The 72089-nt window shown below is 36.5% G+C and overlaps 4 protein-coding genes and 2 long non-coding RNA genes across 17 annotated transcripts; 3 read left to right on the top strand and 3 right to left on the bottom strand.

The window, feature by feature from the left end:
• Positions 1-21138: 21138 nt before the first annotated feature.
• Positions 21139-26242, top strand: LOC110941617. 5 transcript variants are annotated; one of them, XR_002594200.2, is made up of 15 exons: positions 21139-21416; positions 21533-21630; positions 21785-21871; positions 22361-22514; positions 22624-22677; positions 23112-23165; positions 23891-24058; positions 24330-24469; positions 24561-24737; positions 24814-24895; positions 24977-25130; positions 25468-25581; positions 25662-25758; positions 25868-25944; positions 26042-26242. XR_002594200.2 is itself a non-coding variant. In XM_035990749.1 (15 exons), exons 1-14 carry the CDS (start codon positions 21246-21248, stop codon positions 25881-25883), a joined length of 1566 nt encoding a protein of 521 aa, XP_035846642.1. In that variant the 5' UTR covers positions 21139-21245; the 3' UTR covers positions 25884-25923; positions 26021-26242. The 5 variants fall into 5 exon arrangements, 4 of the variants coding, with proteins under 4 accessions (XP_035846642.1, XP_022038971.1, XP_022038970.1 ...); XM_035990749.1 differs by having other exon boundaries at positions 25868-25923; positions 26021-26242; XM_022183279.2 differs by having other exon boundaries at positions 25877-26242.
• A 7268-nt stretch (positions 26243-33510) lies between these two features.
• Positions 33511-40545, bottom strand: LOC110941616. 2 transcript variants are annotated; one of them, XM_022183276.2, is made up of 14 exons: positions 40119-40458; positions 38915-39005; positions 38746-38830; positions 38585-38669; positions 38382-38451; positions 38154-38223; positions 37409-37457; positions 37070-37316; positions 36774-36979; positions 36201-36275; positions 35938-36007; positions 35734-35814; positions 35504-35583; positions 33511-33928 (listed from the first exon to the last, which is right to left on the bottom strand). In XM_022183276.2, the coding sequence occupies exons 1-14, from the start codon at positions 40250-40252 to the stop codon at positions 33850-33852; spliced, it is 1422 nt and encodes a 473-aa protein (XP_022038968.1). In that variant the 5' UTR covers positions 40253-40458; the 3' UTR covers positions 33511-33849. The 2 variants fall into 2 exon arrangements, with proteins under 2 accessions (XP_022038968.1, XP_022038969.1); XM_022183277.2 differs by having other exon boundaries at positions 33522-33928; positions 37409-37454; positions 40119-40545.
• A 9412-nt stretch (positions 40546-49957) lies between these two features.
• LOC110939306 lies at positions 49958-52778 on the top strand. The gene is made up of 3 exons (XR_002592151.2): positions 49958-50083; positions 51228-51317; positions 52582-52778. It is a non-coding gene; the product is annotated as an uncharacterized LOC110939306 (long non-coding RNA).
• A 280-nt stretch (positions 52779-53058) lies between these two features.
• LOC110939304 lies at positions 53059-55463 on the bottom strand. Of its 2 annotated transcripts, none has more exons than XR_004894501.1 (7): positions 55348-55463; positions 55026-55203; positions 54897-54949; positions 54706-54806; positions 54368-54477; positions 53777-53986; positions 53059-53591 (listed from the first exon to the last, which is right to left on the bottom strand). It is a non-coding gene; the product is annotated as an uncharacterized LOC110939304 (long non-coding RNA). The 2 variants fall into 2 exon arrangements; XR_002592147.2 differs by having other exon boundaries at positions 53060-53591; positions 54892-54949.
• Positions 55464-55717: 254 nt separating this feature from the next.
• Positions 55718-58661, bottom strand: LOC118492558. 5 transcript variants are annotated; one of them, XM_035990747.1, is made up of 7 exons: positions 58539-58661; positions 58102-58187; positions 57560-57624; positions 57364-57459; positions 57158-57185; positions 56611-56678; positions 55718-56528 (listed from the first exon to the last, which is right to left on the bottom strand). In XM_035990747.1, the coding sequence occupies exons 3-7, from the start codon at positions 57599-57601 to the stop codon at positions 56361-56363; spliced, it is 402 nt and encodes a 133-aa protein (XP_035846640.1). In that variant the 5' UTR covers positions 57602-57624; positions 58102-58187; positions 58539-58661; the 3' UTR covers positions 55718-56360. The 5 variants fall into 5 exon arrangements, 2 of the variants coding, with proteins under 2 accessions (XP_035846640.1, XP_035846641.1); XR_004894498.1 differs by lacking the exon at positions 57560-57624 and having other exon boundaries at positions 57158-57261; XM_035990748.1 differs by lacking the exon at positions 57560-57624.
• Positions 58662-59425: 764 nt separating this feature from the next.
• On the top strand, positions 59426-61196 carry LOC110939303. 2 transcript variants are annotated; one of them, XM_035990746.1, is made up of 7 exons: positions 59426-59566; positions 60054-60097; positions 60230-60381; positions 60477-60572; positions 60674-60735; positions 60820-60888; positions 61009-61196. In XM_035990746.1, the coding sequence occupies exons 3-6, from the start codon at positions 60244-60246 to the stop codon at positions 60827-60829; spliced, it is 306 nt and encodes a 101-aa protein (XP_035846639.1). In that variant the 5' UTR covers positions 59426-59566; positions 60054-60097; positions 60230-60243; the 3' UTR covers positions 60830-60888; positions 61009-61196. The 2 variants fall into 2 exon arrangements, with proteins under 2 accessions (XP_035846639.1, XP_035846638.1); XM_035990745.1 differs by having other exon boundaries at positions 59946-60097.
• Positions 61197-72089: the final 10893 nt, after the last annotated feature.

Genomic DNA, 72089 nt, shown 5'->3' with positions numbered 1-72089 from the left:
CTTGGTGTTCATCAAGAACTTCATGTCCTTGACTTCATTCAACCATGAATAAGCTAGATCTAACCGATTTCCACATCAATAACCTAAAATCTTCCAAAGATCTTAACATTTCACGGTGGAAAAGGATTGGAAGATGGGTTTTCATCTATCTTTCAACTCTTTTACACTCAAAAAGGTGAAAACGAAGCTCGAACCGATTTACAATCAACCTAAACAAACACATGGTTCAAGATTCGGGTTTTACCGAGAGATATACCGATTTCGGGTTAAACGTTAAACTTGGGTTCCAAACCGTCTCTGACCGAGTTTGGGTGATTCCTGCTCGAGTCAGTAGACTAAGTAGGGATTTCAGTTTTGTGGTTCAACTCGTAGTCAAAATATCTCTAAAACATCAGCAGATAACGGGAATAACCAAGTGTTAGGTGATAGGTTAACTGAATCGAGAAGCTGGCCGAACGGCTAGGCTGTCCGATCGAACAGCCCAACCGAACGACTATGCCAGCCGATCGGCTAGGCTAACCGATCGACTAGCACTTAGACCCACCAACTCACAAAAGTGTAGTATTGACGAGGTACTGTTCGATCGACTACGTCACTCGGTTGTAATCATTACTGCTCGAATCATGAGATACTATACTTTAAAACACTTAGACTTTTCGAAACATTGGAATGTCACCCGATCGAGCATGCCAGCCGATCGAGTGACATATTTGAAAGCAATGAAGTGCTAACCGATCGGTTGGGCTAACCGATCGAACAGCTGTTCGATCGGCCAACTTGAAAGGTAGTACAAACCATCATACACAAACACATCCTTCACATCAAAGGAAGAAACAATCCACTTGAAGGAACCAGCCGATCGAGCCAGCCAGCCGATCGAATGGATGTTCGAACGGACTTTCAAACCAATCGAACAGCCCACTCGATCGAACTGCTGTCCGATCGAATGGCCTACTCGATCCAAGTACATTGTTTACTTTTTCCGCGTTACTCATCGTTGTGTTATCGAACTATTCAGGCTAACCTATTCTCAGTGCTCCCTTCAATCCACGATCAACCACTGTGAGTATACTCGATCCCTTTTTGGCTTTCAGCACTTTTGGGTGTTACATACGTAATCTATCAAATTCACAAACAACACAAACTATTTGAACGCTAACCTATTTGCATGTATTACTTGTCTAAATGATTGCTGTTTATTATGTTTACACGTGGAGTGCTATCTACCTGCTTTAGCAACGTAGTACTATAGTTTGGACTCAGCACCCGTTCACACGGGGGTTGCTAAGGACAATTTCTTGCATGGATTACGGTGGTAATCATGTATTGCGAACTGTCTCGGACAGTCAACCCGCAGTCGTTGGTATCGATGGTCCCATGTCGATAATTTACATGCATCGTTTGCCCTTGTGTACGTGCTTGGTTATGCGTAAACTATTCGAACTCTATATGCTAAATCAAACTTGTGTACTCACCTTTACATTATATGTATTGACTTTTATTTTAACGTATGTGACAGGTGTTTAAGCTACTAGCGTGCTAGGGAAGCGAGGCAATAATAAGTTTCTAGGAGCCTGTGACCTTAGGACAGTGTCCACGTACCTGCTCCAGGGCCATAATTATCTGTAGATCTTGTACTGGCACTTGTAGTCAGTAAGATTCACGGATAGCTGTCTAGAAGTCTTAAAACAATATTTACATTTGGTCTGTAATAATTAAGATTTGAGTTGTCGGAACAGTTCCCATATTGTTTAGTTGATTTCTATGATAACTTGATATTATTTGGGACACGGTATGGGACGTGTTATGTAACTGAATTGTATGATAGTTGTTGTGGAAACTTCTGAACAATCTGTTTCGCTCAGTGCCGCGCCCCGATGATTCCGCCATCGGTTGGGGTGTGACAGATTGGTATCAGAGCCATAACTATAGGGAATTAGGTTAGACACGATCTAGTCCGGATCGCTGTCTTAGAGACCTAGACTATAGTTAGGAACCAAGAGACCAAGTTTATGTGCTTATTTTATGTTGTTTCCTTCTATTCTATCATTACATCCGAACTCCGAGCCAAATTTTGTAATTTGGACGGGATTAGGAGTGAAACCCGCAAATTCCTGCCTAAATTACAAATTTTTGCCAATTATTTTGTGAAATTTCTATCAACAAACGGGGGAGAGTTATACCAAATTCGGGGCTGAAACCCATAATTTGATGAAAACTTCCTCTAAATTTTCTTAAAACAAGGAAGAAATTGCTGAGCTAGGGGTGAAACCCTAACCTTGGCAGTTATTCCAACTTTATTTTAATCTCGCCAAGGCAATTGACGGACTCCAACGACCTGAACTCACGAGTATGACCTAGAATGCGCATGCATAATGCCCAAGAATCGAGGCAGAAACATGTCCCCTAGAGTCGAAAGTGACGACAAGTCAACTGTGAATAGTTAAATTGCCATGGTTAGTCGAAGTCTAGTAGCCGCAGACAATCCATTTTCCGATTTTAAGTGTTGCTTCGTTGATTTTATATGATTTACCTGTTTACGTGTTTTAAGATTCGTTGGTTACTCCATTTGTTATCAATATGCGTGACCTTTGTTGCTATCCTATCTCGATTCAAATCCCTGTTGATGTGATCTAAACGAAACCAGTGTGCTATGCTACGCTATACGACTAAGTTAGACGATACAATGTGATGCTATCCGATACACAAAACGAACGACACTCGACTTGTGGTTATAGGTTTCTGTTTTCTGACAACCTCTGTGATAAAATTTCGTACGTGTTTAGGAAATTAAGTGCTCTATTTGCTTAATTGCTTATGTGCTCTAATTGCTTCTGTGCTTATGTGCCCTAATTGCTTCTGTGCTTATGTGCCTCTATGATTATGTGTTTATGTGATTATATGTGTTACGTGACGAGAGATGCGACGTGATTCTAAGCTTTAGAGATCTAAGAACGTGTGAGACTCGAATTCGTTGTGTTGAGCCTGTGACGATGTCTATTGCAGACCATGTCGTCATCTGGACAACCTAGATCACGCTCACGTCTTACCCGCCAGGAGAAAAGAGATCGACGTCTGGCTGCTATCATCTCTAAGACTGTGGCAAAAGCCGTCAGTGATGTGTTCGAGAACGCAAGCAAGTCATCTGAGGAATCTCGAACCCTCACACCCAAAGACTCCAACAAAGCTACTTTTAGCTTCAAACAATTCAAGGCATGTGGGCCAAAAGAGTTTACCGGTGAAGATGGCCCTACGGCTCTGTTTCATTGGTTTGACTCGGTAGAAGTCACCCTTCGTCAAAGCGGATGCCCAGATCACCTCCGTACTCTCAATGCTACCGGTGTCTTCCAGTCGCGAGCTTTGGACTGGTGGACCGCAGAAAGGAACAAGCGCGGGAACGACGCTGCATACGAGCTGACGTGGAAGGAATTGAAAGCGATCATGATGGACGAGTTCTGTCCTCCCCACGAACGCCAAAAGTTGGAGGATGAGTTCTGGAGTATCAAGCAAAAGGAGGGAGACAATGCTGGTCTCACCGCCCGTTTCAAGCAATTGAGTATCATATGTCCCGACCAGGTCAAGACTTCTGACATGACCATCCAGAAATACATCCGTGCTCTTCCGGATTGTGTCGCAGATTTTGTTCACGCCTCCAAGCCCGCAACGATCGAGGAAACCTACCTACTCGCCGCTGAGATTAACGACAAGCGGGTGAAGGCTGGTTTCTGGGATAAACAAACCAAGTCTCTGCATCAAGTCACCGCAGCATCAACCGATAACACCACTGCTCAAGCCTCCAAGTCCTCGAGAAGAAGAAAGAAGAACAAGAATTGCGCCGCCGCAACCAATGCTGCTCCTCTTCAGTCAGTACCGCCACAACAGCAGCAACCACAGCGCACTGCGCCAGTGATCAATGCGCCGCCAGCGAAGCGTGCGTACACCGGCCCCCACCCACTCTGTGCTACATGTTCTTATCATCACCCGGTGGGTGTGGCCTGCCGTTTCTGTGCCCACTGCAACGTTTACGGGCATTTCACTGCGAGTTGTCGCTATGGTCCCCGTCAAGCTCAAGCTCAAGCCGCTGTCAACCAGGCTCTACTCCCTGCTCCTCAAGCTCCTCAAGCTGCACAGGCCCCAACAAACAATGTTCGGACCTGCTTTGCATGTGGTGACCCTAACCACTTCGCAAACCGGTGCCCGAACAGGGTGGTGAAACAAGAAGCTCAACAACCCCAGCAACAACAACAACAGCCTCAACAACAAGCCGCTCACGCCAGAACTTTCAACATCAATGCACGCCAGGCTCAAGCTGACAACAACGTGGTCAATGGTATGTTCCTTGTGAATGGTATATATGCATCATGTTTGTTTGATACTGGAGCCGATAACTGCTTTGTGTCATTTGAGTTTGAGAAACTTCTTAGACGTAAGCGCTCTTATCTTTCGACGCCTTTCGAAGTAGAAGTCGCTACCGGAAGAACCATTGCTGTCAATTCTGTGCTCCGTGATTGTACTCTCAAGCTCAACAATCATATATTCCCGATTAACCTCATTCCAATGCAACTCGGAAGTTTCGATGTCATAGTAGGCATGGACTTTCTTCGTGAAAACCGTGCTGAAGTTGTGTGTTCCGATAAGATGATTCGTTTTGTGTTAGCTAGTGGTGATATTCTATGTGTTTATGGTGAAACTACTGCAAAAGATCTCAAGCTCATGTCCTGTCTTCAAGCTCGCAAATATCTCCGCAAGGAATATCGAGCCTTCTTGGCCAACATTGTTGTAGCAGAGACGGACAAGAAAAAGAAAGTTGAAGTCAAGGATGTTCCTGTTGTCCGAGAATTTCCTCAGGTGTTCCCTGATGATCTTCCTGGATTACCTCCAAGTCGTGATATCGACTTTCGAATCGACCTCATCCCAGGAGCCAACCCAGTAGCCAAAGCTCCGTATCGACTCGCTCCATCTGAGATGCGAGAACTCTCAAATCAACTCCAAGAGTTACTTGAAAAAGGCTTCATTCGCCCAAGCACTTCTCCATGGGGCGCACCAGTCCTTTTCGTCAAAAAGAAGGACGGGTCGTTCCGAATGTGCATCGATTACCGGGAATTGAACAAGCTGACCATCAAGAACCGATACCCCTTACCAAGAATCGATGATCTGTTTGACCAACTACAAGGTGCTCAGTGTTTCTCCAAGATTGATCTACGTTCAGGCTACCATCAGTTGCGGATTCAAGAGGAAGATATACCCAAAACCGCTTTTCGAACCCGATACGGCCACTACGAATTTGTTGTCATGCCTTTTGGTTTGACCAACGCACCCGCGGTCTTCATGGATCTGATGAATCGCGTGTGTAAGCCGTTCTTAGACCGTTTTGTCATTGTATTTATCGACGATGTCCTGATCTATTCTAGATCGAGGGCCGAACATGCGCAGCATTTGCGATTGGTCCTCGAGTTGCTTCAGGGAAACCAACTCTACGCCAAGTTCTCCAAGTGTGAATTCTGGTTGGAGGAGGTTCAATTTCTGGGTCACATTGTGAATAGTCGGGGTATACACGTTGATCCTGCAAAGATTGAGGCAGTCAAGGGATGGGTTACGCCAAGGAATCCGTCAGAAGTTCGCTCTTTTCTCGGATTAGCTGGTTACTATCGGCGATTCATCGAAGGATTCTCAAAGATTGTTGTACCGCTTACCTCCCTTACTCATAAAGACAAGCCTTTTGTGTGGGGAACCGCGCAGGAGACTGCTTTCCAAACCCTCAAACACATGCTGTGCCATGCACCAGTTCTTACACTGCCGGACGGAAGCGATGACTTCGTTGTCTATTGTGATGCTTCAAACCTTGGACTTGGCTGTGTTCTCATGCAACGAGACAAGGTTATAGCTTACGCATCTCGACAGCTCAAAATCCACGAGAAGAACTATACAACCCATGACCTCGAGCTAGGCGCAGTTGTCTTTGCCTTAAAGATTTGGCGACACTACCTGTATGGTACAAAATGTACGATCTTCACCGATCACAAGAGCCTACAACATATCTTTAACCAGAGAGAACTCAATATGCGTCAACGCCGATGGGTAGAACTTCTCAACGATTACGACTGTGAGATCCGTTATCACCCAGGCAAGGCGAATGTAGTTGCAGACGCCCTCAGCAGAAAGAATTACGTGATAGGTGTTCGAAACATCCAGGCTCAGTATAACCTCGAAGCTCTCATCCGTGAAGCACAACACGCTTGCTTTAACGAGCGTACGTTAAAGAAAGAACGAATCTATCACGATGGAACTCAGCTCGTGAGCAAAGCCAACGGGATATTCTACTATCTGGACCGAATCTGGGTTCCGAGGAGGACAGATTTGCGAAAGATTATCATGAACGAAGCCCACAAATCCCGATATTCCATTCATCCCGGTGCGGACAAAATGTACCAAGACCTTCGCTACAAATACTGGTGGCCTGGGATGAAAAGGGATATTGCTCTATATGTTGGTAGCTGTTTAACTTGTGCAAGAGTCAAGGCTGAACACCAAAGACCTTCAGGCTTACTCGAACAACCGCCGATACCCGTATGGAAGTGGGAAAGTATAGCTATGGATTTCATAACTAAGCTTCCGACCACGCCATCAGGTCACGACAGTATTTGGGTTATAGTCGACCGTCTAACCAAATCAGCCCACTTTTTGCCAATACGAGAAGACTACAAGGTGGCCAAGCTAGCCCAAATCTACACCGACGAGATCATTAAGAATCATGGTACGCCTCGAGACATCATTTCAGATCGCGATGCTCGGTTTACATCGAGATTGTGGGAAACTTTTCAAGCAGCTCTAGGTACGACGCTGAATTTGAGTACCGCATTCCACCCGCAAACCGACGGGCAGACTGAAAGAACGATTCGTACCATTGAAGACATGCTCCGTGCGTGTGTCATTGATTTTGGTGGTAGTTGGAGCAAACACCTACCATTGGTCGAATTTTCGTACAATAATAGCTATCACTCCAGCATCGAAATGGCACCTTTCGAAGCCTTGTATGGTAGGAGATGTCGCTCGCCTATTGTATGGCACGAGGTCGGTCACTCACAATTGACTGGGCCCGAGATTCTGCAAGAAACGACTGACAAGATCCACCAGATAAGGGAAAATTTGGTGAAGGCCCGGGACAGACAAAAGATGTACGCCGATAAACGACGCAGGCCCCGCGAATTTGCAGTTGGCGACTACGTGCTCCTAAAGGTATCACCTTGGAAGGGAGTAGTTCGATTCGGCAAAAGAGGGAAACTTGCGCCTCGATTTGTTGGACCTTTTAAGATTCTGGAAAGGATCGGTAAAGTTGCCTACAAACTCGAATTACCGGAGGAACTCAGCAATGTCCACCCGACTTTCCATATTTCAAACCTTCGAAAATGCGTAGCCGACCACGACGCAATAATACCACTCGACGATCTTCAGGTCAATGAGACGCTGCACTTCGTGGAAAAGCCTGTCGAAATCATGGACCGACAGACCAAGCAACTCAGGCGCTCTCGCATTCCTATTATAAAAGTGCGATGGGAAGGCAAACGAGGCGCGGAGTTCACTTGGGAACTCGAAAGTGACATGAAGGCCAAGTACCCGCAGTTATTCGGATAGATCTGAAGCATCAAATTGGTAAAATCACACGGCGATGTACGGTTCTCGGCCTAATTTCGGGACGAAATTCCCTAAAGGAGGGGAGACTGTAACACCCCGTGTTTTCCAAAAGTCAAAGTCAAAGTCAAGTGTTGACTGTTATTGGAATTAAAGATTAAATTCATTTTAGTTTCATTTTGATTTTCGTATTATTTGGAGTAAGTGTTGTATAATCAAACTAATCGACCGATAATCGGACTGTGAATCAACGACCGACTGTGAATGATAGGAAGTAACAACGCAATAAAGCTAGTCAATCACTAATCAAGCTAATCGAATCAATCATTAAACTCTAGTGTGGGGATTTTAGTACTTTTATACGTGTGTGTGTGCCTTATGTGTTACTTGTGCATGTTTACTTTTATGTTAAAGTGTGTGGTGAATCAATCAAATCAATCAAGACTCAAAGGTGAATCAAACTCAATGGAAATCGAACCCGAAATGGTTGTAAGGATGCTTGTAGGTAGATATAGTAGTTGGAACTAAAAGTAATTTGATTAGGAATTCTATCATCCTCAAATCATCGCTCATCGAACTCGAAATATCAAAAAAAAATCGTCGTGAAACACTCAAAACTAGGCAAGCCGTTCGAACAGGGCAACCTGATCGAACAGGCTAGCCGATCGAACAGGGCAACCTGATCGAACAGGCTAGCCGATCGAACAGGCTGTTCGATCGAGCAGCTGCTCGATCAGGGATGCCGTTCGATCAGCAGACCCTTTCCTCTTTTGGAAGCCTATAAATAGGGCTGTCTTTGTCAACCTTTCCACTTTTGGAAAAGCTCTGACCGACCAGCCTCTTCTTCTCACTAAATCCCAGATTTCTCTCCAACCGGTAAGTATTTCGCTCTAATCCTTGTACGTTTTTGTTCATTAATCGATTCTCCATCTTTCTATCTTTCAAAATCTAAATTTCATCCATGAAATCACCAAGATCTAGGTGTTCTTGAGTGATGTCATCATGGTGTTCTTGGTGTTCATCAAGAACTTCATGTCCTTGACTTCATTCAACCATGAATAAGCTAGATCTAACCGATTTCCACATCAATAACCTAAAATCTTCCAAAGATCTTAACATTTCACGGTGGAAAAGGATTGGAAGATGGGTTTTCATCTATCTTTCAACTCTTTTACACTCAAAAAGGTGAAAACGAAGCTCGAACCGATTTACAATCAACCTAAACAAACACATGGTTCAAGATTCGGGTTTTACCGAGAGATATACCGATTTCGGGTTAAACGTTAAACTTGGGTTCCAAACCGTCTCTGACCGAGTTTGGGTGATTCCTGCTCGAGTCAGTAGACTAAGTAGGGATTTCAGTTTTGTGGTTCAACTCGTAGTCAAAATATCTCTAAAACATCAGCAGATAACGGGAATAACCAAGTGTTAGGTGATAGGTTAACTGAATCGAGAAGCTGGCCGAACGGCTAGGCTGTCCGATCGAACAGCCCAACCGAACGACTATGCCAGCCGATCGGCTAGGCTAACCGATCGACTAGCACTTAGACCCACCAACTCACAAAAGTGTAGTATTGACGAGGTACTGTTCGATCGACTACGTCACTCGGTTGTAATCATTACTGCTCGAATCATGAGATACTATACTTTAAAACACTTAGACTTTTCGAAACATTGGAATGTCACCCGATCGAGCATGCCAGCCGATCGAGTGACATATTTGAAAGCAATGAAGTGCTAACCGATCGGTTGGGCTAACCGATCGAACAGCTGTTCGATCGGCCAACTTGAAAGGTAGTACAAACCATCATACACAAACACATCCTTCACATCAAAGGAAGAAACAATCCACTTGAAGGAACCAGCCGATCGAGCCAGCCAGCCGATCGAATGGATGTTCGAACGGACTTTCAAACCAATCGAACAGCCCACTCGATCGAACTGCTGTCCGATCGAATGGCCTACTCGATCCAAGTACATTGTTTACTTTTTCCGCGTTACTCATCGTTGTGTTATCGAACTATTCAGGCTAACCTATTCTCAGTGCTCCCTTCAATCCACGATCAACCACTGTGAGTATACTCGATCCCTTTTTGGCTTTCAGCACTTTTGGGTGTTACATACGTAATCTATCAAATTCACAAACAACACAAACTATTTGAACGCTAACCTATTTGCATGTATTACTTGTCTAAATGATTGCTGTTTATTATGTTTACACGTGGAGTGCTATCTACCTGCTTTAGCAACGTAGTACTATAGTTTGGACTCAGCACCCGTTCACACGGGGGTTGCTAAGGACAATTTCTTGCATGGATTACGGTGGTAATCATGTATTGCGAACTGTCTCGGACAGTCAACCCGCAGTCGTTGGTATCGATGGTCCCATGTCGATAATTTACATGCATCGTTTGCCCTTGTGTACGTGCTTGGTTATGCGTAAACTATTCGAACTCTATATGCTAAATCAAACTTGTGTACTCACCTTTACATTATATGTATTGACTTTTATTTTAACGTATGTGACAGGTGTTTAAGCTACTAGCGTGCTAGGGAAGCGAGGCAATAATAAGTTTCTAGGAGCCTGTGACCTTAGGACAGTGTCCACGTACCTGCTCCAGGGCCATAATTATCTGTAGATCTTGTACTGGCACTTGTAGTCAGTAAGATTCACGGATAGCTGTCTAGAAGTCTTAAAACAATATTTACATTTGGTCTGTAATAATTAAGATTTGAGTTGTCGGAACAGTTCCCATATTGTTTAGTTGATTTCTATGATAACTTGATATTATTTGGGACACGGTATGGGACGTGTTATGTAACTGAATTGTATGATAGTTGTTGTGGAAACTTCTGAACAATCTGTTTCGCTCAGTGCCGCGCCCCGATGATTCCGCCATCGGTTGGGGTGTGACAAAAAGGGAAAAATCTTTTTGGAGAAAACCAGACTATAACCCGTGACTCGCGACGACACTACACTCCAAGTGCAAGGCTCGACACATTTGACCTCATAGCTCGGACCAGTGTTTACTTGTTTGCTTTATGTTTCCTGTTATGATATACGTACTAGTGTGCCTAAACTAGATAGATACACCTCTCTCTTCTATCTCATTCTCGCTACACTACGACATCACACTCATACTGTATTTTCTGGATTGAAGACAATGAGTGGACGCGGAAGAGGAAACATTAACATGACGCAGGCTCAGTTCACTAACCTGCTCAACACAGTGGCTGCGGCTTTTGCAGCTCACCCCATAGGTAAGCTCGTTGTTTTAGGATGTATAGATCCTACCGCCACATCGACTTTTCGCCTCTAAACCTATACGCTTCGCTTCTCACGAACAGGTCAGCATGCACCTGCGCAACCACCAGTGTGTACTTTCAAAACTTTCATGGATTGCAAGCCTCTCCCTTTCAACGGCACTGAGGGTGCCATAGGTCTTCTCCATTGGATTGAGAAAATTGAAGCTGTCTTTGCTGTTTGCGAGTGTCCCCCTGCAAATTGGGTGAAATTTGCTACTGCTACGCTTGAAGGAAGCGCGCTTTCTTGGTGGAAGGCGCAGATTCAGATGTTTGGTTTGGAAACTGCAAATGCTACGGCATGGGAGGATTTCAAGGATATGATTAAGGATGAATACTGTCACCGGGATGACATCCACAAGCTTGAGAACGAGTACTATGAGCTCAAGATGGTTGGGTCAGAGATTGAAACCTACACCAAGCTGTCAAATGACTATGCCGCTCTTTGCCCAAACATGTCTCGACCTATGTACCGAAGGATCGAACTGTACATCAAGGGTTTGGCTCCAGAAATTCGAAGCCATGTCACTTCAGCCAACCACACTACCATTCAGCCGATTGTTCGACTTGCTCACAAACTTACTGATCAGGCCGTGGAAGAGGGCAGGTTGCCCAAAAGGATCAGTGCTACCGTCGGAACTTCCAGTGACAGCAAACGTAAGTGGGAAGGAAGTCAAAGCAAGGATGCTAACCCCACTCAGGCCCCAGCACAACAAAGGAAAACTGAAAACAACAAAGGCACTCAGCAACAGGGTGGCTACCGGGGAAGCTACCCTAAGTGCAACAAGTGTAACAAGCACCACAATGGGGCATGCAACAAGGGCCAGTGTCAGCGATGCCACAAGATGGGGCACGACGCCAAGGATTGTCGAAGCCAGTTCCCAGCAAGACAGAATCAGCAACAACCCCAACAGCAACAGCAGCAGGGAAACAACCGGGCATGTTTTAAGTGTGGAGCTGAGGGGCACTTTAAGAAGGATTGCCCTGAACTGAATCAGAACCGCAACAATAATCAGGGAGCTGGGAACAACAATCAGAACAACAACGCTGGGAATGGTGCTAGAGGAAGGGCATTCGTGATTGGAGCTGGTGAAGCAAGGAATGACCCCAATGTCGTGACGGGTAAGTTCCTACTCGATGATCGTTATGTTTCTGTGTTATTTGATTCCGGTGCCGATGCTAGTTATGTGTCCCTACGTATTAGTAAGAAGCTTAAGCGTCCGCTTTCGTTACTAAGTTCTCCTCATATCGTCGAGTTAGCTAATGGTAGAAACATCGAGGCCTCACATGTTGTCAAAGGTTGCAAACTAGAGTTATCTGGTCAGACCTTTACTATCGATCTTTTCCCCGTTACTCTTGGAAGCTTCGACGTCGTCATTGGTATGGATTGGTTATCCAAGCATCGAGCAGAGATCCTCTGTCAAGAGAAAGCAGTTCGTATTCCTCGCCGTTCTGGCAAACCCCTCATTGTACAAGGTGGCAAAGGTGGAGAAATCTCCGGCGTTATCTCGTTCTTGAAAGCCCAGAAGTGTTTACGAAAAGGGCACACCGCTATCTTAGCACTTGTCACCAACACGCAGGAAAAGGAAAAGAGGATTGAAGACTTTCCAGTAGTGCGTGACTACCCCGAGGTATTTCCTGAGGAACTACCTGGACTCCCTCCCCATCGTCAGGTCGAATTCCAAATCGAGCTAGCTCCCGGAGCAGCGCCTATAGCTCGTGCGCCCTATCGACTAGCCCCCGCAGAATTGAAGGAACTCTCTACTCAACTACAGGAACTATTGGATAAAGGGTTTATCCGCCCTAGTTCATCACCCTGGGGAGCACCGGTACTCTTTGTTAAGAAGAAGGATGGCACGTTCCGAATGTGCATTGACTATCGTGAGTTGAACAAGGTTACCATCAAGAATCGTTACCCTCTCCCGCGAATCGACGATTTGTTTGATCAACTGCAAGGATCAAGCTACTACTCTAAGATTGACCTGCGATCAGGCTACCATCAGTTAAGGGTCCGTAATGAAGATATTTCCAAGACCGCATTCAGAACTCGTTATGGTCATTATGAATTCCTCGTTATGCCCTTTGGAATGACCAACGCGCCTGCGGTATTCATGGATCTTATGAACCGGGTATGCAAACCCTACCTCGACAAATTTGTGATCGTGTTTATAGACGACATCTTGATCTACTCGAAAAGTCAGGAAGAGCACGAACAGCACCTACGACTTATCCTCGAACTCCTTCGCAATGAGCAACTGTATGCCAAGTTCTCGAAATGCGACTTCTGGCTTCGAGAAGTCCATTTCCTTGGGCACGTGGTTAACAAGGATGGAATCCACGTCGACCCAGCTAAGATCGACTCTATAAAGAATTGGCCTACCCCTAAGACTCCGACTGAAGTTCGCCAATTCTTGGGATTGGCAGGTTACTACCGCAGATTTATTCAGGGATTCTCAAAGATCGCTCAACCCCTCACTACACTCACTCAGAAAGGCGTCACCTACAAGTGGAATGAAGCACAGGAATCTGCTTTTCAGAGGCTTAAGGATAACCTCTGCAGTGCTCCTATTCTCTCGTTACCTGAAGGAACGGACGACTTTGTGGTTTACTGTGATGCGTCTATTCATGGACTCGGTTGCGTGTTGATGCAACGCGAGAAAGTTATTGCTTACGCCTCTCGACAACTTAAGACACACGAAAGGAACTACACAACACACGACTTAGAACTGGGAGCAGTGATATTTGCGCTTAAGATATGGAGACATTACTTATACGGTACCAAGTGCACCATTTACACCGATCACAGGAGTCTCGAGCATATCTTTAAACAGAAGGAGTTAAACATGCGACAGCGCCGATGGGTCGAACTTCTGAATGATTATGAATGCGCCATCAAGTATCATCCGGGTAAGGCCAATGTCGTGGCAGACGCCCTCAGCCGGAAAGACACTATACCAAAGCGCGTGCGAGCATTACAACTTACCATCCAGTCTAGTCTCCCTACCCAGATCCGAAATGCTCAGATTGAAGCTCTGAAACCGGAAAACATCAGGGCTGAGTCCCTGCGAGGATCGAGACAGCAACTAGAACAGAAAGAGGACGGCGCCTACTATGTGGCAGGGCGCATTTGGGTCCCACTTTACGGAGATCTACGAGAGCTTGTGATGGACGAAGCCCATAAGTCCCGTTATTCAGTACATCCTGGTGCAGATAAGATGTACCACGACTTGAAAACCACGTACTGGTGGCCTGGCATGAAAGCCCACATAGCAGCCTATGTTGGCAAATGTTTGACCTGCGCAAGAGTCAAGATCGAGTATCAGAAACCAGCAGGCTTACTCCAGCAACCAGAAATCCCGAAGTGGAAATGGGAGCAGATTTCCATGGATTTTGTTACAGGGCTACCTAGATCTCAACGCGGGAATGATACTATCTGGGTGATAGTAGATCGTTTGACTAAGTCTGCACACTTTTTGGCCATTAAAGAAACGGACAAGTTTTCTACCTTGGCAGAAATCTATTTAAAGGAAGTAGTCTCCAGGCACGGGGTGCCAACTTCTATTATTTCCGACCGAGACGCTCGTTTTACCTCCGAGTTGTGGCAAGCTATGCACAAATCTTTTGGCTCACGTTTGGACATGAGCACCGCTTATCACCCGCAAACGGATGGGCAGTCTGAACGCACCATCCAAACCCTGGAAGACATGCTTAGAGCATGTGTGATCGATTTTGGCAAGAACTGGGAAAAGCATCTGCCGCTGGTGGAGTTCTCCTACAATAACAACTATCACACTAGCATTCAGGCGGCACCTTTTGAGGCATTGTACGGTCGTAAATGCCGATCACCTCTCTGCTGGGCGGAAGTCGGTGATAGTCAGCTCACAGGCCCAGAACTAGTGGTAGACACAACAGAAAAGATTTCCCAGATCAGGCAACGCATGGCGGCAGCTCGTGACCGTCAGAAAAGCTATGCTGACAAGCGTAGGAAACCGTTAGAATTCCAGGTCGGGGACCGGGTTCTACTTAAAGTCTCACCCTGGAAGGGCGTAGTTCGTTTTGGTAAACGAGGCAAGCTGAATCCACGGTATGTTGGACCATTCGAAATTACCGAGAAAATCGGTAAGGTAGCTTATAGATTGAACCTGCCTGCAGAACTGAGTGCAGTGCACAACGTTTTTCATGTATCTAACCTGAAGAAGTGTTTGTCGGATGAAACACTTGTAATTCCTTTTAAGGAACTGACGATTGACGAACAGCTACACTTTACTGAGGAACCGATTGAGATCACGGATCGAGAAATCAAAACCCTCAAACGTAGCCAGATACCCCTTGTGCGAGTTCGTTGGAACTCACGGCGCGGCCCAGAGTTTACCTGGGAGCGGGAGGACCAGATGAAGTCCAAGTATCCCCAGTTATTCCCAAACGAAAACCCCAGCACTGAAGCTACAACTGAATTTCGGGACGAAATTCCAAACTAACGGGGGGATGATGTGACACCCCGTTGAAACACGCTAGCTTGGCAGTGGCTGCTTCAACTTTCGGGACGAAAGTTCTTAAAACTTGGGGATAATGTGACACTCGAGGTTTTTCCGAACGAACACCTTGTAATATTTTGTGTATATATGATTATTATTAATTGGAAACGTGACTTTTACATGATATGTGTGATATGTATGTATTATGTATATATTTATATGAGAGCCGAAACCACGACCCGAGACCATGACTCGCAACCGGGCGGTTGCGAGTGGGCCACTCGGTCTCGAGTGGGCCTTTGAGCCGAAACCGGTTTGGGCCGAAACCCCCAAGCCCAACCCGAAACCCCCTTAGTCTTGTTGACACTTGGTATATAATCCCCCACTTTCCTTCATTTCCTTCATTTGGCACAACACACCAACACATACACTCCTCATTTTCTCTCAACTAAGAAAACCCCAAAACAACATCCAAACTCTTCCAAATTCTCGGTTCAAGCAAGGATCTCGGACAAGGACTCGGTCAAGCTCGGATCACTCGGACACTTCATCTTCTCTCATTCTCTTCTCTTTGTTTTCGGCTCCTCCTTTTCATAACCGGTTAGTGTTTTCTTTTGTGTTTAAGATGTATGTATGTTGTATGAACTAAGAAATGCTTGATTAGTAGTTTTGTATGACTTTTAGGTTGATTTGTAAAAGTTTGGCAAATATGTGGTAACATGTTAGAAATGGTAGTGTAGGAATGTTTATGCCAACCAAAACTATGTTCAAGATTATAAAATGAATGCTTCATTGTTCTTGCAAAATGATGTTGTTAAATATGAGATTTCGACTATATAATGTATGTTTTCTTGTTTAGCATCATGATCTTGTCAAAAATATGTGATTTTCGGCTCATAAATATGTGTTTATGTTGGCATGAAAACCCTAGAAAACTATGAACATAAGAAGAACTTGTTTGAATATGGTTTGAAGGTTTTAAAAATGGCAAAGTTTGATCTATATTTACCAATGGGCAGATTAGGAAAAGTGTTAGTGAAACCTTATTGGTAGTTTCCTAATCTGGGTCTGATTTTATGTGTACAATTTGGACTGTCATATCTGCATCATCACGTGTACATGAAAGTGACAGATTACGACTCGCAACGACGGCATTACGACTCGAAACCACACGGTTGCGACTCGCAACCATAGCAGGACAAGTCGAAACCACGAGATTGCGACTCGAGACCACGCCGTTGCGACTCGCAACCAAAACGTGACAACTCGAGACCACGGTTACGACTCGCAACCATAACGTGACAAGTCGAAACCACCTGGTTGCGACTCGAGACCAGCTGGTTGCGAGTGGGCTGTCCATTTTAGTTATTGGGCCATTCTGTGTTAACTTGGACTATCTGTTAAATGGACTATGTGTTGCTGTTGACTGCTTAATTATTTAGGCCGGCCCAGTAACCCACTGTTTACTTATATGCTTGATACGTGTTAGTTATGTGTAAGTTTTTACGTGAATGCTTGTACACCGAACCTGACCTATACCGGTAACCATGTTAGGACGTGGTGACCAACGTGATTGACAAGTAACCTAAACCTACCGAGCAACCCAAGGTGAGTTCACAACTTAAAAGCATGCGTCCCGGTGGTTTGGGACACGAGACTAACAACCCTATCCCCTGGTAAAAAGGGATACCATTTACATACCTTCCCTAGTTATTGGGAACAAAACTTACTTTTCCTTCCCTGGTGTTGGGAAACCTTTTGGTTAATTACTGTTTATACGGATTGCAACTAACGGCACTAAACGAAACTCTATCACTCAAGTCCCTACTACAAATACCGATTAGTCGCCGGGTTAGGCGAGCGGGTTATTAGTTGATAGCGCTATTTAGGTGTTTACCAGCCTCACACCGTGCCCTGGTTTGGGACGGGCGTGAACTAATGAACTCAGAAATCCGTCAATGATGATAGAACATTGACATCGGGGCATCCTGCGGATACGCAACGGTTACCTAGTGTTCGGTATTGGAAAAACAGTTTAGTCGCTAACTTTTGGGGTAGCTCCCCAGGGCATGTATAAACGAATAAATTAACCGGTGAAACAAAGTTTTTGGTAATTAAAACGGGACAACTAGTGAACTCACTCAGCATTATTGTTGACCCCTTACTGCATGCTTTGCAGGTAACCAGTGACGAAGGAGCTTGCAGCTTGGGAACGTGTAGTGTCTGTTCACCCTTGTGTTGGGGGTTACCATATTTTGAATCATGAACTTTGTTTTAAACTACCTTACTTATGCTTCCGCTACTTATTACTGTTTTGGAACTTAAAACTTTAAACTCTGACTTAATATTTGCTAGGCTTATGAATTGTAAGTATTACTTTTGTTAACAACTTAAGTATTCGGTATAATTGGTGGCTGGATCCTGGTCAGTCACGCCCCCGAAGCGGGTGTTATCCGCAGGTGGATTTTGGGGGTGTGACACTTGTTGTTTCAAGTGATCCAAGTTTGATTCATGCCTTCATCATTTAGTTTCGGCGGCACTTGGTGATGATTGTAGACTAGGCGAGTAGGCGGCGATCGCTAGTTCGATCCTTGAACCGAGCGGGTTTTACCTCACCATATTGGCGTGCCTTCGGGCGAGTGTTCACGGGCTTCAGCCCTAAGTGAGGGTTTTCCATGGTTCGAAGGCGAGTGTATCCCGTTATGGTGAATTTCGCTAGTAGGTGAGGGTTTTCCCCGTTAACTTCGCCTAACCCTATTTTTAGTGGTTTTTGGTTTAAAAAGAAAAAAAGTCATTCTCTTAACATCCTTTTAACATGTTAACAAATAACCACTTTAACGCCCCTTAACACAAGGGGGGACTGGTGTGCAACACCGGTTAGCATGTCATGTCACCCTTAACGTCCCAGATGCTAGGGTACACTTAGAGGTGTAAAAAAACAGTTTTAGGACCGAAAACTGGTTTTTTTAACCCTTTTTATTAAAAAAACCGGTTTCAACAAGAATCGAACCGCTAGTTTGTAGACTGGTTAGTGTTCTTGATCTTTGAAACTGGTTTAAAAAACCAGTTTTTAACTGAATCATTACCAGTGCGGGTTCCCACCATTTAAAACCGGTTTCCGTTTCGATAACCCAATTTGTACACCTCTACCTCAAGGCCTTAGAGGAGAACAGTGCTATGTAACTACAATAGCTTTTTGTCAAATTTTAGAAATAGGTTTGGGTGTTATAGGAATCGTAGGAAGGTTTTAGGAATATTAGGACACTCCCAAAAGTATAGTAACAAGATTAAAAGTTAGTGATCAGTTAACGGCGTGGTGACAAAACACAAGTTAGGGGTGGCATGTGTGAAAGTGATAGTTGGGAATGACAACGACCAATAGCTAATAGTTAGGGGTGATAAAATCTAATAACCCTACAATTTATAGCAAGTTTAACTGTTGGTTCAAATTGGGGTAGAAGTGAGAATAGTGCTTTGTAAATATAAAAGGACTACAGTACAAATAGCTTTTTATCAATAGAAATGGGGTTTAGGTATAATGATTCTCTTGTAGAGTGAAAAAAAAATGTGTATATATATTTTTTTAAATTTTCTTTATATATTAGAAATGGAGATGGATATAACCTGCTTTGAAAGCTCTAAAAGGCACTTAGAGGACATGATTTATCAAATCCAAAATCGTTAATTAAGGGCTAGATGTGTTTGTTTTGGATGTTTACTTTAACTACAACTCTCCTGGCCTGTGACTCACAACTCTTTAGTAATTAACTCGATAAAGTATCTTAAGATTTAATTGATTTGTCTTGACTAATTTTAACTACAACTCTCCTAGCTTGTGACTCACAACTCTTTAGTAATTAACTCGATAAAGTATGTTAAGCTTTAATTGATTTGTCTTGAGTAATTAGCTCGTATAAACAAGTATCAGATATATCCATTTATTATAATTTTATACGGTTAAAAATACTCGTTTTTAGATTCCTATTACCCAAAACCTAATCCCAACTTATTCTAGAAACCCTAAAATATCATAAATCCAACTACTTTTAATATTTAGAGTAAATTACTTTTTGAATCCCTGTGTTTTAGTGGTTTTAACCACTTGAGTCCAAAATCAAAAAGTTTAACGCCCTGAGTCCCTAGCCATTTATTTTATAACGTTTTGAGTCCAATTTTGTTCATTTTATAACGATTTGAGTCAAAAAAATTGGACTCAAAAGATTAAAATTTGGACTCAAAAGGACTCAAATGGTTAAAGAAAATGCTTATAAGGACTCAGGTCGTTAAACTTTTTGCTTTTGGACTCAAATAGTTAAAACTATAATTTATATAAAATTTATAATTTCAAGTTCTTAACAAGTTTAACATGCTATTTATTATACTCTTTTTTCACATTATATCACGTTCAACATGCTATTTATTATACCTTTTCACATTATTTCACATTAAATTATCACATAATATTATACCTATCCCAAACCTATGAATCTTTAAAAAAACACTCATACTGGACATCTTCACCTAACCTAAATGTTTAAAGTTCTGTGTTTACCTTCAAGTTTGAGTTGTTTACCAGCCCTATATCAAATACCATATAACCATATCTTGAAAGGATATTGAGAGGATTTACATTCTATCCATCATCTTCATCACTACACTTAGAGCATTCACATTCATTACACCAAAATACGTGAGTGAAGTTTTTATAATATAAAAAGTATAAAAAGTGGTTGTGAGTGAAGGAGACAAAAAAATGTTACTGTTCATCTGTATATTTAAGGGAACACTGTTCATCCCCTATAATTTTTTAATATATTTTGAAAGTGTTTGTGAGTAGAGCAGAGAGAAAATGTAATGATAAATGTATAAATAAATATTATTTAATTGAAAAGGAGAGAGAAAATGTAGTGTTTTTAGTGTAATATAGGGTAAAAATATGGTGGAATGGATGTGAATGCTCTAAAAATCATTATTTTGATCTCTCTATTTCAATTAAATAATTTTTTATACCTTTATCAATATTTTTTTCTCTCTTCTCTACTCACAACCATTTTCTAAAAATATTAAAAAAATATAGAGGTGAACAATATTTTTTTCTAGGGGTGAGTAAAAGGAAAAACCCGACCCTACCCGATCATTACCCGACACGAGAACCGATCAAACATAAAATACAGAACCGATTCACTACCCTAAATATAGGGTCGGTTCCGGTCCATAGGTCAAATTTGGGTTTCACCATGAAAAGAACCGAGAACCGACCTGACCCGGCCCTATTTTATATGAAAAATGGAACTGATCTAAATACCTAGGTGTTTGGGTTCGGGTCGGGTTGGGTATATTTTTGGTTCGGTTCTCGGTTATTTTTGGTCCGAACCTAAACTTGCTCACCCCTATTTTTTCATATCTACATATGAAAAGTAATATTTTCTCTATCCTCTACTAACAACTACTCTCTATAATATGAAGGAGCATCTGACACAATTTGATGGACAACTCTTATACTGTAAAATTTAATTATTTTTACAAAACAAAATAATAATCAATGAGTAAGTTTTGTATGTGGGGTCACCACACTCACCACCCCACCCATACACCATAAAAAGAATCACATTTAATAACATTATTAAACATGATACAATCACATTTCAAAAGGATAATATCCAATAACATAAAACATTTTACAAAAAAACAAAATAAATAACAATTAATAAGTATATGTTGTGTACTTGTGTATGTGACCCCACCCATACTCCACACAAAATTTTACCGTTCACACCACCCTTCACAACCTCACATCCGGCCACCGGAGACACCAAAACCTCCGATCACCGATCACCCATGACGACTCAACCCGTTCAAACCGAGTCAACTCACCCACACCCAACTCAACCAATTCAACCCGAGTCAACTCACCCTTCTTCTTCACCTCCAAAACGCACAAAATCCCCCGTTGTTCGCATCGTTGGCAGCCGAATCTACGATCCGAAAAATGGCAAGACTTGTCATCAGGTATGAATGACTTTATTCAAACACATTGTGTTATGTGTATGTGTGTGTGTTTTTTTGATAATGGTCGGTGTGTTGGTTGAATGGAGAGGTTGAATTATGTGTGTTTTGTGTGTCAGTGTCGACAGAAGACGATGGATGTTTCGGTGAAATGTACTAATGAAAGTGGGAACAAGACATGTCCGCTTAATGTGTGTCGAGCTTGTTTATTAAACAGGTGATTTTTGTTTGTTGATTAATTGATTATTATGTTGTTGGTAGTGTTTGTATGATGGGATCTGAAAATTGAGGGAATTAGGGTTTGGGTTTTATTATTTAAAAAATTAAAAATTAAAAAAAAATTAAAAAAAATAATTTTTTTTTTGGGTTAGATATGGAGAGAATGTTGAAGAGGCTGCAGCATCTGGTGAGTGGAAGTGCCCAAGGTGCAGAGGCATTTGTAATTGTAGTTCTTGCATGTAAGTGTCTTTCTTGAATCTTGATCATATATTTATGTTTTTTTTTAATTTTGATTTTGACAAATAGGGTGTGGTTAAAGACTCAATTTTTGGTGTAAATTTTGAATTTTTCAAGTTTTTTTTTTTTTTTAAAAAAGGTGTAATTTTGATTTTGATAAATAGGGTATGGTTAAAGACTCAATTTTTGGTGTAAATTTTGAATTTTTCAAGTTTTTTTTTTTTCAAATAATGTGAATTTATAATGTTGGTACTATGTAACCTATTGTTATGCAACAAGATTCATACCAATTTTGTGTTCAGGAAGTACTATGTTGACATAATAAGTCAAACCATAGCGCTTCTTTGAGATTGTTGCATTATATGATGCTATTTCGGGTTTGTTGTTTTATATAGATATTCAAGATTTTTGAAAAGTTTAGTTAAACGATATAGTGAAAAGACGGTTTTACTACTTTAAGTTAAAGATTTTTGAAAATGAGGGTGTTGTAGGAAGAAGAGAGGATTTGTTCCGACGGGACCTCTTATTCATACGGCAAAGAAAGTGGGGTTTGCTTCGGTTTCCAATCTTTTAAACATGACGGGATCGGTCGAGACTGAAGCAGTTAAGCGTGGTGCTCGAAAAAAGAGACGTGCTGATGATAAGGTACAAATCTTTACATTGACACCCCCCAAACACATGCGCTTCAATGCATGCACACACACAAAGAGAGAAGAATTGTGAGGTCTCAGATTATTTGAAAATGTACTTGTAGGAGACTGGAGATGAGCCCGAAAGAAAACTGACGAAAGAAGATGGTGAAAGTGAGGTAAATGTCATTTTTTGGTTATTTTATCGACGCCGAACACTAAAAACATTTATTGTCTGATATTCTGTTATTAGAATTTCAAATTAAAGAAGCTCATCTAAACACTATTTATTACTTCAACCATTGGGTGTCAGCCCAACGGCCACCAGCCCGCATTCTAACCCGGAGGTGGCGGGTTTGAGTCTTGCTCGTTCCGAATGCCCTCCCCAGACTCAGGCTTGCTGGGTGGCGGTCTGCGAGGTGGGATCACCTCGGCGGTTGGGAGGACCGTGGAATATCCCCCCCCCCCCCCCACACTATTTATTACTTCCCGTTTTACTTAAGCTGATTATGTTACACTTATTACTCAATATCACATAAACGCTTTCAACATGTGTAACCTAACACCCTCTTTAATAGCGAATCACATGGGTTATCTGAAAATGTACTTGTAGGAGACTGGAGATGAGCCCGAAAGAAAACGGATGAAAGAAGATGGTGAAAGTGAGGTAAGCAAAAGCTTAACATTTCATAACTCATTAGAATGTCGTTTTTGGTTATTTCATCGATGCCAAACACTAAAATTTCGAACTAAAGAAGCTCATCCAAACACTATTTATTACTTCCGGTTTTACCTATGTTGGTGCATGATTTGTGACTGTTGCTATGCAAATGAGGTTAAACGAGAGGTTTCATGCGAAACCTTACTAGAGGTGGCTAGTTAGATTTCATGACTTATCCAGACTACAATAGGTTGTAATTGGTGTTTAGGTTATATAGGTTTCTAAGGGCCCAAATTAGAAAGCCCATAAGAAACCTCCCAAACACTATAAATAGGGATGACCTCCTCATTTGTAAGGGGTGGTTCTTGGTGTGAGTCACCTATCCTAGGGGTGCTCACCTAGGGTTGGATACATGGCGTTAATGTAAAGATGTAACTCTTTCGGTATGTAATCTGTGTTGATTATCAATGAAACCAGTTTCTACGTCTTCTATCTTGTTCATTTTTGTCGTTTGCGTGGCTCATACCACACCCGACTCATTTTTGATGAATCTAGAGTGATGTGAGTTAGTTTATCAATCCTCGCGCACCTTCAACATGTGTAACCTAACACCCTCTATAATAGTTGTTCAAACGCCCAAATGAACTTCGTCATATATGAACTTCGTCATTTTATGGGAATATATATCAAAATTCAAAGATCATTTATGAACTTCTCAAATCGTTTCTCAGAGTTGCCAGGAGGAGAAAAGCTCAATTGAGGACACAAGCGAAGATAATGACGTGAAGCTTCAACTACCACAGGGTACAGAGTTGACGAATCTCGCAGGCATTGATCTACCTTCCGGAGACGTTGGACACGCTTTGCAGTTATTAGAATTCTGTGAAACATTCGGCGAGGTAACTTTCGATGTTTGATGAAACCATAAAACGAAAAGAGACAATGACGGCTACGTTATATTTCTACGGCGTGAATTTCTTCATTAAAGTTATAGATTAGAATAACTAGTTGATTCAATATAATAACTTTTGCATGCAAAGTATAACGATTGCATGACCTTACACGCATCAAGTTTTTGTCGTATCTTAATCGACCATTCGACCTCAAGATTTAATACGTTCCCTTATTTGTTTTATTTATTTCTTTCTCAATCTTTTTGCTCCATATTAGGTCCTCCAGCTAAAAAACGGGGAGCCTGAAATTTTACTTCGCGAGTTGACATGCGCAAATGCGCATAAAACACCTGAATCGTTAACCGTTCAGATCCATACCAGATTACTCTCCATAATAGAAGAAGGTTTTGGGAAAAAGTACGTGTTTTATTTCATTATTTAATAAGTTATTAGTAAATTTCTCGTCACTTAATGGCATACGCTTAACGCGTGCTTAAATTTTATGCAGATATTCTGGAACGTCATGGGTGGAAGATTTTAAAGAATGTATTTCTGAATCTCAGTATCTATCAAAAGATCCTCTCTTGGAGTGTTTTAATTCGCAGCCGAATGGTTACGATGAATTAAATTTTTCAAAAAAGCTTCGGCTTTTGAATTTTTTATGTGATGAAGCTCTTGGCACAGCGTAAGTCAAATTTTTGTTTTTATTTTTTTTTTATAATTAATTTCTGATTTTCTTGGTTTATAATTCATTTTTGTAGAAAGTTGAGACTGTGGATTGAGGAGAGAAATGTGGAAGAAAAGAAGATGGCGAAAGAGCGGTTGATTGCTAATAGAGAGAAGGTATTTTTAAAGGCTGAAAAATTACTTAAAATTTTTGTTTTTTTCTTTCGATAACTGGTTATTTATTGTAAATTCAAATAGGAAAAAAACTTGAAAAAGAAAGTACACGATGAGGTGGTGAAAGCTATCTTATCACCAAACAGAACGCCGCTTACCATTTCTGAACAGAAAGATCTTGTTTCGAAAGTTAAAGCCGAAACTGCGCAAATCCTAGCAAATTCTATGGAAATGAGAGGTTGGTGGGATCTTTAACTATTCATATATAGTAATGAGTAAACTTCCGTTTTGCTCCCTGTGGTTTGGTCACTTTAACGGTTTTGCCCCAAACCTTTAAAAATAGCCATTTTACTCCCTGATGTTTTGGTTTTGTTGCCAGTTTGCTCCCTGCGGGGAGCAAAATGGAAAAACAAACAATTTGGATGGAGTTAGAGGCGGGGAGCAAAAACATCAGGGAGTAAAATGGCTATTTTTAAAGGTTTGGAGCAAAACCGTTAAAGTGATCAAACCACAAGGAGTAATTGATATGTTAAGGGTTTGTATCTATAGCTCATTGATTTGTTTTGCAATGTTAGATATACCGCGCGAATCCTATGTAGTTAGATCAGAGCCCATTCTTTTGGACATAAATGGCTGCAAACTCTGGAAATTGAGAAGCCATTATGATAAAGTTGGCATATTACGTCAAGGTTCGTGTTGGTTTCCGTTGATATAACTCAAATCATGCAATTACATACATGATCGTAACTTTGAATCGTGAAATTTGCAGATTCTTGCTATGAGGATGTGATGACTCCTGATGAAAAATGGTTTGCTTACAATGATCAAGAAAAGGCATTAGTTGATGAATATATATCTAATTCAAGGTACTATTTTACTTCTTTTTAGTTGGGATCATCCAAGACTAACTAGATTATACTTATTGCTTTTTAAAACTCACCGAAACGATAATTTGTTTTGTGTTTTATGTTTAAGGAACATCAGAGAATGATTGGATCGACTTGTCGTTCTACAACAAACAATTTAACAATGTTCTGTTCTTTGTTGTTGTGGTAATGAAGTTGACGCAAAGTGGATGTTTAGAATGATTGGATCGACTTGTCGTTCTACAACAAACAATTTAACAATGTTCTGTTCTTTGTTGTTGTGGTAATGAAGTTGATGCAAAGTGGATGTTTAGATGTAAACAGGGCATGTTGTTAGATAACTTGAGTAGTTTATGCAACATATCAACTTGTGAGAATATGTAAGTCTTGGTGTGTTGTGTATTTCTTACCCTTTGGTGAGCTCTATATATCAAAGTAAAATGCTTTTAGCATTGGATTATATGAAAGTTAATACTATTTGACATGATATCGAGTCGGGGGGGGGGGGTCTCACTGGAAATAGTCTCCCCATTCCTACGGGGTAGATGTAAGGTTTTCTATATCTGACCCTCCCCGGGCCCTATCTTAGCTTTGCTATTGGTGGGATGAATATGATGATGATAATAATAACTAGTTTTTTTATCCGCCGCGCGTTGCAGCGGCGTCATGCCCAACGTAATAAATTATAGACTACAATCAACCCAACCCAACTCAATTCCGAACTAAATTTAAGCTGAAACGTAGAGTAATTTGAATTCATACCGTTGAATGAAAATTTATTATATTTGATCTTACGTATTTCTAAACAAAATTTACGTTGAAATGTAGACCAACTCAAAACGTACATAAAATAAACACGTGTAGTGGCATCATACACAACGTGATAAAGTATAGACTATAATCGCTTAGACTCGTTTAGGTACTAAATTTACGTCGAAATGTATAGTAACTCAAATTTAAACTGTCGAATGAAAACGTATTATACTTGACCTGATTTATTTCCAAACAATTTTTACGTCAAAACATACATAAAAATAAAACATTTTATAATTGACCCGGCTCGTTTTCAAACAAAAATTATGTTAAAACGCAGATGTTGTGCGAATTAAAATACATAATTTGTGTGTAAAAAAATAAAATAACCATTCAAATACTTAGTTTTGGTGTAAAAAAATTAATGAAACATTAGTTAAATAATATGAATATTAGTATGTTAAATTATAATAAATAGTGAGAGTATAAGAGAATATGAAAAGAGTGAATTGCAAAGATTGAGTGACAAAAGAGGAAAACCAAGCACGTGTGTGAGCAGAGTGTAAAGACAATTGAGAAAACTTGAAGGGTGTATGCTGGAAAATCAAAACACCACCGACCTTTCTTTGTAAGAATATAAAAATACTATTTGACATGACATTTATCTATCCATTGCATGTGTAAGTTTTTGAAAGGGAAAAATTACATAAATACACAAAGTTGACCGCTACTTTTTCAAAAGAGGCATTGGCGTTTCTTGCCGGATTAGCCGGCGTTTTTTCTCACGATTTTGCCGACTTAGCCGTCAAGTTAGCCGGCTTAGCTCACGTTTATCTATTTTGATCATTTTAATTGGTTAAACGTCTATTTTAGTAATTTTTCCTTTCGAAAATTTCATAACGCCTTGGCACCTGTGGCGGATGAATGTGGGTCTCATCTTCAATTATTTTTTTTTAATAAAACATAGTTTGTGATTTTTCTAATATAATTTTTAATATTTCTTTACATTATATCAAGTAATAGATAGTTTATTGTAATACTTAGTTTAATAGTGAGGTTTTATAAATGAGTGGTATTCAAAAACCAACTACCATGGCATGGCAATTGTAAGAAAAAAAAAACATAAAAAAATTGCATCGTAAATGGCCCAAGTCAAGACAAATATATGTGTTGATCAGTTCTGTTTAAATGTAATGGAAAACATGAATTACATACCTGTTACAGCAGACAGACCAACAGAGAATCCAGTCAGAGATGCAGCCATTGAGTTCGACATACTTGTCAGGATGATCTGGTTCCTCCTTAGGGTGTAAAGTTATAATGGTGATGAACCGAAACAAGGGAAGTTTCGGTTGGGAGAGAGAGCCGATTGTGATGTTATGAGGGTTGTGTGAATTGTGCGATTGTCTAACCCTTAAACTCTCTAATGATCTCCTTATATATACAACTAAAAGGAAACCTAATTAGTTAATAAGGGTAATATGGTCCATCAACAATTACCAACTAATTATTAATAGGTTATTAATATATTTTGATCTATATAATATAAATGATTATAATGGTTAAAAGATTAAATATTATATCTATACTATATAATAAAAGAAACCAATAAAGGGACACTTGTCATTATTCTAGATCATCCTTAATTATAGATAATTATTATTTAATTTAAATTATTAAATATTAATTGAATTAAATATTAAATAATGGTTTGGATGCTTTTTGTACGCACATAATTTTAGTTATGTTTGTTTTACCCTAGATTTAAACATATTATTTAAAAAAAAATGTATTGGTCCCAACATCTTGCTGGGATATGTTGGTTTTGAATGCATTATTCTAGATCATCCTTAATTATAGATAATTATTATTTAATTTAAATCATTAAATATTAATTGAATTAAATATTAAATAATGGTTTGGATGCTTTTTGTACGCACATAATTTTAGTTATGTTTGTTTTACCCTAGATTTAAATATATTATTTAAAAAAAATGTATTGGTCCCAACATCTTGCTGGGATATGTTGGTTTTGAATGCATTTGCCTTGCTTTTCCAAAAAAAGAAATTAAAAATTTGTAAACTTTTAAATATAAAAAATTAATTAAAGTTTTACCCAAATAAAACAATAGTTTGCCGTAAAAATTATTTAAAACAACCTTATAAAATCATATATATTTAGATACAAGGTTATAACCCTGTGTATTACAAGGGTTAAATAAATGAATTTTATATACTAAATAATAAAACAATATATCTTTAAAAACCTCTTTTATTGTACGGGTTAAATAAATTTAATTTTATATATTAAATAATAAAAAGTTATATCTATAGGAACCATATTGTACGGGTTGAATAAATACAATTTTATATACCAAATAATAAAAAAAAGTTATATCTTTGAAATCACATGTATTACACAGGTTGAATAAAGTAATATTGTTTACCAAATAATAAAAAAATTATATCTTTAAAAACTCTCGTGTATTACACGGCTTGAATAAATATGATTTTATATACCAAATAATAAGAAAATTATATTTAAAAAAAACTAATAGATATACTCGGTACGCGATAGATATGGTGATTGTGGAGATGAATTATTGAAAAGAAGATACAGTGGTCAAACATGTTATTCAAGAAGCAAATAAGCAACCATTTGAGTGATAAAATATACACTATATTTAAAAAAAATCCTTAATAAATCTAATTTAAAAAAAATTAAGACTTTGCTATTATTAGTAAAATCAGTAATAAACCAATGAAGGGACTCTTGTCATTATTCTAGAACATCCTTAATTGTAGATAATTATTATTTAATTTTAATTATTAAATATAATTGAATTAATGTAAATCTTATCAACTCTAAATAATTGGCATAAATTTAACTTCAAATAGTAAAGTCTTATCTAAACTAAAATTGCAAATCGTAAAGTCTTATCTAAGCTAAAAGAGCATTGTTTCACTTAACAGCTGATAAACCTGGATATTATTTATTGTTAATGTTATTATTGTTAACTATGAGAAATTATATTAAATAACTTATTAATCAAACCGAAAATTTTAAATAGTATTAACCTAATTTAAAAAGTAATAAAAAAATCCATTTTGATTTAGAAAGATTTTTCTTAACAAAAGATAAACCCGTGTAATACACAGGGTTTTTTAAGATATAACATTTTTTATTTATTATTTGCTATATAAAATTATATTTATTCAACCTGTACAATACACAGAGTTTTTTTTTTGTTTAAATATAATTTTTTTATTGTTTGGTATATAAAATTACATTTATTCAACCCGCACAATATACGAGATTCTTAAAGATATAATTTTTTATTATTTAATATATAAAATTATATTTACTCAACACACATGTAATAAATGAGGTTTATAAAAATATATTGTTTTTATTTAGTATATAAAATTACATTTATTAAACCCGTGTAATACACGGGGTTCTAACCTAGTTAATAATATATTTAATCTCACAATATGTATTTTTAGAAGGCTAATTCTATACACACGCCCCCTCTTCCTGATTATACCCCCCCTTGTGAGAGGAAAACTGTCGGTCCCACGCAGGCCCCACCTATAAGTATGTGAGAGGAAGGAAGTGAAAAAAGTAGATAGGGGGTGTAGAAAGTAGCACCCTTTTAGAATAGTTAAAGGCGTGGTAAGATGGAATAGAATCTCCATAGATATTTAGATGAGTTTGACCGTGAATTTTGAAGCTAACATCTGACATGGGTTGAGGCTATAATTATAGACTAAACTTGATGTCTATTTTATTTAGTATAATCTTAACTATTTCAGAATACGCTTCTTACAATATACGTATATAATGTGTGTATGTATGTGAGTACTCGAGGGACAAAAGTGAAAGTGCACTAATTTTAACGTAATTTTACTAATTTCGTGAAAATAACGTTAAAAGAGATAGGTTAATCGTGCATCATGTGGTGCCGTTGATAACCCAAAGACAAGGGAGTACATGCAGTAACCGGTCTTGTCTTAATTGCTGAGTGTTATGTGTCTTATGTACAGATGCAAAACTACTATCGAGTCGGGGTCTCACTGGAAGCAGTCTCTCTATTCCTACGGGGTAGAGGCTCTATTCCTATGGGGTAGAGGTAAGGTTGTCTACATCTTACCCTTTTCAGACTTTACCTTAGCTTTGCCATTGATAAGATTTACTGAGTATGATGATGATGATTACTAATTATTCAAAAAAAGTCTAAGCGCATCATGTTTTGATTAAGGATTTTCAGTGTGATTCAACTCGTACAAGAATCCGGAGTCAAACTACTAACTATGACTTTAATAAATTAGGGTGGAAGGTATCATTCAATCACTTTAGGGTGTTTGAGTTACCGTCTAACCAATAATATCATGCCATGTCAAGTCCCCATTCCACTCCCCATTTTGCACTCAATCACTGGCAATGATTCAAACACCTTGAGAGTGGTAAAAAATTAAAAAAAAATTATGATTGGTTGAAAAGGGTTGGGACCCACCATTAAACCCCCATCTCTCTTCCTTCCCTCCGTTTCCCGCATCGGTGACTATACACCGAATTACCCACTCCCCGCTCACCGAAATCTTGCCGGCAGCCAATCACCGCTCGGTGAAAACCTCTTCCCGCATGTATTTGGTGAATGATACCGAGTAACCTTACAAATCAAACTAGCTGGTTTTAGTGTTTTGAAGGTTTGATCATTTGATTTTGACAGTGTGAATTAACTTCTTTTTTAATTAATTCGTTAAATCCTTAGCTTGTATTAAAAGCTCTAAAATGACAAAGATGGATATGAATATTATTTATGTACATAATTGTATACTACAAAAATGGAAAAAAAAAACGGTTAACTACATGATCGTATTACATGACTAGTTCTAAGTTTTAAAATGTCAACCGGACCATAACACGCCTAAACCAAACCATGAACTGAACAACATAATTCTCAAACCAGTCGACGCCATATGCAACCCTATTTGTATATGAAAAAATAAAAAGATGAACAAAGTTCATGTATTGTACATAAGTATAAATGCATATTCCAAATAAAAAAAGGTAAACAACTGATTCAAGTTACACAACCATTCTGAGTTCCAAAGTTCGCTAAAGGCGTGGCGTTGTGAATAGAATAAAATAAGATTTCATAGATTTTTAAGTGCTTGACCGTCTTAATTTTAAAGCAACATTTAAAGAGTAATCGCGATGTCTTTTTTATTTAGTAAAATCTTATTTATTTTAAGAAAAGTCTAACCGAATCATGTTCTAATTTGGGATTTTCACAATATGATTCAGTCAGTCTTAGTGAAAATCGTTAGTCAAACTCTTAACTTCGGCTTTAAGAAATGACAAATCAAATTGGTTGTTTTTAGTGGTTTGAGGGTTTGATCATTCGATTTTTACAGTCTATACCGACTTTTTTTTTTCAATATCCTTAGTTTGTACCAAAATTTGAAAATGATAAAGATGTTTAATTGTTTATAATTATAAAATATATGCAAGACAAAGAAGTTTGAATATGGTAAAGATGTTTATTAAAAGTTGCATATTCCAAAAATGAAAAAAAAAAAGGTTAACCTCATGCTTGATTGCTTGGTTCACACAACTAATTCCGAGTTTAAATTGTAGACCATATCATTAACCGTCGAAATTAAACCATGAAGCGAACAACATACTCCTCAAAGCGGTACGCCATGTGGTCCCAAGTTCTAAATTATAGACTATACCATTAACCGTCGAAACCAAACTATGACCGAACAACATACTCCTCAAAGCGGTACGCCATTTGCAACCCTGTTTGTACATAAAAAATGATCAAGAAAGTTGATAAATATAACATAATCGCATATTCCAAAGAAAGAAAGGTAGACAACCGATTCAGGTTACACAAGTTCTGAACCGTCAACCGGACTACTAGAATATCAAAACCAAATGAAAGGTAGACAACCGATTCAGGTTACTCGGCCAATCCAAGTTATAAACCGTCGACCACACTATTAAAACGCCAAAACCAAATGATAAACCGAACAACATAAATCTCAAATCGACTGACTTTATTCGTTTCTATCTAAGCTAACAAACATGGCCCATATGCAACCATTCTTATATTTATAGGAACTTGGATAACTTGCCTTAAAAATATATGAACTTGATTAAAAATTATAAGTATCTATATTGGATCCTGCTTTAGGGTCATAGGCTCATAACAATACAAATTTGAAAAAATAATTTATGAAAAAGGGGACAAATCAAGTCGACTCAAACCATTTAAACTAGTTTTGAAAAAACCCATTTAGACCCGTTACCCAACCCATTCACCGATTCATTTCCCACCTTTACCACCTCTTTTTACCATATCTAAATCACAAACACATAGTGGCATGGATGATGACAATGTCACATGTATCAAACACGCCTCAATACCAGTCAATATCGTGTATACACATTGGTTTGTTAGAAATTAGTCGATATCATGTATGCACGTTAGTTTGTTAGAAATTAGGATTCACAAAGACTTCTAACAAACTAATGTGTATACACGATATCGACCAATGTTGAGGCGTGTTTGATACATGTGACATTGTCATCATCCATGCCACTATGTGTTTGTGATTTAGATATGGTAAAAATAGGTGGTAAAGGTGGGGAATGAGTCGGTGAATGGGTTGGGTAACGGGTCTAAATGGGTTTTTTCAAAACTAGTTTAAATTCTTATTACTCTAATTTTCATATAACTTTTTTAACCAAGGAAAAGGAAAATAATATAAAAAGAACATGTTATGGGTCTGATTCAGGTAAACATGCGTATTTTCAGGTAATCAGGTTGAATATCACCTAATGTCATACCCGTCCTGTATCCGCGAATTTTTTTAAAACTAATCCAATACCAGTTCCATTACCCGAATACCCGTTCTGAATATTTCGGGTTTGTCAGGTTCGGGTTCGTTTGCCATTCCTACATGGTCATGTGGAAGAAAAGAATCTGAGAAAGAAATTTACAGCAAATTTGATTAAATTGTTGTACCAAGTCAACATTGATTGTACTCGATATTCACTCCAGTCAAACCAAGATCAGCAGACTTTGACATATACAACCATGACCAACTTCTTAAAATGAGCAGTCAGATGTAGTATTCCATATATTTACATCCTACCAACCAAAAAGCAAACCAAAAATCAACTGAACAGTGTTTCATAAGTTAACAAGAAACTGCAACCTTTTTTTGTATCTTTAATGTTTTTCGCTCGAGCCAGACTATTGTTTCCGTCATGTGTTGTCATGTACCGCACAGATTGTCACGGGCTTCAAGCTAGACTTCAGGCTATACATCATATACAGGTAATCGTTCCTCGATGCTAACACGACATATAGGGCATTTCTTACACTTTTCACAGCAGTTACTGCACAACCACAGATTATAAAGTTCAAAATGAGAACTTAGAGGATATAGAGTATAGACCATTCACCATTCAGGTTAATATTTTATCTCTAATTCTCTATCAGGTCAAACTTGAAAAAGAAAAAGGAAACACATGGGTCAAACAGGTTGAAACTCATACAAAAGTACTTGAGCCATACAGGTCGAAACCATAGTTGTTAATGGCGAATGGCGACATATAGCGATAAGGTACCTACATGCTACATAGCGAATAGCGATAAATAGCGGGCGGCTATTTTATAAATAGCTTATAGCGATACACTAGAAAAAAATCTTATATGTATATTATATCAAAATACCCTGGTATACATGCTATTTTACATGTATATTTAACAAAAACCGAAAATCCAGCTATTTTATAGCCAGGGGCGGAGGCAATGTATATGGAGGGGTAGCCCAGGCTACCCCTCAACTCCGTCTTCGTAGTGTAAAAATACCCTTCAACTCCGTCTATGTAGGGTAAAATTTTCATCTTTTTATACAAAGGATACCCCTAATCCCCCAAAAAAAATTGGGATACCTCTGAATTTTTTAGCTAGCTCCGCCACTGCTTATAGCTATATTTAATTGTTATTTATATTAAAAAAATAAACTGTCACTATTATCGCTATCTATTGCTAGAGCCCTAATAGCGAACCTAGACCTATGCGCTACATAGCGCGCTATAGCGATCGCTACGCTTGCTATTGACAACTATGGTCGAAACACATACAAAAGTAACTGGGTCAAATGGGTCGAAACTTGCAAATGTATTTTTAACTAGTAAGATTATCCGCGCTACGCTGCGGAGTTTCGGTCAATATCTATGTTGGTTCAGTATAGCAGCCGAAAGAAACATGCTCAAAAGAATATCGACACATGTTTTACGTTGAAATGTAAATCAACTTGAATTATAACGACCCATGCATAAAAATAAGCATGTAAGAAAATACTGTTTTTTTAAGTTTAAAAATGGTACGGCGCGTTGCGACAGTGTTGAAACGTAAAGTGACTCAAATTGATATCGTCTAATGAAAACATATTATAGCTTACCCGACTCGTTTCCAACATAGACCAATTGAAAACGTACAAAAAAGCACGATAACGTATTATATTTGGCCCGACTCATTTCCAGAAAAAAAAAATACATCAAAACATAGATCAACTGAAAACATACACAATAATAAACATAAGAACATATTATATTTGACCCAACTCATTTCCGGGGGAAATTTACCTCAAGACGTAAATCAACTTTAATTTACACCGACACATACATAAAAATAAACACGTAAAACTCGGTTACAAAGTCTTTAGAAAGTTAAGGGGTTCTAAGTGTCATTGCTGAAAGTTAAGGGGTAAAAGTATACAAAAATACAAAAAAGACAAAAAGAGGAAAGTAAAAAGGTCAAATTACTATTCATCAAAGTTGCTAATGCATAAACCGTCTAAAACAATTTATTTAAAAAGTATGGATAAATAGTGTTTCGGGTCGACCCAATCTGTACCAAAAAGTACCCAATTTGACACATCTCGTATAAAGGAAGGATACAAGTACCTGCAGAGAACGCGATGCCTACAGGGGAGGAGTACGGTGCTTATCTCTCCTTCAAAGCAAACTCTACACAAGATTTTTTCCTGACAACGATTTGTTTAAAAAAAAAATTGTGACTCCAGCATCCCAAAAAGTATTAATAATTCAATTCGAATAAAACTATGAAAGTGATTTTTACGCATACTACACTAGTTTAAAAACAAAACAAAAGAAAATTTAGATCAGAATTATACATTTTGAAGTCTTTCATACTCCTGTTGGCTAAACTTTGTGATTTCTGTCTGCTCACCAAGGGCTGCTTGAAGTCTCCAAACCTGAAAAGATAATATATAAAATATAACTAATTAGCAAATACAAACCATTGTGATAATTATTAAAAAAAAAAAAAAAAAATTATGGGTATACTAAGATAGAAAAGATGGCTGTGTTTACTTTACCTCCTCAGCAAGATCCTTCTTAGGCATTTTCTTTACTATTTCAGGTGGATAACCACAAAAAGTATTATAACTGTGCAAAAACATACATAAAATTAATTAAGTATTGATATATAATCTTTATCAGCTAAGCGGGAAAGACAATTAAGATTTAGTTGATGGTCTTTCTAACTTCTACCTAACCACAGAGAGTATGTGCTTCTTTATTTTTAGATTTAAGAAGCGTATACATAGAAATGCATTAAAAAAAGTTTAACATCACTTACCCTGAACCGACATCATGGTAAAGTCTTGCCTGTTCTTCTCGACTTCCTTCATCAATTGACCACCAACCAAGCAGCCTGTGCATGCCATTAGAGTAAAAAGTAAAAACACATGGTAACTGCGACCCGTTTACTTATGAATGGGTAGATAATCTCAAACGGGTCAAATGAAAATAATATTAAAAAATAGTATGGAAGGAGACGTGTCAAACGGGTAGAAAGTTGCCCAAAGTTTACTTTCCTCATTTTTACTTGAATCTTTAATTTAGGTTACTGTTGATACAATATTGTTTTTGCATTTATATTTAACAAACACAATTTGCAAAAATGTAAAGATTTTCGACAACACATAATTTAGGCTCAACCCTAACTTAACATGCCCATAAGTGTGAATAGGTCGATTTAGGTTATGTTTTATCTCTTAACAGGCAAAAGACCTAAAGAAAAAAAAAAAGAAATCAGAAAATGCTTAATGTAACAATATTTTTTTCATACATTAAAAGTAAAGTTTGAGCAGAATACGATTTAACCTGTCACCCAACCCGCATGACCCGCCCATATTGCCACTCAGTATACCTGGAGCCACGGTGCAAAAACCCAAAAAAGTCGCGGGCCCAAGCCGAATACGTGAAATATCTTCCGGTGCCAGTTCCAGCACGTAGTATAACAATAATTTTTTCCACCAATCTTGATCCCGAAAGTAGAACTCCCACTCCTTGCAATATAAATAACGGAGAAAATATAACCGGAAGAGGGATAGATTGAGCAGCTGAAGGTTTTCCCTGAAACTCAAAACAAAATATTAGAACCGAAATAATTTATAATACAACCATTCAAAGATCACACAACTTAAAAATATCATACATTCATACCTCTAACCGCATGCACAGAAGGATTTGGAATACAATAATGGGAATTTTCATTATGTGACCACCGATGTCTTGCAAACTACACATGGTATCCTCGGATGCATCGTCTGACGAAACCAATAATCCGCTATTCCAGTCAAGATATCTAATAGCTGTAGATGATGAACTGGCTTCAGATGTTTGTAAATTTCGGTGAATCACGGGATTAGACCACTTTGTACAAACTAGAAAGGAAAAGCATTCTGCGATGCTGAAAACACAAAGTTGCACAAAAAATTAGACGGGTGGAGATTGTGTTGTAAAACGATTTGCTGAAAGCTGCAAACGGTATGTGAAGCATACCCGAAATTTATGAGCAAATCCCACCAACCTAAAGCATCTACAAAACCTGCTAAGGGAATAAAAGTAATTAGCAATCAACCCTATGAGAATGTATGAAATATATCATTTTTCAATGGAGGATATAACTATCTTAAAATCAAAAGTCGGTGGGGTTTCCTGCTGACAAACTACCCCCCCCCCCAACTTTCACGATTTAAAAGTTTTGGTTTTTTCACTCCATACCAACTTTTGACATTGAAACATTATTAACCCTCATCTTTAAGTAAGTTACACATTCACTTCTAACTTTTGGTAATTTATAACTTTGACCTGCCAACCTTTTCTACTTAATAAGTTGACACCTCATTTTACTTAAATTACTTTTACGATTTTATACCATAACGTGTGATACGTTTTATACTTTTTTTTATCTATGCCTAACCACGTTAATGTCTAGACTCTAGATTACTTTTACGACTTTACACTGTTGTCTAAGCTACTTTTACAACTTTACGCCGCAACGTCTGAGACATTATACTAATTTTTACCTATAATCTGTCTAACGACGTTAATGTCACAAACGTAACGTGTGTAACAAAGCAAAAAACGTGTAACGTCATGTGCGGCCACCACACGTTAATGTCATCATATGTGTGTAATGACGTCACAAACGCGTTGTTGCCGCCGCAGCGCGCGGCACGGGTCAAAATTCTAGTTAATATCTTAAATTAGCAGTGGAGGATAGTCCATTTTGGGAGAGCATTACCAGTTAATTTTAGAAGAGTGAATACGGTAGCAGCAATGAAGAAAACCATGGAGATAGCAACCCAGAAATGCTGAAATATAACAGAAATACCAGTTTATACTTCATAGTAGTTGTTTTAGTATCGAGAAATACGCTCATGTGACTAGAAAGCTTCAATTATCAGAACAATATATGGTTGATATAATGAATTAATGATATTATGATGCTTTCTATATCAAAAGAACTTACAGGAAGTGTCTCCCATATTGCATCATCACTCACGCTTTCATCATCTCCTGGTAATAAAGCCTTGCACATTCTGTATATGACATATTATTAATCTTTATGCATTAAAAATAAGCACAAATGGCCAAGTAAATATTTATTGACAGAATATATTAATCCAATTACAAAGAAATTAGTGATGACAAGCAAAACTCAAAAATAATCACCTGAAATTGTCAACAAGAATGGCTACTTCAAATGCCAACAGAGGAAGGAAGACAATTTGCAAGCTTACAGGTGGAGGCTTAGAAACTGCACAAATTAAATAAATGAAAATATAAAGCAAACTGAATACGTGAATACAAATGTATAATATGTTATTACATACCATAGCTATTCTCTAGAAAGATACAAAGAAGTAGTTCAAATGCAATAAGCAAAGGTGTGGCAACAACTGAATGGCATGGTGCCCACTGCACAAAGATGAAGAACAAACATTCCGTGATGGATACCGTAAATGGTAACAAAAAAAAATATGTAAAACGAAGATAGTATACCTCACGGCCATGGGGAACTGATGGAGCGGGTAACGAGAATCTTCCTCGCGCAACAACAGCATGAAACAGGAAAAGAGGGAAGAAAATGACCCTGCATCAGTGCATCGTATATCAACAACAGCTGTAAGTTGAGAAATTACATCTACAAGAAACTAATATTAAATACAGCAGCTTTGTTTACAAAAATATCCACTTTGTTAAGTGTGTGTAGTGTGTACAAGTCTCTATCTACAGAAAACTTACCATTTTGAAAAGGCCTTTTCTAATAAACACTCACAACTTATATATCTCACTAATCATACTAAGATTCACCAAGAAAATGATTCATGAGATTCATAATGCATATTTGAAACCACAACTACCTCGAAAAGATAAACATGTTCCTCCAACCTAGGACAAAACTTAGCACATACTACTAGTAAATCAAAACTCATCATCATCATCATACTCGGTAAATCCCACCAATAGCAAAGCAAAGGTAGGGTTTGAGGAGGGTAAGATGTAGACAGCCTTACCTCTACCCCGTAGGAATAGAGAGGCTGTTTCCAGTGAGACCCCCGGCTTGATAGTAGTTTTACATCAAGCCTTGGACATAAGGCACATAACACTCAGCAATCGGGATAAAGACCGATTAGCGCATGTCCCCTTTTGTCTTTCAGCTATCAACGCCACCACATGATGCATGATTAACCGTCCTCGGCTTTTAACGTTATTTTCACGAAATTAGTAAAATAACGTTAAAATTAGTAAATCAAAACTCAAAAGTGCAAAATACAATAACAATCGTACTCAGTAAATCCCACAAATAGCAAAGCTATCAGTAGGGTCCAGAGAGGATGAGATGTATAATATAACCTAAAAATAGTTAAATAGAAACAGATAATCAAAATAGGAACATGTATAATAATACAACCTCACAAAACCACATACAGACATAGATACAAAAACACAATCACATCCAAAGTAGAAAATATCATACTAAATTCTCCAAATATTCAAATTTCAAAAAGAATTCCTTTAATTCAACAATTCCTCCAATCACTATAACAAAACCCTAAGTTTCAATTTCATCTTCTTCATAAATAAAGTAAACAAATTGATAAACGTGAATACAACAAAACCCTAATTCCGATCAAACAAATCCTAAATAACAAAAACACATGCAGTCAAAACACAAATCAACAGAGAAACAGAAAGTACACACCACCAGGAGAAGAAAACAAAGTGATCGAGCTTAAGAACAAGCAAGAGCGTGAAGCAGAAGAGTGCAGTGTGAGCAGAAAACGCCTGTAACGAATTTGCTACTCTGCGCCAGCTCATATCTTTCCGTACTATCATACGCAACCCTTGATAGTGAAAAAGAAGGTACGAATTGAATTGAATTGAAGAATTAGGGTTGAGTTTGTTTATGATGATGAAGAAGTGGGTGGTGGTGGTGGTGGTTGTGGTACAATTAATTAATGGAGATGAGTCTTCTTCTTCTTCTTCTTTGAATGAATGGAATGATCGGAAAACCAGAAATTAAACAAAACGGAATGTGATATAAAAAATTAAATCTTTACTAGAAACAAAACTTTGTTTGGCATAATATATTATTTATTATTATTATTATTTCTTCCAATTATTATCTTATCATAATTTATTTATTTAGTTTTAATATATTTAGGACAATGGAACCTGCCTTCACGCCACCGCTACGTAACCAAAGCCCCTTGTTTTTATTTATATTATTTTATTTTATATGTGCATACACTCATATCTTATATTATATGTATGTATTGACTTGTAAATTGGAACCAGTGAGATTATCCACGCTATGCTGTGGGGTTTTGTTCAATATCTATTCTGGTTCATATAACAACCAACCGAAAGAAATAAACTCAAAAGAATATTGACATATTTTTTATATCGATCGAAAACCATAAAAATAAATTTAAATTGGACAGCAAGATGGGTTGATTTTAAATTAATTGTAAATGAAAACTTAAATGTTATCTTAAATATAACCTCAATAAAAAGAATATAAAACTAAAATACTAAACATAAAGAAAAGTATAGAAATAGAAATAATAAAGTCTAAAAAAATCAAGAAAGGAAAAAAAGTACATAAAAATAAGCATAGAAACGTGTTATATTTGACTCGACAATTACATCGAAACGTAAACCGCAACTTGAATTTATACCGACACGTGCAATAAAATAAGCACGTAAGAAAATAGTTACGGCGCATTGCGGCGATGTCAAAAGGTAAAATGACTCGAATTTATACTGTCTAATGAAAATGTATTATATTTTACTCTACTCTTTTCCGAACAAAATTTACGTCAAAACGTAGAGAAATTGAAAGCGTAAATAAAAATAAGTACGAAAGTATATTATATCTGACCCAACTCATTTTTCAAAAAAATACGTTAAAATATAGACTAACTGAAAACGTACATAATTATACGGGTGAGAACATATATATTTGACCCAATTTATTTCCGCTAAAAATTTACGTCTAAACGCAAAAATACTCAAATCAATTTAATTTATGCCAACACGTAAATAAAAATAAAAACGGAAAACTTAATTACAAAGTTTTTGTAAAGTTAACGGGTTGTAAGTGTCAACGCTGAAAGCTAAGAGGTAAAAAAAAATACAAAGCTATAAATAGAAAACAAAAGATAAAATAAAGGAATATTGGATTTTAATAATCCCAACTATTCGTCGTTGACCGTCAACAGTCTCAACTTAAAAAATAACCACTGGCAGTCCTAACTATTGACATATTGGCCACCATTGGACCCTGACTAACAGAACCCTAACATCGTTAGTCTCCGGTCACCGGAAAACCGTTTTTGGCCAGAAAAAGGTTTCTAAAGGTCCGATCTAAGGATATAAAGAGGTTTGGGACGAAAACATTGAGTTTTCTGGCTAAAAAGTTGAGTTTTCCGGCCACAAAAAAGTTTTCCAACAAAAAAGAAGTTTTCCGGTGACTTAAATAATTGGGGCTTTTTCTAGAAAAAGGTTCCTAAAGGTCCGTAATAAGGTTACAAAGAGGTTTGGGACAAAAATGTTGAGTTTTCTGGCCAAATATGAGTTTTCTGGCCAAAAACGGTTTTCCGGCAACCAGAGACTAATGGCGTTAGGGTTCTGTTAGTTAGGGTCCATTGGTGGCCAATTTGTCAATAGTTGGGACTGCTAGTGGTTATTTTTGAAGTTGAGACTGTTAGCGGACAACGACGAATAGTTGAGATTATTAAAATCCGATATTTCTAAAAGAAATCACAAGAGTATAAAGGAATACAAAACTATAAAAAAAAAAAACTCAAAAAGATAAAAGAGAAGGCAAATAAAAAAAGTTGAAGCAGGTGTCTGTGTATCCAATTTCATAAAAAAAAAGGCAAATAGCCACCTGCCATGCAGGTGGCAACCACTATTCATGCAACTTCACAATTGTTATAGATATAATATAATATAATATAATATAATATAATATAATATAATATAATATAATATAATATAATATAATATAATATAATATAATATAATATAATATAATATAATATGGAGTAATGTTAAAGATAGTGTACAAATGTACAATTCATTTGATCGATTTTTTCAGTTTAAGTTTAAGGTATATTCTATTAAAATTGAAAACCGAGTAGAAAATCAAATTCGATTTTGGTTTGGTTTCTAGTTTCGATTGAAAACCCCGAATAACCATTATATGTTATTAGATTGGGTTGAGCTAGATTTGTCTATGTGACAAAACTTAAAAAACAATCATCTGTTATACGGTTTAAATCAAATTTAGATTTTTGGAACTAGAAACCCAATTGGGTTTCGGTCTAAAGCCACACCAAAAATCGAATATGTAATATGGTTAAGCTTTAAATGGTTTCGGTTCAGTTTTTTAGCTAATTAGTTTGAAATCAACAATTGAACACCCCTAGTAGTATTAAATGTGAGTTACAAAAATGATTTGGCATGTATAATTTGAGACGAGTTATATATGTGTATTAAATTAGTGGGGACATGTTGTTTTAGACGCATGGTTGTAGTGGTTTGGACACATAATTAGGATCACATATTACGTTTATGCGTCAGATCTGAGCAACTCATACATAGTACGTTAGACACATTGTTGTAATTGATTTAATCAAACCGTTGTGATCAAACACCTTAGCCCTAGTTTACACAGTGTGTTAGCATCTAAGAAATAATGACTTTTGTTTTTTAATACAACATAAGGGTGGAGATACAATAGGAAGTTTATTTGGCTAGGAAGGCTAGGATGTGATCTTGACCATCCATTAAGTTAATCAAGTGCTAAGATTAAATCAGGGAAATTGAAAGGAAGAAAAGAGGCGCGTGAGTTTGTTCAAGGGCATTCTAGTCAATCTAATTCAATAGTTTCTCTCTCCTCCAATTCCCCCCATTTTTTAAACGTTAATAACTCTTTCATACGACATTATTTTTTTTATAAAAATTGCACCAAAAAAACGAGCATTTTTTTATCTTTAAAACGAGTATACTATTGCTATATTTAAAAAAAATTAAACCCAGTTGTGTAAAACGCAATAGAAAAACCACCAGTTACGTAAAACGCAATGAAAAAAAAAACCTAAAAATGACTATTTTCTAAAACGCAATGCACCAAAAACACAAAGAAATGACTTATTTGTAAAACGCAATGGCCAGAAAACACAAACAAATGTCTTATTTCTAAAACGCAATGGACTGAAAACACATAAAAAAGTGTTTTACCTAAAACGCAATGCACAAAAAACACAAAGAAATGTCTTATTTGTAAAACGCAATGGCCAGAAAACACAAAGAAATGTTTTATTTGTAAAACGCAATGGCCAGAAAACACTTAAAAATGTCTCATTTCTAAAACGCAATGACCTAAAAAAACAAAAGTGTTCTCTGTAAAACACAATGGACTGAAAACACCTAAAAATGTGTTTTACCTAAAGCGCAATGACTAAAAACACTTCAAAAATGTGTTTTACCTAAAACGCAATGACTAAAGATACTTAAAAATGTGTTTTTTTTCTAAAACGCAATAGCCAGAAAACACATAAAACTCTCTTATTTCTAAAACACAATGGACACATAAAACTGTTTGTGAACTGTTTTTGAATTGTCTGTGAACTGGCTGAATTGTCTACGAATTACTGTCTTCGAAATGAGCCAATTTCTGGAAAATTAATTTTTCTGATGCGTTTTTAGTACAGCAATTACTGTCTTCGAACTGGCTCTGCCCCTTGGACCCCGCCAGGGGCTGCCGCCCCCGGACCCCCGCCAAGATCGTAAAATGCAATGACTAAATAAAAACCCAAATCGTGAAAATGAAATTAAAGAATTTCTTACATGGATCGAAGTTGGTTCTTCATCAATTGACGAAATTTGAATGAAAGAAACACTTATCAGCGATTGAATCGAACAAATCGAGTGATTATCTTCAAAATCACCAGAAAAAACGAGTTTTTGAATGAAATTAAACTGGGTTTTCTTCGAAAAAAGCTGAAGAACACGTTGATCGGGTGGTTGAATCATTGATTGATGACGAAAATCACACTATAATGTAGTGATTATTGAGATAGTAAGTGAAGAAAAGATTGGAGATGGTGGGTTTTGAAAATGGTGGGTTTTGAAGTAACTGGGGAGAAGAAGGAAGAAGAAATGATGAGATTGACTAAAATACCCTTTCTCTTTATTTTAAAATTTGCCACATGTCATAATCCTATACCTTCCTATCCTTCCTAGCCAAAATTAACTTCCTATTTGATCTTTTCCCTACAACATAATAATAAAAATCTTGATTTTATGGTTTAATAATATGATGATGTATATAAAAATTAGTTGAGTTATAATAACCGATAAACTATATTAAAACAAAACTAGTTAACATATTTACATAATATAAATTTACAACAAGTTGAGGCATTGGGTGTTGTACCCCATGTTTTGGGGGTTTTAAAAAAAAATTGATGTTTCACTTTAAACCCAAAACTACTTGATTTTGTAGTTTTAACCCAAAAGTTTTTAGTTTTTCCAATTTAACCTCACAACCTTTTTATTTTCAACTTTGATCCCCTATGTTTTTCATATTTTGCAAAATTTTTCGTTTTACGTTTAGATATAAATTTTGCGACTTAACACGACACAATGTGTGTGTGAGGTTAAACGATTTTACGTTTTGTTATACGATTCGTTCTAAATTTTGCGAGTTAACATGGGGCAACGTACGTGTGTGGTTCAGTGTGTTTACGTCGTCTATTTTTTTCCTGTTTAATAAGTTCGTCATAACGCGTGAGTCCTAAATCGAGTTAGTTATTATTTTCTATGTTTTATATGTCGGCCTAATTTTTTCACGTAAGACGCCGCAACTTTAATGTTGGTGGTCGTTGGCTATAGTGTGGCATTGATGATATTTGTCACGGTTTTACGCCCCGGCCGGAAAGCGGGGAGCTTAATACGATAGGTTATTTATATGAATAAAAGTCGTATAACGTAGTTATTATGATGCCATTAATTGTATTGAGCTTATTTGGTGAATTACTTATTTGTATAAGATAGTAATACAGACAACCGACAAAAACATCTTTAACACATTGTAAATGTGAATCTGATCAACAACATGTCAATTTCGTTGGCCGCGGCACAACGCGTGCAGATTAATTTTCTAGTTAATTATCATTTTACCCTCATGGTTAAGAATTAAAAGATACTTTTCTAAAAATACTTGCTATTCTGAAAACAACCCACTTTATGTTTGATTCTCATTCTCATTCTCAATTGGAATAAAAAGCAAAGTGGAAATTTCTACATTATTAAAACCCTATAAATAAGCAACTTTTTTATGCATATATGTCTTGTACCCAATGCTTTGAGAGATTTTTTAAAAAAAAAATTGATTTTTTTACTTTTCACCCAAAAGTATTTGCTAAATTACTTTTAACCCAAAACTATTTGTGTTTTTTTAATTTTAACCCAAAACTTTTTATCTTTTACTATCTATTTGCCTCCCCCTCCCCTATACTTTTATGATGTTGCAATTTAGTCCCTTAACTTTGATATCTTCAAAGTTTTATAGTAAAAAAGTTAAAAAGTAATTTTTTTACTTTTCACCCAAAAGTATTTGCTAAATTACTTTTAATCCAAAACTATTTGTTTTTTTTTTAACTTTTAACCCAAAACTTTTTATCTTTTACTATCTATTTGCCTCCCCCTCCCCTATACTTTTACGATGTTGCAATTTTAGTCCCTTAACTTTGATATCTTCAAAGTTTTATAAAATGACAAATTTAGTCCCTAGACTACTACTCCATTTTTCAAATACTTTCCTTTTGACACCCCAACTTTGTGGTAGTTTCCTTTTCAGCCACAACTTTGTTATAGTTCCTTCTTACCCCAAAACTTTATCAAATTTTATCTTTATCCTTTTAGCCCTTAAGTTTACGAAATGCAATTTTTAATCACTTAACTTTTTATGAACTTTGTAAATGACAATTTGACCCCCTCGAGAGTTTTTGCCTTGACGATATAAATTCGAGTTAGTTGGGTCGCGTATAATACGTTATGATTGTACGATATAAATTTGATTTACGTTACGTGTTGATCCAATCGCAATGCAACTATAGGATACATTGAGTTCAATCGGATACGTCAAAACGTGCGTTTTCGTATAGTTAACACATCACACAACGCTTGGACTAATCCGTTCGATATTTGCAAAGTACCCGCGCCGCAACACGCGGGTCTTATTACTATTACTATTACTAGTTTAAATAGTTTAAATTAAATTGTAAGTGGAAATTTAAATATGTCGACCAGAGTTCTAGAAAGAGCACAGCAGAGCACACAGTATTTTTATTACTATTATCTTTTGAACGGCAGTATTATTATTTATATAATTAATTAATGTCTGTAATATATAAGAAAGATATATATTGTTGTATTATATATTAGGATAATGATAAAAACAATATATAATTAATTAATGTCTGTAATATATAAGAATAAGAAAGATATATATTGTTGTCTTATATATTAGGATAATGATAAAAACAAATTTGACAAAATTCTTATTCTTTCATAGAAATGGGAACTTTTTTTTGTATGAAGTTTGACTTTAAAAAAGAAGAAATTAAAGCTACATATTGTTTTCTCGGTTGTTAAAAGTTTACGTAAGCATACATTATTCCTACTAAATAGTCTAGAAGTATGTATAATTTGTTCAATGTTAACACATGAATATGACCAAGACGTTTTCTATTTTATCATGTTTTTCTTTTATGTTGTCTTAATCTTTTTTAGGCATACGAATTGGTTTTTCTAAAGTTTCCAATCTACAAGAATTAGAAAATGATATATTTTTTGAAGAATCATGTTTTATATATACTAGACTAGGTTATCACCCGCGAACTTCGCGGGTAGAAAAATTTACTTTATATTAATTGAACTATGTCACTAAATAAAATAAAAATACATGTTTTCGAACGTAATTTGTTTTATAATTGTTTTGAATTGAAAGTTGTAGTCATTGGGTTGCGAGTAGGGTCAGAAACTTCGGGCAACAACCGGAGGCAGAAACTTGCCTCACTAAACGACCCATGACACAAAAAAAAACTTTTATTTTTATAATAAAATATACACATGGAGTTGTTCGAACCTGCAAAACAAACTCATTTAATTAAATTTAGAAATTAATTAAAAATTTAAATAAGAAAATATAAACAACAAAAACTTTATTCATTAAATATACATTATATATTTTTTTAACAATCATGACCAATCGAAATATAACAAATTAGTAACATGGATATTAATATGGTGTTGATTGTTCCAATTTTCAAATAATCACATGCTTATTAAAAAAAATCCATTAACTTTGAAGGCATTGAACTGACTTGCTAATGGTATTCATTCATACCTAATACAATACGCTAATCAATAAATAAAACACACACTAAAAAACCATTCAGATAATAATGTTAAAAATAGAAAGGAAAAAGAAGAAAACAAAGAAATCATAACTTTCATGAAATTAAAACTTCCACATACAGAGAAGAGATTTATAACATCAATGAAAATATTTTAGAAAATTAGGATACTGAACTTTGCACAAAATTGATAGAAAGTCTAATGATTGATGAAGTAACAATAGGGTATTAAATAGATCGTATTAGCGTATCTTTTAGACTTCGGAATCTATTTGGGGCGGATAATGAAATATTAAAATGAAAATATGCAGTTAGCATAATAAAAAATCTACTATGGGGCGGATGGTTACAAAGAAGAGTACACTTCACTTGAGATAAATGACTTGTATTACGTAAGCGTAACTTTTACATAGTCATGTCAGCATGTTTTCAAGCGAGTTGTATATAAGACATGTATGTATATATGGAGTTTTAGTCCTCACAAATGCCAACCAATATGTCAGCATTCACTTTCAACCAAGTAATTGCTTCGTGACCTAATTGAAGGCTTGAAGCAATGACTCGATATGCCACACGTAGTATAACACTAAAACTTACAACAAACTGACCTACCAAACTATTTTAAATATATGAAGTTGCAGTGATCATCGCGAATGCATACATTAGCTTCATGTTGCCTACATGTATTTTCACGTAAATAAGTTACTGAAGAGAAGTCCACAACGATGGAGCGAACTAAGAATATAGATTATTTTTAAGGTAGGCACCACCATGATAACTCCAACTTAAACTAAGAATATAGATTACTTTTAAGTGAACTGTTGACTCAATCATTCAAAACTCTATCCAAATGTATGCCATTTAGTACTCAATGGTAACAAAACACACAACAAAGTGAATCCATCATGCTGCCTCCTGCAATTGAGGTGCCTATATAAAGAGGTACTGCAGAAAACATAGATTAAACCAATCGGCTCTGGATCTTTGGAGAATTCCTCAAGTAGAGATATACATTGGTCATCTACAAAAATGGTTTATTAAGGTCAGAAACATCAAGTTTTTCATAAAAGTGTCCCGAGTCAACCCAACACAGCCGTTTTGACCCTTAAAACCATGTTTGACTACCTACCCAATATAGTCCATTTTCCACCAAATGTTATTAAAAAGTATAGTAGATTTTAGAACCATGGTTACCTTATATTTTTGGTTTTTAAAAATGTGGCAATTCTCTCTCTCCCCTTTTCTCTGTGTTAAATTATTCTTTTTTTTTCCTTTTCCTTTCAGTTTTTCGTTAAGTATATAATTCAGTTTATAACAACCTCTCATTTTTTATACTTAAATGTGAATCTAATAAGTTCTGTTCAAACTTATTTGTCTATAATCAACAAAATCTCATATAACCAGCAATTTCATGCATAATCAAAGGTGTCACAATCAAACACATACATCAATCAATCTACACACTTTCTCAAAACACAATCTCTAACATCACTAACCTGTAGCAGTAATTCAAAACCCCAACATGTGTTGTGCACTCACCTATATCTGCTACATACGTCTCACTTATTCATCTTCACAACTTTAAACACATCTTATCTAATACCTTATGCCAATCAACAAAATCTAATATATCAATCAGCAATACAATGCACAATCAAAGACCTCACAATCAATTTCAAACATCAATCAATATACAAAATTTCTCAAGACACAAATTCTAATATCACTAACCTGATGCGCTACTGCTCAATAATGTGTTGGTGCCATGAAAAACTTCATAACCCTAACTAATTGTAACATCCCAAAACCCGAATGTTTATAATTGCCATGTGTTCTTATATGACTTAGCATGAAATAAACGACTAGGTTATTTAACCTAGTTAAGCAACGCTCCAAAAACTCGAATTACTAAATTTGCTAATGAGACCCCATGTTTAATAATATAGAATGTAGTAACTAGGTTATTATACCTAGTCAAAAGTTTAGCAAAGCAAACAAGGGAACAAACTTGAGGGACCATATATGAACAAGGGGGAAAGTTATATTTTTTATTAAATGAAAATCACAACACACAACACACATACATGGTGTGTGTGTGCGTGGAATGCTCTGGAGAAAGAACAAAGGGGTGCAAACCCTAGTTCTTAGAAGAAGTTCAAATTGAAGGTTGAATCCAAGCTCAAAATCATGAATAAACACGAATTAATGCTCACCATCACAAGAGGATCAAAAGGTATGTCTCAAAAAACTAAGATTGGTGATCTTGTATGAAATGGGTTAGGTCTTAATCCATGAATTGGGATGAAATTAAGCATGAACATATGTTAGAATTATCATTGGAATGTGAATTATGTAAGATTTGATGTTAATTGAGTTTTGGAGATGAAACCCACTTGGGTTAGTAGAAATGGCGACATGGGTATGTCACCCATGTCCAATCTTTGTTTAATTCTTGATATGATATGTTGCATGTGATTAAATTGTTAGTTATATTGAATTGTTATTGGTAGTTTGAATGATTGAAAACAAGAATTAGGAAGAAAAGAATGAAGATTACTTGTACATCATGTTTAGAAACTTGTACGCATGCCAAGTGTTCGATGAAATGACTAAGTGAGTGTAGAAGATGAAATAATATGCAAGATAGTGGTAATTGGTTATGGAATGTGCTAAAAGGGTGTTTGATAGTAAAATAACATGAGAATTGAGTTTAGATATAGTTCATTGCTAAGTATGAATTATGGTGCAATTGTAGAATTAATGAGGTTCCTAGTATGGTGCGTACATGTAAGCAAGTGATCATGCGATTAAATGAGTATTTCACTATGAATGTACCACGTGTTATTGATATGATTAATGGAAGTCGAATTTAAATTGTGAATTAATATGGTTGTTCTCTTATATAATTTCATATGCTAACAAGAACGTGCGTGTAATGAAACGAATGTATGTGTGAGTATATATGTATGCGTGTATGATTATGTGATTATGTGGTTATAAGTACATTTGCATCATAAGTAGGAAATGTATATAGTGTCATATGTATAGCCTAATATGATGTAGTGAATATATGGAGTTAAGTCGGAAGTTTATACATTAAACCGTTGACTTTTGGAAGTCAACTGGACATACGGGACATAGCTAGATTTTGACACAATTATAAGATCTTAGAACGTCATATGGAATGTGTTAAATTAATATGCGTTTTATGCGTTAACATGATGGATTGTATGAGTTTGAAAAGATATGATTTGGGCGTATGCCTTATGTTTGTTAGGCTTGACTATGAAAGCTAATTGCGAGTTATGCATTCGACATGATCCTTTTTATGTAAAATCATGTATACTAACAAGGATGTGATTGCGGTGACACGAAAGCATTAGGGATCATGTGGAAATGGACTCAAGCAAGAAAGACTAACGGGTCAAGAGGAGACAAGAAAGTGGACACGAAAACGGACGCTCGAGGTAAGTGAATCCCAAACTTACCCTTTTGATTTAATATATTTTGTTATTTGGTAAGTTATCTAGAAGTTATGTAAGAAAGTATGAAGTAAAAGTAGTGATAGGGTTAGTCTAATGGAAGGTAGCCGAATATGGCTAGGTAAGTTGGGAAATGCATGATATAGATCAAGCGGGTCAAACATATATGCATGAATCGTGTATCGATGATGTAACTTATGAAATTTAAGGACCTCAAGGGATAAATTTTTAGTTAATAAGGTAGGGAAATGTTTTATGAACATTTAGAAACAAGTTTCAAGTGAAACGGATGCAAGACGAGAAAGTTATGCACATTTTAGTAGAAAAATAGTGGGCTGATCTGGGCATCGCCGTAGCTTACGGTGCCCACCGTAAGCTACGGTGGATGCTGGGCCTTCCCTTCTGCCGTAAGACAGTATGTTGCCACCGTAAGGTTTTGGGGCCACCGTAAGCTACGGTAGCCACCGTAGCTTACGGTGGAGGTCAGGTGCAAATTGTAAGTTATGCTTTTCTTTGTTTTTCCCTTAATTTCGGGCCTCGTGAATTCATCCCAAGCCCCGATAAGCTTTTATAATGCACCTCAACCCTACCAAATGGCTTGTTAAGCTACGGTTAAGTATGGAACTCATTTTTAAGATCCGAAATGTACCCGAAAGTCACCTAAAGAGCGTTTAGGAAGCATAAGTAAGAATGGAAAAAGGGTAAACGTGTGTGCGGGAAACGAATTAAGTATGTGGGTCAGTATGTATAGATTTAATTTCTTCACAATACGCTTAAGCTAATAAGTAATCATGATTATGAGGTAGTAAGTATGTATGAATGTATTTAGGTAATCATGTAAGTACATGTACGTGTGAGCAAAGGTATGCACCTGTGTAATTATGATCCGTATTATGAATGTATGTTTGTATGTAGTTAAGTATGCATGTATTTATGGTTGTATGTAGTTACGTACGTATGTAGGCATGCATGTGGGAAGGGATGTATGTACACAGGCAGGTATGTAATGTATGCATAGTTTCAATACATTTAAGTATTGATGTTATTAACAGTGTGCCTCGAGAATGAAATATGGTGCAGGTACTATATTGAAGTTCGTCAAGGATAGACGCCCGGATGGAATGACTAGATCTAGAAAGAAAACGGGACGAAAAGTATATGTGGATAGAACGTAGCGAGACTACACGATTAAAAATCTTGTTTGTATATGATGTATACTAATGCTGTGAATTGTATGTGGTGGGTGCAGGTTGTACGAATGACAAATTATCATCATGAAGTGTAGCGATCAAGGTCCGAGTTGCAAGATAGATTGTACGGGGATCCTGGAGTATGTAAAATGATAGACATAAGTTAGACTTTCATTTTGTAAATGAGTACGAAGATTGCGTATATTGTAAAAAGGTTATTTTATATTGAAGTTTCAAGTAGTATAAAACGTTTTTAATGAGAGAAATTTTATAGTAAGTAATTCCGCTGCGTCTTTTCAGTTAAAGCGTGTTAGGGTGTTACACTAATGTGTTGTGCACTCATTCATATCAGCTACACACGTCTCACTAATCCATCTTCACAACTTCACACACATCTCAAAACACAATCAATCATAGACATCAATAAATCTACACACTTTCTCAAAACACAATCTTTAACATCACTAACCTGTAGTAGTAGTAGTAGTATAAAACCCTAACTAATGTGCTGTGCACTCGCTAATATCTGCCACACACATCTCACTTATTCGTCTTCACACTTTCACACACATCTTATTACCTTATACCAATCAACAAAATCTTATATATCAATCAGAAATACAATGCACAATCAAAGACCTTACAATCAGTTCCAAACATCAATCAATCTACCCATTTTCTCAAAACAGAAGTTACCGTGATATGGAATGTTATAGATAACTGATTGCTATAATAAAATAATTAAGATAAAATATATGACTATCAGCCAATGCTTCAGTAAATCACTTTTTTGTTTCTGTAGAACAATAACTTTCAGCATTCAGATTAGTTAATTAACCTGTTACTGTGCAATACTAAACCCGATTAATAATGTTTGACTAAACCAAACACCCCCTCCTTAAACCCCAACGGGAAAGACTTCATTATTTTTTAAGTAGGAACGGAAATAACCTTAAACAAACACTTGTTGGTACCCAGGTGGAAAGTGATGGTGATCGTGTCATAGTAACCACAATGTTTCCACCCATTTCAGTTGGATTAGTAGCCGACTTCATTCGTATAATCGGTTCTACACAGAGAAATAGAAAAATTATATAAATCACCACACAATAGTTTTAAAACCCGATTCAACCCATAAGAAAACAACATCACAACAATAGAATTGAAATACATCACCTTAATAAATAAATTTAAAGTCGACATAAAATTATTTACGTGAAGTGGGTTTAGAAATTACTGGGTCGAAATATTTACCAGACTTGATGAGAGAAATACTGAGCCATACCACTGTTATCCTCTCCTACATCATCGACACAGAAATACGGATCCAACCTAAGCTCTTTGCATCTATCCCAAAAGAAGTCCCATTTCTCTTTAATCCAATCGTCTTGATCCTCTGCTGTAACCGCTTTACCATCACTAATGCAACATGCATTATGTAAACCTAATCCGCAACTTGTAAAGCTGCAGACATCGATGTGTTTGCAGATTGAAAATCAAATTTCAGTTAACAAAAATTATGTTTTTGACCAGTTGACTTTGAATTTATGTAAAATGCACCATAGAAACATTAGAACAATAAAATAATGATACTTGACATTTTCTTATACCTAAGACTTCATTATCTACTAAATGCAGACTTTATGTACTTTTCTTTGTGAAATTACTATGTAGTCATTACAGTCTGTACAATGGCTTAAAGTTTTTACCATTCTTTCATTTCAAACCAATGAATCAAGTTCACATTTTTCAATGACTCAAAGTCTCATTTAGCTATTATATCGTATATGAATATGCATATTTCTCTCTTTGATCTAGAGAATATACATTCAGAAAGTTACCAACCAATATTATAAGGAACGTCCTTTTGAAAGCTTCCGATCATGCTTACTATTCGTGAGTGATTCATGCATGTAATAATACTCAATTAGCCAGATTAAGCCAACTATTTTATGCTGCACAATCAGAGTCAAGAAGTCCAGTTAAAAGCCAATCTTAAAATAGTCAAAATTGTGAAGATAAATTACTTCCAAGTAAATTGTCTGGAAAATTTCATGATATAGCTTTGCTACCTTGCCATGCCCAAACATAATATTGTGAAACTCCATATAATCAAGCTTTAGAAAATCGAAAACAAATTAAAATAAGAAAATAAATCGTCTTTCCACACAGTTTAACCAGACCTGTAGGATCAGAGAAATATGCATTTTGCTAATCGACTTGAGTTCACTGATGGCTCGAAGGCTCGAGTAACCGGGTCATAACTTCTTGCTGTTGTTGAGGTCTGCACCAGCATAAATAGCATGTCAAAAAAGTCTACATTGACAATCAATCATGTAAACTAAAAAGTACGAAAGTAAATGTGTTACCCAACTGCAGATGACATAATAAGAAATACCCACATCAGCACCAAATGCCAACCAAATGCTGAAAAACACATTGTTTATTAACGTTATAAATTGTTCAATAATGTTTTATAATTGAATATTGTTTGAATATATACCTTTTGTCTTTTCTCGAGACGATATCAGAAGTGTCCTAAAGCCAAGAGTGATACATATGACCAAGAATCAAACGGTGTTCATAAGCATACCTCTAAGAATGCTTCTCCCTTCATTTCTTCTCTATGGAAAATTTATAAGCTTACTGAAACACTATTAGTTTGCCTCTGGTCATGTTCACTTGCAAAAAAGAATAAATAAATAATAAATAAATAAAAAAATACCTGATTGATACAAAAGAAACAAACAAAAGTCCAGTTACAACATCTCATTTGCTTTCAATAAAGATAAAAAATAGATGAAGGATTTATATCCAAGTGATACCTCAACTGAAGGATTTACTTTAAGATGAAGGATTTATATCCAAGTGATACCTCAACTGAAGGATTTACTTTAAAGAAAGCAAAACACCTATTGCAAAAAAAGGTAGAATCTTTTAATTAACGTATATCTAAACTGAAAACCTAAACTCCAAACCTTTTATTTCCAAACCCTTTTAATTCTAACCAAATTAAACATCTTGAACAACAAAAAAATGGAAGATTTACAATAATGATCGACTTCAAAATTTAAATTTAAAATAATGATTGACTTCAAAATTTAAATTCTGAAAATCAAATCACTAACATTCAATCCCGTAAATTAAGCAAACTTATTAGGAAAGTCTAACCTTGCCAAACAAAATTGCTGCACCATTTATTTATATAAAGAGATACCTTAATTTAGGAAAACCATATAATACTAAAATTTAAGGAAATAACAAAATATTTGATGGATTATAATTAATACATGTTAAAACAGCACAAAATTTATTAGAAACAACCCAAATATTCAAATTTTAAAAATATCATAGTTAGATTTGCAAAAAAAAAAAAAATATATTTTACAAAATTATACACATCAGCATAAACAATGAAACCTAAAAAAGGGTTGATTGACCACCTTTGAAATTTTTCCTAAATAAAGGGTTAAATTTACCATCTCAGAACATCCATGAGTAAAAACACAGCTGTCAGTTAATCCGTCCATCTTAACGTTATAAAATCTATCTGCTAAATAAAGGGTTGATTGACCACATTTGAAATTTTTCCCATAAAATTGCCTCCAAAATTCATCAGCCATGACTTGCAAAGGTAGTGATAATTAAAATTAAAAACCCAATATACAGAAAGAAAAAATTATTAAACATACTGATTGTATAATATATACTACTTACAATAACGTTTATCCTCAGGTGTGATTTTGGATATAAAACAATTTTCATGAACAAATAATTTTAACACCGAAGGAAAGAATGATGATGGTCCAAAGGACTAAAACATAAGATAGTCATTTTTTTATACAACTATCCCGAACAACTTTGGTGAAGCCATCACCAAGTACAGAGCCCAAATCAGTTTTTTCAGTCTTACAAGCCATAACTTGTTGCCATCAACAATCTTAACAGATTCTTTGTAAGGTGGTTGCTCTCCCCACATCAATGAAGCATAGTCATTATGTATTTGCTATGAGTTTAAGCCAAAAAAATAGACATAAACATCAGTTTACTTAAAATTTGATTACTAATTAGAAAACAAATAAACATACCAAAAATAATGGGTCATCTTCCTCAATAAGCTTAAAAAATGAAGGATTGTTGTTACTCTGATCCATATCTAGAAATTAAATATGAAGGCTTTTTAAAAATTAAAACGGTAAACTATTTATAGAACAAACTTATAATATCGGGAGAAACTTCTAAAACAAATAATTAAAAAGGAACGGTTTCAAAAAAAATTTAAAACCTATTTATTTTTAGAAACACAATCAATATTCCGTAAAAACATATCACACACTAAAAATTTACATAATCTTTAATGGATTCAAAATTAACACAATATAAAATTTATTAGTTAATCATGAAAAAAGAAAAACAGAAATAATAAACCAAAACAAAGAATCATTAATACATATTAATACAATTCAAAATTTATTAGTAAAAAAACCAAGATTTTCAAAATTCAAAAAATATCATAGTTAGATTTGCCAAAAAAAAAAAAAATAACTTAAAAATTATAGAGATTAGCATAAACGATGGAAACTATCATTATACCGGATCAAAAAACACCAAAAAAATCGATAAAATTAAACTTACCTCTTGTGTTCGAAGAAGATTCAGACTCCTGCAGTTGCATAAAAATTAGGATGCTTGGTTAATGAATGATGAAAACAATGGTTTTTCCTGAATTCACCATGTTCCTACAGTAGTTTTATAGGTTACTTTTATAAGTCAAGCATACACAAAACTAATGCAGATAACTATTTAATTAACAAAAAGGATAAAGGATTTATAATTTATACCATCACTTTGTTGCTCAATTGTTTGAATTTCTCAAATACCGGAAGCTTTTGCTGCATTTGATTGAGAATACACTTCATTGTTTCATCCACCGTGTTCTGAATTAAAATCGACAGCAAAAAAACATTCGATTTAATAACAGTTATTTAATTATACATAACTAAGTAACTAAATATACTTAGAGTGACAATTTCTAACCTGCATCAGCAGAATCTGATGATTCTTGTAAACAACCTTCATAACTTTTAGTCAACCTTTTCAACCTATATAGTCATTTTCTCTTTAAATTCTGTTTTACATTTAATTTAATTTACACTTTTAGTTAACCTTTTCAACCTATATAGTCATTTTCTCTTAAATTCTCTTTTACATTTAATTTAATTTACAAAAATGGCCATAAAGACTCCAACTGTATACAATGTACAAATCCATGTAAACCAAAAACACCACTAACGAAGGAAAAAAATGGCATTTCACTTAAATATGTCATATTTTAAATTCAATAGTAAAATCCTAATTATTACAATGTTATAGATCTTATTCATTCCCAGCTTATAAAAATCTCAAATTATATTCAGTAACATCCTAATTATTACAATGTTACAGATCTTATTCATTCACAGCTTATAAAAACCTCAATAAATTATCAAAATCCAATATACTCTAGTTATCCACTAATACCTACGCCTTGCAGGATTTAAACCGTCACAACTAAAACAAAAATTTTGCATAAAGTTTACCTCTGCTACAGGACTACCGGTCGTAGACGTGGAGAACTAACCGCTACCGCTGCATCCTTCTCTTTCGGAGATGATTGTTTCGAATCCTGAAACCGAAAACAAATTTCAAACTCACACAATCACAAACAATAACCACCCATAAATCATCGAAAAAACAGACACAAATCTACGATTAAATCAAACAAACTGAAATAAAAGCTTCGAATCCATCATTCAAATTGTTATAGGTCTGCAATAATTTATAAAAACCTAATCAAAAACCCTAGCCGCACTTCACAAAACATCAATTTGTAACAAATTAATGATCTACCAAATCATACGCACGTCATTCAATTTGCAATACTATAAGCAGGACAACAAAGAGAATAATAACTGATTCTGCAAAGAGAAATCTGTGAAATTGACAAACGAATTGATGTAAACAGATAGTATGTTACCATTTGTGGTTTATTTAAATCGAGATTGCTGGTTGATTTGAAGGTGAAATTGCTGAAATTGGAAGTCTAGAGAGAGAGAGAGAGAGAGAGACAGGTAGAGAGAAACGGCTGAAAGAATGAACTAGGGTTAGGAATTATGAAGGAGAAAGATGCTTTTATGTGGATCCATGAATCGGGTAATGGATGACCCAAAATAATTCGGATCCCGCGTGGTTTGAATTTGTGTGTATTTAAAAGGGATTCCCTCCCAAAATCAACCTCCACTAAACCAATGGATGCCACATAAGCAAAATGGCTCCACCATTCAAAGACAAATGGCCCAAATCATCTCATTTATTAATATATATAGATATAGATTAGAACCATGTAGAATTCCAATCTACAGTCTAATAGGGGTTGGGCCAAAGCCCAACAAGTTTTTTCGAACCCATATATGATAAACCTCTCCGCATGTGGGAATAAGCATTCAACCGGAGTCGAACCCCCAACCTTCACCCGGCCTCAAATCTAGCTCCCCCAGTTCCACCAATTGAGCTAGGCCTCATTGGCTAGTAATAAAAAAATATATGGTATCATAAAAGGCAAAAGAGAAAAATGAGAATTATAAAAAAGTAAAATCAAATACAGGTGAATTTAAACTTTATTATAAAAAAGCTAAAGTTTAAATAATGAAAACGTGTGAGGTTGATGATACCAAAATAAGAATTGCATTAAATGTAATATTTAAAAAGAAACTTGGTAAAGATCCGTGTGCAAGTTAAATGGGTATATGGTTTAGACAGAAAAACAAAAATTAAGGATGCCTAAAATTATGTCATGTGTCTTCTAAGTTTTTTATATATTTGGTAATAGAGAATAAAGATAGAAATAGGGATTATATAATTTAAAACAAAGTTAGGCTAGACGGTGTGGGCTTCGTCCCACCCCCGTCGTGGCCCAGCGACGATCTGCCACCCATTTCTCCCCTCCCGTCGTCGTCGAGTTCGTCGAGCCTAGGACGATCGAGACGCTCTACAAAAGCCAAAAAGGTGCGTTTTTTTCTCTCAGCTTTATGATTCCAAAATCTAGGGTTTTATTTTCGATTTTTAACGGCAAAGTTCAACTGATTTGCAGACTTATTGTTAGCCATATACACCCAGGATTAGATCTAGTTTTTTTCTATAATTTTGTTTCTGATTGTTAAATTGATGTGTGTTACATGTAATTGATGCGTATGTGTTGTTGTTTATTGTGTTAATCGATCGGTTTTATGTTTAGATTTGGGGAAAGTGAAGTTTTTCTTGTCGGTTAGTGGATTCATTTGAGTTTAATGAAATGTTAGGATTTTTGTTTATGTAAATTTAGGTTAAAGTGTTGTGATCATGATATGGATGATTGTTTCTCAAGTAGTGGTGTTCATGTTTTCAGTTAGGTTTTTTCCGGTTATGATTTCGGTTCGATCCAGCTGCTTGGTAGGACAATAAATGCAAAGGCGAATCTTGGTTTCCTGCTAATATGTATCATGTTTTCTTCAAGGTGGGAAGGGAAGGATTTGCATGATTTGATACCAAGAAACACAGGTGGGTCACATGTTATTATCACAACTAGGTTACCAAGAGTTATGAGTTTTGATCCAATGCAACTTCAACCGTTGCTGTTATATTATTAATTAATTTAGCAATGTTTTTTTAATATAATCTTAATGAAAACAGGCATCTATGGGGCGATGGGTTTGGTAGGAAACTTTATATGCTCAACAACGGGAATCGATAGTACAGGAGGATACTCGCCATCTTTAGATGCCATTGTGCAAGGACTTGGATATGCTGCTCCACCAATTATGGCTCTTCTGTTTATACTAGTCGTACGGTGGATTTGTTAACAATATATTAGTTTTTGTTGATTTTTAATGTTTGTTGTAGATGACTAAAGATCGATGATGTGGTTATTGTTGTACAGGATGAAGTTGTGAAAGTGTCGCCTCATGCTCGTGCAATACGGGATGTAGAAGATGAGGAGTTACGAAGTTTTTTCTATGGAATGTCTCCATGGCAGGTAACTAAGGCTCGTTATAGTGTGTTTGGGTGTTGATTTAAAAGTTGTTATGTGATTTTGAATATTTCATCATAATGATAGCTTTTGTAAACTTGTTGCAGTTTATAATGATATTGCAGCAAGCTCAGTTGGTGAGGAGCTATTTTACCGCGCTGCTGTTCAGGTGAGTTGACTAAGCAAATCACGGAATAATATGAAACTTTACAATTGTTTTTCCATTTCTTGACCTTCATTTGTATCTATGTAGGGTGCATTAGCAGAGGTGTTTTTGAGGTGGAATGATCTTGTCACGAATGCATCAGGAATGGCTGCACTGGTATGATGACTTCAACTTTTCCTGTTAAGTTTTTTATAGCTGGCAAAATGGGTGGGTCGGGTGACAGTCGAAATAAATAACTTGAGGGCAACATCTGACCCGTTTTTCTTTGATTTGCAGACCGGGGTTCTGCCTCCATATGTGCCATTTGCTCAAGCATTTGCAGCAGTTATCACAGCTGCACTTACACTTACAGGATCGCTTTATTAATGCAACTTTATGTTGTCTGTTTATGTAAAAAAAGTAGAAGATTAAAAAAATAAAAACATAAAAGTGGTGGGGTAGGATCATCTAGGACCATCCTCCCATACCCTCTAGTTTTGTGGGATGGACCATCCTTGGGAGGACTATGATGTGGCGCCTACGTGGCGGATCATCCTCCAAGGGAGGACCATCACCATACCCTCTAGCCTTAGTTGTTTTTGTAATCCACTTGTTGATGATAGTAATGTGATTTGAGATTTGAAGCATTTTTTTAGTAATTATGATTTGAGGTTTGAATTGGAGCGAACTTCCGAGTTAATAAAACTCTCAATAATATAATTTAAAATTTATTTGCTACCAACTAGTTTGGAGAGATTTTATTTTTTAAGGTTGGTGTTATAACTTTTTCAAACTACAACCCTACAAAAAAATATAATAATAATAATAATAGTGTATTAATGTTTATATTTATTTACACAGAAATGATAAAGTAAGTTGTACCATATACTTATCCATTTTAAGAATATTTAAATTATTGATCATTTATGCATTTTTAGTTATAAATTAAAATTAGATATTAATTAATAAATAATATTATTAATGAACTGTAGAAGAAAATGTCATCTGACATTAGTTGGAATCATTTATTATAATTTAGAAGATTAGATTAGATATCTTTTTTAACGACTAACGGATAAAAGTCTGGCTATCTGGGGTAACCCAATAACAAAAGCCAAAAGGGGATTCCTTACATCCACGATCATAGACGACGCTGGATAAGCCAAGTCCATCATCTTCAGTTTCGATTGAGACTTGTGGCTCTCAACCATGATTCTTCACTTCCTATCTAATGCCAATTGAGGTACAGCTCATTAGCATGTTTTGTATATAATTCATATATGAGTAAATTACAAAACTCGTCCTTTATGTTGACACCAGATTGCAAAGTGTGACATTTGTCTTTAAAAGTGATGAGATTCGTACCTTATGTTTGCAAATTGTAACACGTTACGTCCTTTACCCCAAACTCAATTAGTTTTCAATGTTAAATCAGGGTATATTGGTAATTTTACTAATTTCAATATCTCTAATAATTAAAACAAAAAAAAAGAATTTAAAAAAATAAAAATATAAAAAATTCAGATCTCTCTCTCTCTCTCATAACTCCTATTCCCTCTCTCTCATAACTCCCATTCTATCTCTCTCTTAACTCTCTCTCTCCCCCCTCTCTCTAATCACCACTCTAGCACCACCACCATAAACAACCCTCTCTCTTCTGATCCACCACCACTCTAGCCACCGCCACCCAACCACAACCACTATCCGGCCACCGCCATCCAACCACAAGCACCATCTACCACAACCGCCACCCGCCCACCGCCACCCATCCTCTCCAATCACAGATTTGTAACACCTCTGCCACCACTTCCTCTTTAACACCGCCACCACCGCCTCTTTTAAACACTTCCGCTACCGCTTCCCGTAAACACCCCTGCCACCACCTCCCTTTAATACCTCAATAAAATTAGGCTCAATTTCACAACATCTATCATAAAACTCAACGATTTGAAACGAAAAACTACGATGAAACATGATACCCTGAGCATTAGAACATATCTTCATGAAAAATGTGTTTAATCTCAACATCTCAATAAACTTAGGTACAGTCTCACTAAATTTATCATAAAACTCCACGATTCAGAACTACAAACTACTATGAAACGCGTTACCTGAGCATTAGAACAAATTTTCAGTTTGGATAGGGTTATTGTATTCATTGTTCTGTTTTGGTCAAGTTCTTTGGTGAAATTGGGGATATGAAAAAACAGAGGAAGAAGAAGATAGAATTTAGGTGGCGGGCGGTGGTGCAATGGCGGCGGCAGTAGTGGTTGGAGAAAGTGGTGATGGCCGGTGGTAGACAGTTAGAGAGCGAGAGAGAGAGAGAGAGAGAGAGAGAGAGAGAGAGAGAGAGAGAGAGAGAGAGAAAGAGAGAGAGTTGAGATAGAGAGAGGGTATATATATATAGAAACGGGATCGGGAGAAAACGCTCAAAAGTGTGAGAACGGTGAGAACGCTTCCTGGCCCAACACGTGTCATGCCGCTTAGAAAAGGGCGGAGGGGCTTTTTTGTCCTTTCATCTTCTGCTTTTCCAGTTCCGCTTTCCCAATGTTGTTTTAATTTTTGGTTTTTAAGATTTTTGGTGTTAACCAAATTCAATAACTAATGGCGTTTTAATGGTTTCATTGTATCAACATTTTGGCGTTTATGGCGTTTATTCACAACGTCTGCCATTGGAGCCCAGGGGGGCAGGAAATCTATTTGAATGACGTTTTTCAAGGGGTTTTAAACAAGATGGCTCATTATTCTATTATTTTTTATAAACATTTGTTGGTGCATTACATCTGTTGATTTCGTCTTGGATCAAGTCTTAGTCTTAGAATGTTAGATTAGGGCTCCTTGTACGAGAAAACAGGAGATTGTAAGTGTATAGTGAGTTAGGTCCGCTTATATGGTCATTAGGAAGTAGGTCCGCTTATATGGACATGTAAGGTCCGCTTATATGGACATGTCCATATAAGCGAACCACCATGCCCTATATAAGGGACATATGAGCGGATCTAGGCAGTAGTTGTAGGTGTGGTCTTGTTTGGTACGGCGAAGCCCAGCCAAATCGTCTCCAGAGCTTGTAACTTGTTATAAAGAGCAATAAACAGAGACAAATTAGTGAAATCAAGCTAAACAAAGACTGAATCAATGAATTCCACCTCTGATTCAGTATGAGCACTCTTCTGATCGAATCGTCAGGTGGTATAACGATCCTACATGTGGTATCAGAGCTCAGGAGGAAGAGTTCTTATTGTTTTGCTCGTTTTCGCTCAAAAATTCTGATTTCTACACCTTCTTTCATCATTTCAGAGAGTTTTACCGGTCAAAATTGGATCAAAATTTCACAGATTGTGTGTTATTGGACGTAGACAAACCCTGGAAAGTTTTGGACCAAAATACGGACTAAAAATGGGTGAAATCATCTTCGGACTTAGATCCGCTTATTCGGACATCACAGGTCCGCTCCAAAGACACTTTGTTTGTAGGTCCGCTCAAGAGGTTCGCTTTTAAGGACTTGATTGTTGAAGGTCCGCTCAAGAGATCCGCTTTTAGGGACATATTGAGTATAGGTCCGCTCCAAATTGCGTGGGAGGTCCACTTCAGTGAACAACAAACAGATTCGCTCTTGTGATCATCCAGTGGTTCGCTTATCTGTACTTAGTTGGTCCGCTTATTTGAATACAAGTTGGTCCGCTCTTGTGAACAACTTTGTAGATCCGCTTTTGTGAACAACTAAGATTTGTCGGGATTGTTTAGAAAAATGGCAATGGTCTTTGATGAACAAGAAAACTATTATTTTGAGAAATTTAATAATTGGAATCAAGGATTTATAGATGAGAGTTATAAAAGAGTGAGCAAGGATGGATGGGCAAAAAGGTTTAAATATTTTATATGTTTGAAAGATGAAACTTTGGACGATCTAGAAAACCGATATGGAGTCTTACTTAGATATTTGAAAAATCATGAGATATTGCTGTCAGATGCTGAAAAAATAGAAAAGTTTGCAGATGCATTACCTGTTGAATGGATTGAATGTTTGAAAAATTTAAGGAAGGATTCAAATTTTTCAAAACTACATCTAAACAGATTCATCAGCATATTGAAAACTCATGAACTTGAAAATAGAAAGAAAAGAAAAGATATGATTAAAGTGTTGGAAAATCATTTGATGGATATGGAATTAGATGTGATTGAAGAAATGAACAAGAGGATTGTTGAATGTGTCAGGGAAAAATATGTGATGAAATACGACATCAAAAGAGGTTGTTATATTGATAATAATGGAAATCCTTTTGATTTCGTTAAAATATTCTGTGCAGTTACATTCAGGGCAAAGGAAGAAGGAGCTTCAAAAGCTGAAGAATCTGTGAAGAATGAATCTTCAAGTTCTGAATCAGTGTGCTCCAAATGTGACAACTTTAAGACTAACAATGACAAACTCTTGAAGGATGCGGAAAGTTTGACATTGGAAGTCAAGAAGTTGAGCGATGAGAAGCAAGCTGATATTAAACAGATTCTGGATTTACAGGGAAATTGTGAGAAGTTGAAATCTGAGAATGTTAAACTGTTAGATGACTTAAATAGTTTAATATCAGAAAACAAGGTTTTGAAAGAAAAAGAAAAAGAGTTTGAAAGCAACAAGAAATCCTCAGAAAATGAAGATTTCTGGATAAAGCTTGAGAACAAAAATCTGAAAGCTAATGAGACAAAATTTCAAGAACAGATAAAAGTTTTGGAAAATGAAAAGTCTGTTCTTGAAAACTTGAAGAATGAGAATGAAAATTCAATCAAGTTTCATCTTGAAAGAATATCTCAGCTTGAAAATGAAGCCGAGAATTCAAGAAACAAGATTGATGAACTTGAAAAGAAATTGATAGGTTTTGTGACTGCATCAGACAATTTGAATTTTCCCTGTCCGAAACCAATCAATTCAGTTCCAATAAGTGATGATGTCACAAACTTTGACAATGTCAAAGTTGAAGATTGTGATGTGAAATCTGATGATGAAAATGAAAATATTGAAAAGCAAAAATTGTTTTTAAAATTAAAAGAAAAATTTCAGAAAACTGTTCTGCAATCAACTGAAAAAAGGTGAATACTCTAAGCAAAAATCTTTGAAGAAGAAAGTGGAACAGAAACAAAAAATTAAAAATGAGAAAAATTTTCAAAAAGATAATAAAAGTTCGTCAGATCGATCATCCAATCAAAATCAAAAATCACAAAAATTGAAAAATGAAAACTCAAAAATTGTAGGTAATAAGTGGTGCAGGTTGGACCACAGTGCTCAAAAGTCAAATCCAGCAAACATGAGGAAGGATTACCACAAAGCCAGACAATGCTATGATCTGAGCGTTTGGTGTGATGGTGGTACATGGTATGATAACAGAGTGTGTTACCGATGCGGTTACCAAGGACACATTGCTGTTAACTGCCAAAGCTGGAATTATGAGGCAAGAAGATGCTATAATTGTCAAATTAGAGGTCACATTGCCAGAGATTGCCCAAGAAGATCAAATGAAAGATTGAGGGCTAATTCTCAGAAAGTGGCAAAGAAAACAGTCAATGTCAAGCCCAAAGAACCGAAGGTTCAAGAACCTAAAGTTCAAGAAAAGAAAGTGAAGCTTTCTCAGGGGCGGAAAGACAGACTGCGAAAGAAGAGGAAGAAGGCGAGAGAATATCTCGAGAAGATCTTGTCCTCGGGTTCATCTGTGGTTAAGAATAAAAGTTCTGATGAATCGACTCCTTCGAGTGAAAAGTCATGCAAGACGAATTCATCAGATACAAATCTGAGGACAAAAGAAGAAAAGAAGAAGAAGAAAATGGTCGGCGATGAATCTGATGTGTCAAAGTCAGACAAGCCACCTGCAGGCAATGATTCTGGTTCGTCAAAACCAGAGGAGCCATTGGTTGAGGTAAAAAAGGAGAATTCAGGTTTAACAATGGATGATGCAAATTTTCCACCATTGTTGAACAAGAATTCAAAATCAGCCAAGGACAGTCAGGCTTGGGTGAATCTGTTTAAATAGAAAAACCTGATGCCGGAGTTCCCAGGTTGGTAAAAGTGGAACATGAATCGGCACATTTCTTGAGAAATTTCACTTAGGTGATTTTTCGCCTTACATGTGGTAAATCAGGGACATTAAGTTGTACTTGATTTTCTACAAATGGTTTATGGTAGAACTGAAAATGTAAAATCTGTTGTGTGGATGAAGAAAACAAGATGATGAGACAACCCCGAACCTACAAATGATTGGTAAACAAACTAATTTTTTTTCGGAAAAACCATACTGATTAAAACAAAATTAAGTGTTTTGAGATCACAATGGGAAAATAGTTTGTTGTGAGGGGGAGTTCTGATTGTTTATGCCAGGTGGATGGAGGATTGAAGTGATTCTCATCATGTTGTCAACTTTGTACAGTTTGTTTCAAAATTTTCCCAGAAAATCAAAATTGAAACATATTTTGATTTTAGGGGGAGAAAAATTTAAAAAAAATTAGAAAATTTGAAAATGTCAAAAACATTGAAAAACTAAAAATGAGTTTTAGTGCGAATAGGGGAAATGATAGTACATCAGATAGACTGGCACAGTACGCTAAAGATTTGTAATATATAAATGCAATTAAGCAGTCTCGCTAAAGATGTGTCGGTAGGTTTTCTCAGAATTAGTAGATCAGTTTGGGATATAAACATAAAATTAACTTGCGTCTACGTGGGGAACATCTCCAGGATATATAGGTAACCCCTGAAATCCTGTTTGAAGGGTCCCGTATTCTGAGGTACTTGGTCTTTATGCTCAGTGATATCTGGGGTATTATCCCGGGACTTCTGCTGTATGGAAGTACTTACCTAGTCCCCGGATAATACTTTCTGCAAAAAGCTTTGAAATACAAGCTCGCCCTCAGCAATTTGATTAAACAATAAAATTGATAATCTTTGCTGTTGTAACAAAAGATCCTCTAAAGGGGACTCACCAAAAGTCGAAGCCGTCATCTCTCTGCGTATACGGAAGTATCGACCTGAGCTCTCACGGCCCTCGCACATAACCCCTTAACAGATATCAGCTGTGGTATACTCACCTGTAAGACTAAATATTGGGGTCTGGATACGGGAGTATATACTGAGGTGGGACACATGTAGATGTTTAAGTTCTAAAACACTAAATCTGTATCCCAAACAGGTTGAACATTTTGTGAGAATTTAAGTGGATCAATATATCGACAATCAACGCGAACTGTTTAAAAGCTTAAAATGAAATAACAGCTTAACGGTGCTTGTGTCTTATCAACAGCTAATATGATCCTATTGCACGAACTCACAAAAATATTGTTTGTACATATTTCATATCTGCATTTAAAATTATGTTTCTACTTTATGTCTCATATTTTGAAAATTCCAAAAAGAGTTTCGACAACTAATGTTGAAGAGCTGATATTCCAAATCTCAAAGGCTAAACAAGACGAACTGATGGTTGGATAAGAGTGTTTGAGTTGAAAATTTTGAAATGTTTAAGATGATTCATTAATTTGAATTAGAATTTGGAATGTTTCAAATTGTTGATAAATTTTAAATGTGAAAAATTCTCGAATGTATAGTTGATTCATTAAGTTGAATCACAATTATGTTGGTTTGTGATAGAGTGTTTGAGTTGTGCAGGTTTCTGATCCTGTTGTTACGGAAAGCCAGGAGATACTTCAGAACCTGAGAAGAAGTTTAAACTGATAAAGCCAGGAGTTGATTTCAATGGTGATAACGAATTCCAGACGGTGATCCCAGCATGATGATAGGGGGAGTCTGATGAGAGTTAGAGCCAGAGAAAGATTCAGGTACATGATTCCAGGAGAAATTCTTGAAGAAGACCAATCAAGATTGAAGCTATCATGTTGAAGACTCTCACTAAAGATTTCGTCAACATCCAAGGGGGAGTCTGTTGGTGCAGTTGTCTGTCGACTACATCTTAGTTCGAGTCCAAGATAGGTAAAGAGAAGCCCAAAGACTGATCAAGACTGAAGAAGTGCAGATATGAAGTTGCCAAAGACTTGATGAACGACTCCATCAACATCTGAACGGGAGTCTGTTGGTGCATTACATATGTTGATTTCGTCTTGGATCAAGTCTTAGTCTTAGAATGTTAGATTAGGGCTCATTGTACAAGAAAACAGGAGATTGTATGTGTATAGTGAGTTAGGTCCGCTTATATGGTCATTAGGAAGTAGGTCCGCTTATACGTACACATGTAGGTCCGCTTATATGGACATGTAAGGTCCGCTTATATGGACATGTCCATATAAGCGAACCACCATGCCCTATATAAGGGACATATGAGCGGATCTAGGCAGTAGTTGTAGGTGTGGTCTTGTTTGGTACGACGAAGCCCTGCCAAATCGTCTCCAGAGCTTGTAACTTGTTATAAAGAGCAATAAACAGAGACAAATTAGTGAAATCAAGCTAAACAAAGACTGAATCAATGAATTCCGCCTCTGATGAGCACTCTTCTGATCGACTCGTCAGGTCGTATAACGATCCTACAACATTTTGGCGTTTGGGTTATCTTGGCGTTTTACAATTGTTGGATTATATTTCAGCCACAGTAAAAAAAAAAAATACAAGTGAAGAAAATAAATTAAAAATCCTAATCGGATCTCTCTTCACAATATTCACTGTCATCAGTCTCTCTGTTCTTTAATAGTACAAGAACTGACACCAAAATATGGCGTTTTATGTAAAACTTAACAAACCCATCGGTTTGATTATTTTGCCTGCTCGTCTGTTATAGTGGCTTTTTTTGTGGATGTTTGGGGACATAGATCTATGACGTGTGGGTGGGTTTTTTGCTTTTTCTTCATGTTGATCTTCTTCTTTATCATCATCCCACTCTTCAGTGTCATTGATCTCTTCTCCTCATCTAAGCCTTCTTCAAGAACAAAATATACAAAATGCCATATGACTGACATTAGTATCTTTTTCTTGAATTTTTATCCATCTCATGCAGCAAAATCTTACTGAGTTACTTGCCTCCTAACAATTCATTCAGTGAAACTTAGCGAATAAGAATACTGAATATCCAAGAAAGCATATTAGCCATCTTTGATTTTTTTGGCGTTTTACAGTGAGTGGAATTTTAGTATTATTGGCGTTTGTTTTCTTTTTTTTTTGTTTGATCAAATGGAAGTTACTGTGATGTATCATTGTCACGGCCCCCGACCCGGTTTGACCCATTTCAGGAGCCGCGGGACAGAAATCCCGTGATATTTTATTTATGTGATTTTAGCAGCGGAAATTTTAACATCAGGATCGTTGTAAAGCTAAAACTTTTCTCGATTATTTTATTTCACAATTCGGGATAAACCCCGATAATTTACAATACATAAGTTTTAGTGATAAATCCTTATTTCAAAACATATTTCTTTATTTTATACTGAGCCACTATTTTAAGCTTGAAATGCTCCTCAGCACTTTTCCTGATTTATAGTAGATCACCTGAAACATGTTTGAAAAGGGTTTTGTCAGCGGGGAAATACTGAGTGAATCATTCTATTTACTGAAAACGACACCTTTGTTATAATTTACAGTATCAAGAGTTTTTACATATGTTTATTATCAACCAACTTTCAAGAATAGGTATTTGTCACAGACCAGCTCTGTGACTGTGGTCATATCACCATTGGCTGTCCCAATGAGTGACGTATATCACTTTAGGCTCGCCCACCTAATGTGAAGGAAACAATAATAATAATAATAATAATAATAATATTGTGCACAATACCCCACATACCGGCTGTAATTTGGTGATTACATAAACTTAATCACTGTAATTATAATTCTGAAAAATGATTTGGAGTATTGTAAAACAGTTAATAAAAAGAAGAATGACTCACAAACTGTGAGAAAAGAGTTTATAAAAGGGGAATGACTCACATTGCAAATTTAGTATGGATAGAATATGATTTAGCCTTGTTAACCTAATTTCAACAATAATGCACACAAAACAGGGTTAGTGATCAATACAGCAGTTACGATAACTCACAAGATCAAATTCTCACAATGAACGACAAAGTGCGATACTTAAACTCATTCATCGAATTAACGACGAACGACAAAGTATAACCCTAATGTGGGCAGCACTTAAACATTCTTTGGATATATTGATCTCGGAAAATGAATCGTAATAGCGATCGAGTAATTACCCTGTTTTGCGGCAGCGTTTCGATATTAGTGTGTGTTGTGAACGATTTTTATAATATCTCAGAGCATAATTCAAGTTTGAACGTCGAATGAACAGCAAATTTCAAGTGCCAACATCACCTATTTATATCTGGAAAATGCTCCCCCTCGCGCCACGCGAAAGAGATATGTGTACCCGTCGCGTGGCGCGACGGGTCTACTTCCTAGCCTAGGTTGTTTCGTGTCCCAGATAGCTTTGCTGAGTAAATGTACGAATGATTTTCATTTCTACAGCAAAATTAGAAGATAAATATCCACTAGGGTTTAACCCCCCTGAGTTTTAGGGGCCCTGATCCTGATTCCGATTGTTTCGAAAATTTTAGGGTTAGTGCAGAATTATTTGGGTGTCTCAATTAGGGTTTCCTTATTGACTAATTATCATCCTAATTATGGATTTTAATGAGAATTGTTACATCCTCCCCACCTTAAGAAAAATCTCGTCCTCGAGATTTATTGAAATAGATGAGGGTATTTCCGCTTCATTTCTGACTCTAGCTCCCAAGTATATTCTGGTCCTCTCTTTGAATACCATTTGACTTTCACCAGTACTAGTCGCTTGTGTTTGAGAAACTTGATTTTCTTATCTTCTATTTGTAAAGGTTTTTCTATAAATTTCAGCTTTTCATTTACCTCCACATCTTGAAGAGGTACTACCAAGGATTCGTCTGATAGACATTTCTTAAGATTGGATACATGAAATACATCATGTACTCCAGCTAGTTCTTCTGGTAGTTGTAAGCGATAAGCAACTGGTCCGATTCGTTGAATCACTGGGAATGGTCCAACATATCTTGGACTCAGTTTTCCTTTCTTACCGAATCGTACTACTCTTTTCCAAGGAAATACTTTTAAAAGTACTTTGTCTCCTATCTGGAATTCGAGTGGCTTGCGACGATTGTCTGCATAGCTTTTCTGGCGATCTCTGGCTGTTTTCAATCTTTCCTTGATTTGAGTTATCTTGTCTGTGGTTTCTTGCACGACTTCTGGACCTGATAATTGACTTTCTCCTATTTCCGCCCAACATACGGGTGTTCTGCACTTGCGTCCATACAGTGCTTCGAATGGAGCGGCTTCGATACTTGAGTGATAACTATTGTTATAGGAGAATTCAATTAATGGTAAATGATTATCCCAATTACCTCCAAAGTCAATTACACATGCACGGAGC

This window comes from Helianthus annuus, chromosome 5 (genome assembly GCF_002127325.2).
Source record: "Helianthus annuus cultivar XRQ/B chromosome 5, HanXRQr2.0-SUNRISE, whole genome shotgun sequence".
Lineage (NCBI taxonomy): Eukaryota > Viridiplantae > Streptophyta > Magnoliopsida > Asterales > Asteraceae > Helianthus > Helianthus annuus.
The sequence above is the reverse complement of the archived record's forward strand: the minus strand, read 5'-3'. Positions and strand labels throughout refer to the sequence as shown.

Excerpts from the sequence above, each read along its gene's own strand:
- LOC110941617 (XM_035990749.1), top strand. The coding sequence starts at position 21,246 with ATGACGACTCAACCCGTTCAAACCGAGTCAACTCACCCACACCCAACT. Across the intron at positions 24,059-24,329 it reads TCTGTGAAACATTCGGCGAG|GTCCTCCAGCTAAAAAACGG; the intron begins GTAACTTTCGAT and ends GCTCCATATTAG. Across the intron at positions 24,738-24,813 it reads GATGAAGCTCTTGGCACAGC|AAAGTTGAGACTGTGGATTG; the intron begins GTAAGTCAAATT and ends TCATTTTTGTAG.
- LOC110941616 (XM_022183276.2), bottom strand. The coding sequence starts at position 40,252 with ATGATAGTACGGAAAGATATGAGCTGGCGCAGAGTAGCAAATTCGTTA. Across the intron at positions 37,317-37,408 it reads GATTTGCTCATAAATTTCGG|CATCGCAGAATGCTTTTCCT; the intron begins GTATGCTTCACA and ends TTGTGTTTTCAG. Across the intron at positions 35,584-35,733 it reads AGTATGAAAGACTTCAAAAT|GAAAAAATCTTGTGTAGAGT; the intron begins GTATAATTCTGA and ends AATCGTTGTCAG.
- LOC118492558 (XM_035990747.1), bottom strand. The coding sequence starts at position 57,601 with ATGAAGGTTGTTTACAAGAATCATCAGATTCTGCTGATGCAG. Across the intron at positions 57,460-57,559 it reads ATCAGATTCTGCTGATGCAG|AACACGGTGGATGAAACAAT; the intron begins GTTAGAAATTGT and ends ATTTTAATTCAG. Across the intron at positions 56,529-56,610 it reads AAGATGACCCATTATTTTTG|CAAATACATAATGACTATGC; the intron begins GTATGTTTATTT and ends TTAAACTCATAG.
- LOC110939303 (XM_035990745.1), top strand. The coding sequence starts at position 60,040 with ATGTTTTCTTCAAGGTGGGAAGGGAAGGATTTGCATGATTTGATACCA. Across the intron at positions 60,098-60,229 it reads TTTGATACCAAGAAACACAG|GCATCTATGGGGCGATGGGT; the intron begins GTGGGTCACATG and ends TAATGAAAACAG. Across the intron at positions 60,382-60,476 it reads CTCTTCTGTTTATACTAGTC|GATGAAGTTGTGAAAGTGTC; the intron begins GTACGGTGGATT and ends ATTGTTGTACAG.